Source organism: Vicia villosa, unplaced genomic scaffold (assembly GCF_029867415.1).
Source record: "Vicia villosa cultivar HV-30 ecotype Madison, WI unplaced genomic scaffold, Vvil1.0 ctg.000316F_1_1_1, whole genome shotgun sequence".
In the NCBI taxonomy this organism is placed as follows: Eukaryota; Viridiplantae; Streptophyta; class Magnoliopsida; order Fabales; family Fabaceae; genus Vicia; species Vicia villosa.
The window spans coordinates 470681-521981 of NW_026705137.1; the positions used below are offsets into that span (position 1 = coordinate 470681).

The 51301-nt window shown below is 35.0% G+C and overlaps 1 protein-coding gene and 1 long non-coding RNA gene across 3 annotated transcripts; one reads left to right on the forward strand and one right to left on the reverse strand.

Annotated features, from left to right (window-relative positions):
* The first annotated feature begins 5758 nt into the window (after nucleotides 1-5758).
* Nucleotides 5759-8925, forward strand: LOC131626648 (uncharacterized). The gene is made up of 2 exons (XR_009291253.1): nucleotides 5759-6844; nucleotides 7731-8925. It is a non-coding gene; the product is annotated as an uncharacterized LOC131626648 (long non-coding RNA).
* A 13166-nt stretch (nucleotides 8926-22091) lies between these two features.
* LOC131626649 (uncharacterized) lies at nucleotides 22092-49589 on the reverse strand. Of its 2 annotated transcripts, none has more exons than XM_058897483.1 (13): nucleotides 49381-49589; nucleotides 48895-49271; nucleotides 43607-43635; nucleotides 42067-43403; nucleotides 41920-41973; nucleotides 38801-41646; nucleotides 37787-38032; nucleotides 36974-37693; nucleotides 35993-36802; nucleotides 35154-35879; nucleotides 34266-35072; nucleotides 33814-33859; nucleotides 22092-22923 (listed from the first exon to the last, which is right to left on the reverse strand). In XM_058897483.1, exons 6-13 carry the CDS (start codon nucleotides 41597-41599, stop codon nucleotides 22850-22852), a joined length of 6228 nt encoding a protein of 2075 aa, XP_058753466.1. In that variant the 5' UTR covers nucleotides 41600-41646; nucleotides 41920-41973; nucleotides 42067-43403; nucleotides 43607-43635; nucleotides 48895-49271; nucleotides 49381-49589; the 3' UTR covers nucleotides 22092-22849. The 2 variants fall into 2 exon arrangements, with proteins under 2 accessions (XP_058753466.1, XP_058753465.1); XM_058897482.1 differs by having other exon boundaries at nucleotides 48483-49271.
* Nucleotides 49590-51301: the final 1712 nt, after the last annotated feature.

Sequence of the window (51301 nt, forward strand, 5' to 3'; positions counted from 1 at the left end):
GGGTAACCCTTCTCGTTGCCTTTGTTGCCAGTTGCCTTAAATTGTTGCCTGTTGCCTCTAAATGTACTAAATAGTCTAGTCCCTCGATTCCGAGGATACCTAAAGCAATGTTGCCCGTCGCCTTCAAAGTTATTGAAACTCCCTCGATGTTGCCTTATAAAAGTATTGTCCCCAAATTGCTAAGGTATCCTCGCATGATGCCTTAAATGACTATTACATCCTTCCCTTAGACTACCTGCCCTCTTTATGGCAAGGGACAGTCTTATGGCGAACGATCTCTCGATGACCCTTCAACATCCAATTGAAAGACTTCCTGCCTTCTCATGGTATGGATAGACCCTTTTGCCCGAAAGACTTAAATAACAAGAAAGACAATGTAGGGTAGGTAGCTATTAATTGCTTGCTCACATTCAAATCAAATTCAAACTACTTTTCGCACCTCCTTTTCAAAACAATTTCAAAACAAGGCTACGCTTATTTACAAGCTAAAGTCTTTAACGAAATCTTTTTACTATTCACACACGACACTTCAAACTTTTCGAACAATTCAAAAGTGAGCTAAGCAATTAAGAGCCCATGGATAACCATGGATGCAAAGGGTGCCTTACACCTTCCCTTTGTATAACTTACCCCCCGAACTCAAAATCTTTCAAAAGGTCTTTCCTGTTCTTTTAGCCTTTCCTAATTGGATAAAATAAAAGTCGGTGGCGACTCTTGCTTACCGTACATTCCGATTAATAAAAAGTCAGTTCACCGTATTACAGAACTGGAGACTCTGCTGGGGATGCTTTCGAATAAAAGAGGGGTTACCTTAAAGTTTAGGATCACTTTAATTGTTTGATTTGTTTGCTTTATATTTCAAAGGCTGTTTTGGGTATTTACTTGTGTGAAAGATCCTAACCCGGATCTGAGAACCTTAGGTAAATGGCATGAGACCAAGGAGACTGCACAGCGTATACTGATGTGGTTGATATGGTGGCCATCGTTAGTGTGACACATTTGTTTGTCCTGGTGTTCCTTGGGATCCGACTTGAGGAAACACTTGGCTGCTGCGTGGTGTCATTAAGCACTAATTTGCCCTAGAACCCTAGTTGAACTTGACTTTGGCCTATTAGCAAGTAGCGAGATAGCTGGCTTTGGTTCCGACCGGAGTTGGTTGATACTCGAAGCTACACTCATATGGACTGGACTTTCAGGACCTTCTTGGTTGGTGATTCGATTGCCGAACTGAGATAAGCGCCTTCGAGAAAGGTCAATGATATGAGCACCATAGAACCCGGTTACTATTCTAAGACAGGTTGAACCAACTTAACTTCAGTGGGGAGGGTACTTACCTACGAACTTCATGCAAGCCTCTAAACCTAAGGGCATTTGTGTGACTTGTTTGCGATTGCTACTAACCTTTGTTTCCTAGCAGGTTTTGTTAAAGGATTTGTTTGCCCTCACTATTCCACGATGTGCCTAATATGCTACATTCACATAACATACTAACCTTTGGTTTCCTTGCAGGTTTTCCTTGTAGGACGTGTTGTCCTTATTACCCTACGTTTTTCCTGATGTATCACATTTGCATAACATCATGACATCAAGACATCATAAGCATAACATGATTTAACTAACCCTTTCAAGGATCTTAAGGATTTAGGGCGCACAATTTCAGGTGCTTTTATCAAGGACTGAATTCTTGAACAAGGGGCAAGAGGATTTATTTTCCTTTGGTCACATACCTTCCAATTCAAAGGTTCAGTACCTATCAAGGGGCAAGGGGATTTATTTTCCTCTAGCCATGTACCTTCGAATTCAGAAGTTCTCGAATCAGAGGCTATGACCCACTGGATATGGTGAGCTTGATTCTCAAAGAAAGACATTCAAATCCAAGAATCGGAGTTCTTCAAACGAAGATGCGACCAAATCATTTTCTAATGTTGCTAACTAAATTCCTTAAAGATCCTTGAAAAGATTGCATTAGCATTCATAAAACTAATCTCTCCTTTTCAGGTCATTTCAAAGTCGAAAGAATATTATCATCCAAGTGCGGTGCAAATACAATCGTATCAACGATTCAATCCCAATACTCATTCAAGACAAATACAATTCTGACACTTCATTACGGGTCTTTCTTCAAAGATAATTCAGAAGTAATCAAAGAACTTCCCATCCTTTCTAGGAACCTTTCTAGGTAATCTTTTCTAAGATGTTCCATCCTTTCTAGGAGCCTTTCTAGGTAGTCTTGTTTAAGACGTATCATAACCTTTCTAGGAGCCTTTCTAAGTCATTCTTGTTTAAGACATATCATACCTTTCTAGGCTAATCTTATTTAAGACACATCTCAACCTTTTTAGGCAATCTTACCTTAAAAACACTTATCCAATCTTTTTTAAGACATCTCTTGCCCTTTCAAGGAGCTTCTCAAGTTAATCTTCTACGAGACAATTCTTCTCGAGCTTTGTCTCATTCAAGCCAGATGCACCTAAGCGTCAATTCACCGAGATTAATGTGACGTTGTCCTGAGCATTACAACATCTGTCGAAGATCAAATTGATTACTCTGAGGGACCCTCCTAAAAATGCTAACACTTCCACTCCTGACTATAAACTCAATGCGAGGTGCGCGTACCATTCCAACAGTCCTGGACATTACACAAACAATTGCTGGACATTGAAGAATAAATATTCAAGATCTGATCAATGACGGGGAAATCAAATTCAACCCTCCTGAAAACTCCTGGGATGATCACTGCTCCTATGCCTAGTCATGACAAGAATGACTGACGTCTAGACGGGCGAACTTTTGGATCATTAGATCTACTTTCATTTGCAAGTTTCTTTTCTGTTTGTTTAAACATTTGACTCATGATAGACATTATCTGTTTTAATAATCATCATCAGTGCATTGCATATGTTTGTCTTGAATAAATTATTTCGCTATCACTCATTTTAAACTGTGTCTTTACTTTGCATATGTTTTGTGATACTCGACTCCTGCTAAAGCTGTATGCCTTTTGAGGGAGGATGACGTAAATGATACCGCAATCTCACACAATATGCTTTTGAACAGACTATGCTGACGATGTACAGACATTATTTCAATTCCTAAACAGTGGAGATATAAGGATGTTAATCCCTCGTCAACCCCTTCGAGCCTAAGAAGTAGAAGTTTCTTTCTTGTACTAATTAAAACCCTTGATCATAACCTGGGGCAGGGTAGTTCTCAGTTAATTTGGCTGTGCATTCTATTTTAAGAGAATCATTCAGTACACCTTTCAACAAAGGTTTCAACCACAAGCGTTCATCCGCACACATCAAAGAAGTGTTAGAGATGTCAATCAAAAGCCAATGATGGTTCATCAATCATTAAGCAAGGCAGTCAATATCTTTCAAAAAGAAAAAATGAAAAAACATATATACAAAGAAAAGCCTGCTAAGTCCAAAATATAAAAAAAGACTTAGGCAAAAATTAAGGCATCCTGCTGATTGTAAGCTCAAAATAGACAGTTCAGGAAAAAGTTAGGGATATCAAAAAGATGAATAAAGAGAAGTCAATAAATTCCTGAACAACACAATGTTGTGACTACCAAAATAAAGAAGTGATTGCCATCTCAAAAGTTCTCTTTGCTTGTGAACCATCAGCATTATCAAAGGCGCAAATCCAAAAGTCTCTTGGAACCTGAATGCATAAGTTGAATTAACTGAGCTTAGGACTGAAGATCATCACGAAGAGGGTGGGTACAAATAAACTTTGAGCCTTTATCCTTTGTTTCTTAAACCGTGAACCCAGCCACGCTACAACCCTTGAAAGTCCTAACTGAAGCATGGTTAGTTCGAAAGCATACTGTCACCAAAAAGGTATCCTGACTCCTTAAGGTTTACCGAAAATGCTTAGTCGATATTTCATTTTTACAAACATCACGCTGTTACAAATATCATGTTTTTACAAATATCGCGCTTTTACATCTCCTACTTTAATGTTTTTCAAAAAAAAAAAACTCAAGACAGACATATGCATTGCATCTCATGAATTCATTATTAACATATTCTGCTACATAATTTCAAATGTTAGCATCAGAAAGAACTTGTACAGGGTACAACTAATGACTGAAAGTTATCCCGACAGACAAGACCACTTCAGAAGCAATATCTCCTACATATACAAGGGGCATGACACGTTTCTCCCAATCAATCTGGGGCAATCAAGTCAAGATTCGAAGAATCTCTCAAATGCCAAAAAGTCAAAAGCATACATCCCAAGCGGAAGTCAAACTATTTCCCGGTCAATCTGGGGAAATCAAGTCAAGATTCCGAGAATCTCTCAGAGATGCCAAAAAGTCAAAAGCATACATCCCAAGCGGAAGTCAAACTATTTCCCGGTCAATCTGGGGAAATCAAGTCAAGATTCCGAGAATCTCTCAGAGATGCCAAAAACAATCAGGGGCATGCATCCAAATAAATCTTAAGCTATTTCCAATCAATATGGGGCATTGTCTTGAACCAATGGTTACTAAGGGGCATGTCGCCCATGGTTCATATCTCATAAAGTCCTCGCGAGACGAATCTTTCCAAAGTTCCTACTAACCGGGGCAAATCTATACAAGTCCAGCTTGACATCTTGATCAACATTCAGTGGCGTGCCCTAATTAAAGTCCAGGAACGACAGGTACTATAATACTAGGGGCAACATTCAAGACATCCGCGTCTTCCCACAAAGCTGATTTCACAAGATCATATCCCCACAGAGTAATCCCTAAGAAGATGTCTTCCAACACTCCTACCCCGGCAAAGGCATGGCTCCCCAACATGGTTTCCCTTTATCCCCAATCAGGGAACATCAAGTTACTGATCATCCCCAAGCAGAAATTATAAATCCCTAGCTGAGCATCTTCAAGACGAAATCCAAACTACAAAGACTTGGAGATTTATTTTCTCGACTAAATCATATTTGCATACCACATGACACAAACATACATCGCATACATCACTGCATAACAAATCCATAACATACGAAGTTTCTCATTTATTTTGAGATACTCATTACATAAACACATGCATCATGACATAAGAAAACTAACCTCTACTTTTCAGGATACTACTACCTCTATTTTCAAGTATTAAGTCGACACCTTTGACGGTTCCTTAATATATCAAGAGTTAAGTCGACACCTTTGACGGTTCCTTAACAACACACTTCGGATATAAGTCGATACCTTTGACGGTTCCTTATACAATCTATCTACATATCTGAGTCGATACCTTTGACGGTGCCTCAATGATATGCTTCAGAGTTAAGTCGATACCTTTGACGGTTCCTTAACAACCCACATCAAGAGTTAAGTCGACACCTTTGACGGTTCCTTAACGACATACTTCAGATATAAGTCGACACCTTTGACGGTTCCTTATACAATCTATCCGCATATCTGAGTCGATACCTTTGACGGTGCCTCAACAATATGCTTCGAATTTAAGTCGATACCTTTGACGGTTCCTTAAATAACCCAACACAGATTTGAGTCGATACCTTTGACGGTTCCTCGACATTCAAAAGAGGGAAGACAGCAAAAGCAGAAATTGCGTAACAATCTATACTCTAACAACTATCAGATGGCATCTACAAGCCCATCTCCGACAAAAGTCCCTACTTCAAATAGGGCAAATTTCTTGGTATTCTTGTGTTCAATCATCTCCAACCTTCAGATACCGACTGACATACAGACCACTCTACATCTTCAGGTTTAAGATAATTGAACAGGGGCAGCTGTCATACCCCAAAATTTACCCTCATATATTTACAAACGCCATTTTATTTCGAATAAATGAATCGACACACTGGGTAAGAATTTGAGCGTGAAAGGTACAATAGCGCGAGGTCCCGTGTTCGAGTCCCACTACTAACAGTTTATTTTATTTTATTTGTTACCAACTTAATTTCTGTTTTAAATTACTTTTTTTGAAAAAATCACAAAAAAAAATTGTTTTATATTATTTACAATTTATTTTCATAGATTTTTCACTTTTTCCATAAAAAAGGGAAGATTTTAAAATTCTACACCTTTTTTACATTTTAGGTTAGTTTTTTTAATTAGTTAAATATAATAATAAAACTCAATTAAGTAATTCTATTTTTTTTTGTTGGGCTTTAGGTTATTTTTAATTTATTTTGGTCCACTAGATCTTAACCTAATTTTGTATCCTATAAAAAGGAACTAACTTTAACCTTTTTTTTAAGAGAAAAAACGCTGAACAAATCCTAACCTACATTCCACCTCCCTCACGGTATAAACAATTTTTCAACTCTACCTTTCAAAACCTCATTCACGTGTAAATTCACAAACTACAGATCTCCACCACATGCTAACACTATACATACTACTGTACACCAAAGCCTTCTAATCGTTCATCATCATCTTACTATAACACCGCAAACGGTTCGCCGGAAGTCGCAACCATCACCGATCTCCGATAACAGCCACTACAAAGCACGCCGATTCAGCACCAGCCAACGGTTTCAACAGCAAAGTCTTCACGCATCACCTATTCAGAACCAACAACAGTGTCGCTATAATTTCTTGTTCAGAGTTTGTTTTTTTTTCTTTACGTTTTTTTGTTGTTCGTTTTTTTGCAGATTCGTTTTGAAGTGGGAAGAACAATCCTAAGAAGTGGCAGCCGTGGGAAACAAAACCTTGAACCCACGTTCATCCACATCCGATTCAACACCGTGATTTCGAACTCGAAGCTTCAAAATATTCAATTCCACAACAACTGTCAAGCGGATCAGAAAACTTACGAGTCTGCGTCACTGGTTCAAGCCCTCCGTTCATCTTCGAATTCACGTTGCACTTTAGATTCAGGTTAATTCTTTCTAATCTCTGTTCTTGCATTTGTGTTGGTTTTCCATTTGAAATTGATTTGAATTTATGGATGAATCATAGAAATTAAGGAGTAGATTTTAGAACAAAAACTTGAGAGGGATAGAGAAACAGAGAATGGTGATTAAAGAAGCAGAATTTATGAATTAGAAGAGTTTAGGTTATTGTTGTTGAACCGTGTTTGAGAGAAACAGAGGAGAAGTTTTGAAATTAAAGCTTAAGAAAAAACAAAGAGATGTTTTGAGAGGATAGGATTTATAGGAAACGTGTGGTTCAGGTTCTGCTACTTACTGGTATCACATTTTGGTTACTATGTTTTGTTTTATTTTATTATTATTAATAATGCTTTTATTTTTTAATTAAAAAAGAGAGAGAAATGGTTAGAGATATAAAAGAGGCCACCCCTATATTGCTACGATCAGTTATTTTTCCTTGTTTTTATCTTAGTTTTTAATTTTTCTTAATTCTACTTTTATTTAGTTAGTAATTAGTAATTTAATTTATGTTATTCAAATCTGTTTGGTTAATTAGTAAACATAAAAAATAAATCAAAATATGTTCTTATTTTGTTTAAGTTAATTAGTTTATTAGGCTAAATCCTTTATTTAGTTATTTAATCATTATTAAAATTATAATAACAAAAATATGTAGTTTAATTTCTTTTTAGTTTAATATGTTTAGTTCTTTTTATTTTGGTTTATCTATTTAATTGAACATTTGGTTTCATTAACCCTTTTAGGTTTTGTTTAATATCATTTTATATTTTGTTCGCCTTTTGGGCTAAAATACGGTTTGTGTTAATACGGTTTGTGTTAATAGTCGATGAATCTGTAATACACTAAAAAGATTCTTTTGTGCAATGTTTCAGGGTTACCATCAGGGTTCCTTCGATCACGCGCCATGCTAATCAAGAAGCTAAGTTCTAAACCTTTTCCCCTTTAAATTTTATTTTAATTTTTGTCTTATAGGTTAAATTAAGGTTTATTTTCAATGTCAAAGAATTCCACATACACTCACTTTTATTTATTTCCCTCTTAATTTTCAGAGTCTATCGAGGTTCGAGGAAGATCAAGGCACTCAAGGATGTTTTTACTAATTATTGTTCTCTCTTATTTTCTGTCTTATTTCCCCATTCCCCGCAGGTGTTTATTGTAATAGCGTAGGACATCTATCTTTCCGCCTTTAATTTCCGCATGATTTTAACTGCGTGGTTAGTAACCCTAGGGAGTGCAAGATCATCAATCAAACGTTAGAACACTAACAATACAAAATTAAATATTCAAACTTAATCACGTGATTGTTGCACCCACTCACCTTTAGGGTAACCCTTCTCGTTGCCTTTGTTGCCGGTTGCCTTAAATTGTTGCCTGTTGCCTCTAAATGTACTAAATAGTCTAGTCCCTCGATTCCGAGGATACCTAAAGCAATGTTGCCCGTCGCCTTCAAAGTTATTGAAACTCCCTCGATGTTGCCTTATAAAAGTATTGTCCCCAAATTGCTAAGGTATCCTCGCATGATGCCTTAAATGACTATTACATCCTTCCCTTAGACTACCTGCCCTCTTTATGGCAAGGGACAGTCTTATGGCGAACGATCTCTCGATGACCCTTCAACATCCAATTGAAAGACTTCCTGCCTTCTCATGGTATGGATAGACCCTTTTGCCCGAAAGACTTAAATAACAAGAAAGACAATGTAGGGTAGGTAGCTATTAATTGCTTGCTCACATTCAAATCAAATTCAAACTACTTTTCGCACCTCCTTTTCAAAACAATTTCAAAACAAGGCTACGCTTATTTACAAGCTAAAGTCTTTAACGAAATCTTTTTACTATTCACACACGACACTTCAAACTTTTCGAACAATTCAAAAGTGAGCTAAGCAATTAAGAGCCCATGGATAACCATGGATGCAAAGGGTGCCTTACACCTTCCCTTTGTATAACTTACCCCCCGAACTCAAAATCTTTCAAAAGGTCTTTCCTGTTCTTTTAGCCTTTCCTAATTGGATAAAATAAAAGTCGGTGGCGACTCTTGCTTACCGTACATTCCGATTAATAAAAAGTCAGTTCACCGTATTACAATATTCCTTTCCAAGAACCTTTTCTAGGTAGTCTTCTGTAAGACATCTCTTAATTTTTTTCAGTTAGTCTTTTAAGACATATTCAAACTTCTCTTATGCTTTCAAGAACCTTGTCAAACTTTGTTTAAAGTACAGAGTCTTCTCTAAGACAGTTCACCATCCTTTTTAGGGTGATCTTCTTCAAGATATCTTTTCCTAAGTTTTGTTTAAAACGCCACAAGAAAAAAACAGTCTCTATCCTCTACAGGGAATATTTTGACCCTCTACACAAACACATCCCTTTGAGCTTTGTTTAAAGCGCGATCTTATTTAAGACAATCTCCCATTTCTTTCCAAGGACCTCTTCAGGTAGTCTTATAGAAGGCATTATCTCATTCTGAGTACTCAGCAAATCACTGTCCGTCAGGCGCGACCGAAACGCATGACTCATTCTGAAAAGCATCTGCTTCACATTCAAATCAACACTTAGCGTCAAGGAGACCTCGAAATTGGTCTAATCAAAGACGATCATTCCTGATAAAGACTCCTGAATGGGGAAACCATGTTCAGAGGGTTTTCCTAAAACAGGGGCATACAATCAAGAATCCTATTGACTAGGGGCATATCTTTCAAGAATTCAAACACTGGGGCAATACATATCAGGCAAGACATGGTGAAACTCGAGTTCTCTTTAAAGGTCCCTCCTTCAGATTAAGGGGCATGTCTCTCAAAATTTCTGATGTTCGGGAAGTCACACTAGTATCACACAAGGAGCATTGTTGCGTAATTGATCTTCCCACGCGCACACTTCTCATTTATTTTGAGAATCTCATTACATGACACATGCATCATGACATTGCATAAAACTAATGCTGCCTTTTCAGGTCACTTCATAATCAGAAGGGTGTTATCATCCAATTACAGTGCAAATACGATCGTATCAACGATTCAATCTTAACAGATACAATTCCAATACCTCATTCCGAGTCTTTCTTCAAAGGCAATCCAGAAGCAATCAAAGAATTTCTTACCTCTCCAGGTAGTCTTGTCCAAGACAGTTATCAACCTTTCCAAGCAGTCTTATTTAAGACATATCCTAACCTTTCGAGGTAGTTTTGTTTAAAACGTTTTATAGCCTTTATAGGAACCTTTCGAGGTAGTTTTGTTTAAAACGTCCCATGACCTTTATAGGAATCTGTTTAGGTGAGTTTTGTTTAAAACGTCCCATGACCTTTATAGGAATCTGTTTAGGTGAGTTTTGTTTAAAACGTTTCATATCCTTCATAGGAACCTTTCTAGGTAGTTTTGTTTAAAACATTTCATGTCCTTTATAGGAACCTTTCTAGGTAGTTTTGTTTAAAACGTCTTATGTCCTTTATAGGAACCTTTCTAGATAGTTTTGTTTAAAGCATATCGTTCCCTTTATAGGAACCTTTCTAGGTAGTTTTGTTTAAAACATTTCGTGTCCTTTATAGGAACCTTTCTAGGTAGTTTTGTTTAAAACGTCTTATGTCCTTTATAGGAACCTTTCTAGGTAGTTTTGTTTAAAGCATATCGTTCCCTTTATAGGAACCTTTCTAGGTAGTTTTGTTTAAAACATACCATATCCTTTATAGGAATCTTTCAAGATAGTTTTGTTTAAAACGTATCGTTCCCTTTATAGGAACCTCTCTAGATAGTTTTGTTTAAAACGTATCGTTCCCTTTATAGGAACCTCTCTAGGTAAGTCTTGTTTAAGATATCCTGTATCCTATCTAAGAGCCTTTCTAGGTGAGTCTTGTGTAAGACGCATCACACCATTTCCAAAAACCGTTCTAGGTCAGTCTTGTTTAGGACATATCATTCCTTTCTAGGTAATCTTCTTAAAGACATGTATCCAATCCCTCCTTATCCTCTCCAGGAGCCTCTATAGGTCAGTCTTGTTTGAGACATATCCAAGTTAACCTTGTAGTCTTATTTAAGGCGTGTCGTATCATTCCCAAAAACCTTCCTAGGTTAGTCTTGTTTAAGACGTACCATAACCTGTCTAGGTAGTCTAGTTGAAACATTTCATATCTTTTTAGGAGCCTCTCTAGGTGAGTCTTATTTAGGACATATCATGCCTTTCTAGGTAGCCTTCTTAAAATATTTATCCAATCTTTTCTAAGACATACCTTATTCCTTTTAAAAGAACTCCTCAGTTAGTCTTCTCTAAGACATTCTTCCTAAGCATTGTTCAAAGCCTAAGCTTCTTCGCATCAACCTTCGATACACCCTATTCTGGAACCTCTTCAGGTAGTCTTATGTAAGACATTACTCCGTATCTTCTCAGATACAATCAAATGATCCAGGTATGAAAAGCATATGCTTTAGACAAATATCCTGCCAGGTAAATGGGTGGCATCTATAAGCCCATCTCCCGCGGAACTCCTTCCCTACGCAAGCAAATTTCAGGGCATTTCAGTGTCCAATCATCTTCTACCTCTTCAGGTTCAAGAAGATTGAACAGGAGCAGCTGTCATACCCCAAAATTTGCCTTCCATATTCCATTCACAATGATTTTAGAGGACTCTTTGAGCTTTCCAAAAAGTCCTAAAACTCTCCCATACAATAAAAATTGAGAGAGTTATGACTCATTGAAGTTGGCAATATTGGTGAAAAAAATACAAGGGTTAATTTGAGTAATTTGGAGATTTTTTACTAATGGGCCCATAATTTGAATTTTAATCACACCCATGACCTAAGGAAAGGCCTCTAAATCCATCCTTTTATTTTTTATAATTTTATTTATGTTTATGTGGATTTTATTCACTTAAATATTAAATAGATTATTAAAAGATATATGTATGTAATATAAATGGATTAAATCATAAACAATTTTTTTTCTAGAAACCAAAAGGATGTAATGTTGAAGTGGCAAGGAGGCGTGAAAGAAAAGTTTGTCTTGATTAAGAAAAAAACAAAAATGGATAGTTTGTATTTGATTTTTCAATCATATATCAAAATTGAATTTTCTGAGATTGCATCCAATTTTGTTGACCTATTTTGATTCTCATATATAACGATAACATATGCTGAACAGAAAAAAGAGATGGTGAAGAAAAATCCTATTCACCGCCCAAATAAACCGTGAACAAGGTGAAGGTGGGAGAAAAGTGGCAGCTTGATTCAGGCCAAACAAAGCCTTCAAATCGATTCCTGGGTGCTTGTTGAATTTAAACCGATCGTTATCTTCAACCAGAACGCGTAGAAACACATGCTTATATGTCACGTTTGGGTGCAATTGTTTTGAATCTGAATTCACGTATGCAACTATCATAAATCGAATTTGAATACATGTTTGTGTGCATAATCTTGTTTATAATCTCTCTGCGTCGTTTAATTTGAGTTTTAGTACATGTTTCAAGAATCACCATGGCTAGGTCTCACGAATTGGGAAATTAGGGTTCTTAATTTGGGATGATTTCAAGGCGAATTGATGCATCCAAGCAACTCGTGAGGCCGCATATGATTAATCCGTACCGTTTATTTGTGTTTATCGGCGTTAATCTTCAGGTTGTGAGGATGAACACTTTTGGCCACGCTTGTAAACCGTGGGCAAAAAAGCGTTGCCTTTACTGTGTTATTCCACGAAGAAGAAGAACAGCAACAGGGCTGGATTTGTTCTTTAATTTTGTTACGTGATCTTAAAGGTTATGTAATATATGCTTCGATCCAATAACAACATGTGAAGCTGGTTGCGTTGGCAAAGCGAGGAGTCTCACTACCTAACACGCCTAGGTTCGATCCCTGGGTGTTGCAATTTTGTTTAAATTCGCTTTGCTAAAACTTGCTCACGGATCTGGTGCCTACAACCAACGCACGTCTACGATACTCCCTCCTCTCTGGCCATCGGATGCGCGCTTCAGCATGATCCAACGCCTTCAAAGATGCAGTCCTACCATACACTCTCAAACGCCGCTGCACAGGATCTCGCCCCAGGTTTCCTCTTATTTTTTATTTTATTTTATCCACATATTATTTACATAATTATTTAAATATAGATGTGTTAATATGAATATAACTTATTTTCTTTTTAAATTAAATTAGGATTTAGGATTATAATTTATTCCCTCGATTATTCGATTATGTTGATTATTCGACTTAATTGATTTAGTTAGTTTTAATTAATATTAAATCATAAAAGAACCCTACAAAGGTTATCATATATTAGGGTTTGCCCCATCCCATTAGCCTAGGTATTAGGATTAGGGTTTTTTCAACCGACTTAGGTTTTAGCCAAACAATTTTATAATTTTATTCGCTTCGAGTAAATTAATTGATCGCGGTGGGTAATAATCAATCCTTTAAATAATTAAAATAATATTTATTTTGCTAAATGGTTTTAACCAAATCTATTGGTTACGATGATTAGCATTTTCCCTTTATCAAATTCGTTATTATTTGTAATCGAATCTATCGATTATGAGGGGTAACGATAATTAAAACACGCACATTTGCTATTCGCGATAATCGAATCAATCGATTATAGTGGTTAGTAATCCTCCCTTCAATCCGTTAGACGTGGTAATCAAACCTATTGATTATTGCAACTAATGGTAACATATTAAAATCAGGGTTGTACGCCCAAAACTCAAAACATTCAAAACACTTCAAATCAAACTACGGATTTTCATCCTTATTCAAAACTACGATAGGCCATTCAAAAAGCCTTCAAACCATATTAATTCTAATCCTAAGGGCGTACAACCCTTCCCCGAACTACGTTGACTCTGATTCTCCATAAGGAGATACGTAGGCACTTGGCAACAAGGCGAGTCCCCTTCCTCCAAATCTTAATCATGTCTTTAACCCTATTAATTGTTTGTTACCTTTCTTTATGTTTTGCCATAACCCTTATCTTTGCAATGTTAACCTTTAGGAAAGGGTTGAGGGTGCCTAACACCTTCCCTCGATCTGAATATAGTATCTTACCCTGATCTCTATACTGCGTAGGGTTTCCTATTCGCCCTTCAGAATAGGTGGCGACTCTAATCTTTAATTTTTAGGGCAGGTTGCTACAAGTATCAATTACTACTGCAGATTGTTTTATGATGCCTTGCAATGGATATGAGCATGGTCTATCTTGCCTTTTTGATAGTTGATGAATAGCAGCAACCTGAAGCCCTTTGTGTTGTCTCAGAAGTCCCACATCGTTTGATTAAACATTAGAGTTAATGTTTATATAGCAATGAAACATAAAGACTCGTGAATTAAATATATTGTGAGTAAGTGGGCCATTAATTAAATGGGCTATAACCCAAATATTTATTTTGATAATTAAAAAAACAATTCTAAAAATTATTAATAAAAATGATTTAAGAATTTAAGAAAACGTAAAATAAAATATAAATAAAAAATTAATACGAAAATTTAAAAAATTAAATAAAAATTTAAATAAATTCCACGTGGCTCTTACAAATTAAATCAAAAATAAAATTAAAATCCAAGTGGACTTCCAAGTCATTGAAAAATACTGCCATAGGGGGCTTTTAATTGAGTTAAAAGGTAGTGCACAGACAGTGTAAAATAATTTTACACTGTCATCCAATAGAAAATCATAAATGTTCCATGTCATTAATTTTTTTTAAATAAAAAAGTGGTTTAATTAGATACATGGGTGGTGATCCATGTCATTAATTTTTTTTTAAATAAAAAAGTGGTTTAATTAGATACATGGGTGGTGATTGGTTGACAGTGTAAAAATATTTTACACTGTCAGTGCATCACCCCTTTTCTCCTTTTAATTAAAAAAACAATTCTAAAAATTATTAATAAAAATGATTTAAGAATTTAAGAAAACGTAAAATAAAATATAAATAAAAAATTAATACGAAAATTTAAAAAATTAAATAAAAATTTAAATAAATTCCACGTGGCTCTTACAAATTAAATCAAAAATAAAATAAAAATCCAAGTGGACTTCCAAGTCATTGAAAAATATTGCCATGTCATTGAAAAATAGAATCTAGAATGCACTGGGGGGCTATATCCACGGAATCTGAAAATTACGAGGGGGCTTTTAAAAAAAAAATCTTTTACAGGGGTCTAAACCTAATCTCGCTAATATTACAGGGGGTGTTTATGTATTTAACCCAAAATGTAGAAAATCATTTAAAGGGTAATAAAATCTAGTTGTCTCGTTTTTCTAATGTTGTTGTTTTTCTTCTTATAGAGGGCATATCATATGAAAATGTCATATTTATATGAGAATGTGAGAATGAATCTCAACCATTGGATTTTAAAATAAATGGTGGAGATTATGTGTGAATCTTTTTTTTCTCTTTTCTACACCATTTATTTTAATAATGGAGGAGAGAGAAAAAAAGATTCACACATAATCTCCACCATTTATTTTAAAATCCAATGGTTCAGATTCATTCTCACATTCTTATATAAAAAAAGCATTCTCATATGATATGTCATCTCTTCTTATAATACCAATAATAAAGTGTTCTATATAAGTAATCACCATCATTGGCATCACCAAAGCCGGTTCAAACTATCTAAACTAGAGTTTTAAGTTTAAAAAATTGAGTAAGGAAATCTCATAAAGAAAGAGTGATTAAATTAGAGAGATGTAAAATGAATTTGAGAAGACCTATTTAAAAAACTCCAATTTAAATGATTGGTTTTAGCTGAATTAGCGGATTCACAAATATATAAGTAATTAATAAAAAAAAGCTTCAAATTAAAAAAATTGATAAATCGCTTTTATGAATTTTTTTAATAGTGTATTTATTAAGATCAGGTAAAAAGAATAAGAAAGCTCAAAGGCAAACAAAATGCACCAATATTCAAGAATAGTATCTCACTAAGCCAAAAAAAGAGGGCAGCAAAAGAATGTTTAAAAGCCAAGAAAGCTTCATGATTATGTTACTTTGGGGCAAAGAAAGGGTTTGCTTCCTAAGCGATGAAAGGCAGCCAAAACCATTTATAGGATGAGTTGAAATTTCTTAATGGGGAAGATTGTATGCACGTCAAATGGTATTTGAACTTCACTTAGTGAGAATGGCAAGACAGGATGACCCATGCAGTTCATTTCAAAATAACTTGGTGTAATTAAGTAATTTTCTTGATAGGGGTGAGAGAAGTCCTTTGTATACCAGAAACACAACACGAGGTGGAAAGAGATGAAGATTGAGGAAGTAATCGTTTTTTGATGAATCGGCAACAGATGCTTTTTAATATCTTTCTTCTAGAGCTTAATTGTAAAGCTAATATGAGTAAGTGTAGCTAATTTTTTCTTTTATTGGGGTTATATGTTATCATCTTAATACTCATGTCTTGATCCCGATCACTGTGTTCTATGTAATTTTTCTTAAGCTTTTATTTTGACGGGTACTTTGTTCTTAATGCTTGTTTTGGATTAGCTAACTAAAACATGTTTTTATAGTATGACTTGATATACGAAAGGTACTGATCATTACTAGATCCATGGTTTTCATCTATTGCATATGCTAAATTCTAGACATAGATTTTGGCTCAGTATCTATATGTTGAAGCCTAATGTTATTGTATTAGTTAATAGGCTAAAAGATCGTCTATTAGGTAATACGATTGACTTCATGTCATTGAATCATACATGAGTTACGATGAGAGAAATGAGAGATAATATCAATAGCTTATTAGAATTTCATATTACTGATCAAGGATATTACATGAGAATAGGTCGATGAAATATAACCCGTACAAGTTTTCTCAACTTTTGAACACCAAAACTCATTTATTTTCTGTTATTTTATTTTCTATTATTTTATTTTTTTTGTATTTACAAACAATCAAAATATTTGATAAATCATTCTTAAATTGTGGAACAATCTTTAAAACACAATTAGTGCTTGTGGAGACAATAAAAAAATGTTTTGCTTCTAAGTTGCAACAGTTACTCACTTGCAACATAAGCAAGCGACTAATAAAAATGAATTACATTCTCAATACTCCTCCTAACTGATATCTGCTAGGTTTCTCATTCCTCTCAATTCCTTTAGAAAAATAAATCTTGTTGTCTTCAATGAGTTTGTCAAAATGTCTACAAATTTCAACTCTGTCTTGCAAAATTCAATCTCCAACATGTTTTTTCTCACTTGGTCTTTGTGGAAATAATATTTTCTTTCAATATGTTTGCTTCTTCCACAGATCATTGACCAAATCAATTGTTGATAAATTATCTTTTAGTAGTTTGATCTTCACAACTTCATTAACCTTCAACTCTTTTAATAGTATTTCCATCCAAAGTGCTTGACAATCTGCATATAAGGCTATAACATACTCTGTGTCACAAGATGATAAAGTAAGTATCTGTTGTTTCTTTAAGCTCCTTGAAATTGGAGCTGCTCCAATCTTTAACAAGTGCCAAGTTGTAATTTTCTTGTCATCTTGGACTCTTCCCAAATCTAAATCAGAGTAGCCATATGTCTTTTCCTTCTTGCTTGTTTTTTTTTGATTTGGCATGAGCACACCATGGTATCAGTGCCTTTAATATACCTTAGAATTCTCTTGACAGCTAGTAGATGATGTGATATAGGTTTTTCCTTAAACATGCTTACCAAGCTAACACTTTGGCAAATGTCACGTCTACTATTGCATAGGTACCTTAGTGAGAAAATTATTTGTTTGTACAAGGTTACATCGTTGGTTTTATGTGTTGTGCAGATAATGTCTTCCAATAGTTGTGATAATGACAACTGAGTAATAAAGAGTATATCTAAAGTCTCATTAGAAAAGAAGATAACGCAAGATAAAATTTATCAACAAGTTGAAAGTGATAAACAAAGTTTAAATCAAGTTCTAGACAAAACATAATCAAACAAAATAACTTAAATTTATGAAGATGTGAACTTGAAGTTTTAAAGTTGTGAAAGCTCATTTATTCATGTGCTTAGATTTTTATATTGTTTTTATAAGTCAATTGTAAATTAATAAAGAGTACATCTTAAGGTACTAAGGTCACACACACACACAAAAGTATTTCAAACTTTTCATATTTTTGATAAAAAATCTTAAAACTAATTCGAGGAAGTGTAACGTCTTGATCAATAAGGAAGGAAAAATACACTGGTTAACTGATCAAGATTTGCTTCTAATCGATTAAGGAGGTTTGTAATCAATTAATTAACTTCAAAAATCAAAGTTTCATTTTTTTTAGCTTATGCTAATCGATTAACACGTGTTTTAAATTTATTATTAAAAGTTTAAAAAGCTCATGGAGTGATGCCTTGTGAGCCATATTTTTTCAATATATAGGAGGTGCTTCCTCACTTTTAACACACTAGTTTTATAAACAAACTACTTCCTTATCTCACTCCTTCAATTTATTTTATAAGTATTTTTTACTAGATGATGCCTTAGTGATGAGAGAGTGAAAAGCTTCGTATGAGAGTTGTGTTGTATTGGTGTTGTAATAAGAAAATTCTCAAGAGCTTAGTTCTCTTTGTTGAACATGTGACTCCATAAACAAAGGGGGGTAAATTGTGGAGGTTTGAAAATTGTTGGTTTAAAACAAAATCATTTTCTAAATCAAATTTTGAAAATATTTTATCAAAAACGTTTGACTATGCAATGAAAAATAAAAGTAAGAAAATTTAATGAAAAATAAAAGAGATAAGGGAAGAGAGAACAATGTCAGAAATTTATAGAGGTTAGGTCTTAAAGAAGTGACCTACTCCTCTCCCTAAGAATTGATTTTCAAAGTACTCACTATTGTCGAGATGTTTTAGAAGATTAAACCCCATGAACCCCCTTATACAAGGAAATGAAGTTTCAGGCTAACTTCCAACCAAACAACAAATTAAGGAGTGAAGCGGTTAGTCTTCACACGAAACAATGAACAAAGTTTTGAGCGGTTTCTCTATGCCAAACAGAGATTTTGATCTCGAACCAAGATGGAGTTGTGAGTTGTCTATCCTTCGAATCAAACCAAGATTTTACACGGTATGACCATGAACCGATATTTTTATCGGGTTGATCTTTAACCTTCTAAGCTTTTACACAGGCTAAAATCGGAAAGAATGGGATTTTATACCAAAATAATCTCGTACCAATATAGCTTTTGATTGGGCTGAGCTCAAGAACCATTGTGAAGGTTTTTCACAGGTTATTCTTCACGAACCCAAAAGAAAGCTTTTCTTTAATGGTGGAGCTCAAAAACCAAACAGAGACTTATACTAATTCCCAAAAGAGCTTTTACAATGGTTTAACGTCCAACCAAAATAATCACTTACTAAGGAAGAATGATTTACTCAAGAAAAATACTACTCTTGGTAAATTTACAATAAAGCCCTCACCCATAGAAAAATCCTCACTAAACTAAAAAAACGCTCTTAAAACACTATGGTTAAAATATGAGAAAAGGTAGAAATCATATACAGAGATTATGAGAGAAAGGAAAACTAAGATTTTTTGTGTTTTCTGTATGATTTGAAATGATGGAGAACCTCTCTATTTATAGGCCAATAAATGGTTCAATTTTGGAAACAATCCATGGGACAAATAAATGACCTAATTGATTAGCTAATCAATTATGCAATGCAAATAATCGATTATTTATGCCCAAATTAGAAGTTTTTGATAGAGAGTCGTTACCAATCATTAAGAGTATTCAATCATATAATCAATTTGACATCATCTAACCAATTAGGGCAAGTGTCTATCGATTAGACAGGTCAAAAAAATTGTCTTAATCAAGCAGTCATTTCCTTGCTTATCTAGTTAAGTTCCAAAAACATTTTTAGTGATTTTCATTAAAAATGAGAGGGTCCAAAGATAATTTGAGTGTATATTATTTAGTCTTAATACTTCTTGAAACACCCCTGTGTCTTTACAATACACTGATTACTCGAACAAACACAATCAACGAGCTTTCACATTTCCTCTCTTTCACACTCTGAAGCTTTCAAGTTCCTTTGTTGGATATACCAATCATAAAAGCACTTCACTAGAATCTTGAGTCTTTTATTGGATGATGCTTGAGATATATTGAAGTTAATCACCATCATTATAGATATGTAAAGATATCATTGGTGATCATAAACCTTAATTTTTCATTTGATCTAACTATAGTTCGATTCAAAAGGATAGCTTAATCTTGATCAACCACCTTGTGAATCTTTGATCGCTTGATCTAGCTTTAGTAATTGCTTGACTGCATGTATTATTATCATCAAAACCATTTCAAGTGTTATTGCTACTTCAGGTGTTTTTGTCATCAAAATTATGTTATTATCAAAGCTAATTAATTGCTTCGTAAGTCTTGTTATCCATGAGCTTTGTCACCTTGAATCACTTCTTGATTACACATGAAAGCACATTAATCGACAATCTTGTGATATTTTGTAATATATTTGTAGGTTGCAAGCTAAGCTTGTAAAAAGCTTGGTTTAAAGTTGTTAAGCTTAACTTGTGTAAAAGCTATAGTAGTTTGTGAAAGGTTGTTTGGGTTTATCCTGTAAAAAAGATCAAGTTGTGAAAGGTTCTTTAATCTTGTATAAAAGCTCAAGTTGATATTATCGGAAATCTCAAGGGAAACTCTTGGAGTCAGGAATAGATTGCATGGTTTAAGGTCAAACCAAGATAATATATATATGGTGTAATATTTCTTACCTTATATCTTTATTTGTATGTCTTTTTTATTCTTTGATGTTATTTATCTATTTGCTGCTTATTATATGTTCATCTATTCTTCTAACATAGATTGTTTAAATCAATCATTTATGGGAAAAGTTTTTAAAAACCTAATATTATAATTCACTCGCCTCATATGTTTGGAGTCGCCTGTCCAATAAGTGATATCAAAGTCTAATTGTTGTTATAAGAATAATTATTTCAAGAGGTAAGAATGACTTCAAATGATTCACTAAAAAAAATCATATCTTTCAATGGGGGAAGTGTATGCTTATTGGAAGGAGAATTAGAATCTTTATAAAGGGGATGGATTATGATATCTAGAGTGTTGTGAAAAAAGATCCATTTTTTTCACACGTCTAGTTGATGATGTTGTAGAAAACAAATCTATATAAATCAAGACGAAAGAGGGCAAAGAAAAAGTGTAACTTAATTTGAAAGATATAACTATTATCACTATACCTCATGGTATTGATGATATTTTTCCGTGTTTCTCACTATGAGACTGCTAAAGAATGTGAGACACATTTTAAGTTACCCATGAAGGTAAAACTAAGATAAAAAGGGTTAGGATGAACACATCGACCTATAAGTACAAGCTTCTCATAATAAAACCAGAGGAAAATATTCAGAATATGAAAAATGTTTTATTCACATTGTAAATCATATGAGAATTTCAGGTAAAGTTTTTTAAAATGAGAATTTGGTTATCAAAGTCCTTAGATGTGTAAACCGCAGCTGGCAACCTAAAGTCACTGCAATTTATAAATTTAAGAACTTGTCTTGTATGGATTTGACTACCTTGTTTGAAAAATTTCAGGAACATGAAATGGAACTAAAATGACTAGCTGAGAATGAAGGAGGCGACAAAAAAAAAATACCTAGCACTAAAAGTTATAGAGGGCAAAGATTGGAGTTAGAAATAAAGACTACCAAAGTGAAAATGATAAAACATGTATCTCATGTTTCTAAAATTGAAGGAATTCCTAAAGCACGAAGAAACAAACTCCAAAATTTCTAAAGCAAAATAAAAGAAGTATCAATCATTACCCCAACTTGCTTCCATTACAGAAATCAAGTTCACATAAAATCAGAATGTCCGTAAAATCAAAGTAAATCTAGAAAATAAATAAGACAAAAAAATCCAAAAAAGAGCTTACATTGCATGGGACAACAACGAAATGAATTTCTACGATAAATCTAATCAAGGAGAAGAAACCTACCTATGTCCCATGACAAACCACGAAGAAAACAAGATAATTTATCTTCTGAATTTACTTATAATGATTTATTTCACATTTGTGAAAAGTTAGATATGAATATAAGTAAATTAAAACATCTTGTTTCTACCTTTAAAACTATTATCTCTTCCAACGCAAAAGAGGAAGAAGCATGTACTTGCTAAAAGTACAATAGTGAGAGAACGAGGACTAGCTCACGTGATGATTATGAAGGATCAACCTCACTTTTTTTATTGTTAACCTATGGTAAAGAGGATCTTCGTTCACATATACCACATTTAATGTAAGGTTAAATATAATCTCAATAAATGCATTACTTAAGTGAAGATAACTTCAACTTTTTTTACATAGAGCCTTTCAAAAATTTGAGACAGTTCTCAAACTATCAAAAACCTTTGTTAAACCATTCTCTACTATCATGGAGTATAACCATGAGACTAACAAAGATGAAAAAAATTTGTTCAAAACAAAAATTTAGAGCCTCTCAAAAATTTGAGAGGGTTCTCAAACTATCAAAACCTTCGTTAAACTATTCTCTACTATATCATGGAGTATGACCATGAGAATAACAAAGATGAAAAAAATTTGTTCAAAACAAAAATTTGAGATGTAAAATCTGACTCAACTGAAGTAAAAACTTTTTTTTTTTGTTATTCTTTACAAATGGCACAACAACAGATACATTGAGAGACCCATTTTTCTAACCAGTTTACATTAATATATGTCAAGCTATTTTAAAATTGCAAAAGCAATAAAAATATAAGAAATGGGAAGAATGGAGTATAAAATTAGACTATTTTATATTAACTAAACTCTTTTTTTCATAAAATAAAACTATGATAAATAAATAACAAAAATCTCATACGAGATGCGGCAAGTAAAGTATTTCCATAGTTAGGGATGACCAAAGAGATAGTAGAGAATGATGTGATCAAAGTTGAAGATAGTCTGAAAAAATATGGATCTGTATTTCTTGCCATTAAAGATAGTGTGAGCATTGTAATTCACACCCCGAAAATATACTACGCTGTTACAGCTTTGTCGATCACTCCTTAGCATCTGCATTGATACCATCTTGGCATGCGACCTGAACATCATCTTCGCATGCAATCTCATCATCTATCCATGCAAAAAAATGTGTAAGTAATCACAGATAGAAAAAAAAACACAAAAGATAAGTAATCATGCTCAAATAAAATTATTGGCATGACCGTCTTTTTGAACGTGTACTGGACCTCAAGCCCTCACTAAATTATAGATAAATAAAACCTCATAAAATATTCGTCAAGTTGGAGATCATAATTAAGTAGGGCCTCTATCTATTTTTTCATGGTTAAATTGTCAGATATATTATTCGGATAACTTGTTGTAAATAAGGAATAATAGCAACCCGTTATCTAAACATTTAATAACGATTGTTGCAAAGAGCTTTATAAAGAATTTTCATTTTTATTGATATTTCGATGTGGGACTATTTTTACATTCCAGAACCAGAAAACTAAAGAGCAGCAACTATCTTCTTGTACATAACTAAGCAAAACATAAGAACATTCCAGAACCACTATTCCTGAGAATATCACTCAAATAAATTTATTGTTAAATGATTATGAAAAGAATGTCAAGGAGTTAGGGATTCTGTTGTTAGAATCAGATTGAGGTTTGTTATGTGAAAAAAAGAAAAAAAAACAGTTAGAGATTAGTTAGTTAAAACAATTAGTTACAACTGTTAGGACCATTTCGTTCTAGTGAAAAGTGAACTGTTAGCCATGCTTTGAGTAAAACCAGAAGCTAACATTGTAGAAGAATTTTTTTAAAGCTTTGAGTGAAACCATTGTCTAGATGCTTGTCTCAAACCCAATGGATCTTCTAGGTTGATTAGGGATTTTGAGGGGGTTTGGATTGTTTTTGTACATCATGGTCTATGGTAGGCACATCAGGAGGTTCTTGAGGTGGATCACAAGGGTCATTAGAGATAGGCTAAGGGTCAACAGGTGTGCTGTGAATGTCAGGTATAGGTTTAGCTATGACAAGATAAAATGTAGTATCATTAGAATTGGACTTTTTAAACGAACATGCTTCTTCAAAGTATGGAAATGCATGTTCATATATAAATTGTTCATGGGAGTGAAAATGAGTGGTTACTGGAAGTGGATAAATTGTTAAAAGCTTCATGTATAAACTTGATTCTATAAATTGTTAAAAGCTACAGTTTTGGTGCAAGGTTAAAAGCTTCACGAGCAATTGATCTGTCGCTTAACAGAAAAACTGGATTCTGCAGAACAGCACCAGTCCTCATTTTCTCGACTTTTCTCCGACAAAACCTAAACAACCATAACACATGAAAACAGTAAAAACTTATAATTTTGGGTTGCCTCCCAACTAGCGCTTCGGTTAATGTCGTTAAGCTCGACGGATCGTTGACGGCTTCACGGATCGAAAAACGGAACGGCTTCCGCACTCCGATCAACTTCACCACCAAGATAAACCTTGAGCCTTTGACCATTTATCGTCCACGTTTCATTTGTTGCCGGATTCTCAAGCACAATTGCTCCATAATTCTTCACTTCTTTGATTCGGAACGGTCCCGACCATTTGGATTTCAATTTTTCGGGAAACAATTTCAACCTTGAATTATACAATAAAACCATTTGTCATTCCTTGAGATCCTTTTCAAGAATCCTCTTATCATGATATCCTTTCACTTTTTCTTTGTAAATTTTGTTGGATTCATAGGCTTGTAAATGCAATTCTTCCCTCTCATGTAATTGCAACTTTCTCTTTTCACTACTTGCCTTTGGATCAAAGTTAAGCAACTTCAAATTCCAATATGCCTTATGCTCCAACTCCACGGGTAAGTGACAACTTTTTCCATAGATCATTTGGAACGGAGTAAGATCAATTGGTGCCTTGAATGCCGTACGATATGCCCATAACGCTTCATCCAACTTTTGAGACCAATCCTTTCTTGAAGAAGAAACCGTTTTTTACAAGATTCTCTTGATTTCACAATTAGACACTTCGGCTTGACCATTAGCTTGAGGATCGTAGGCCGTTGTTACCTTGTGCTTCACACCATAATGCTCTAATACTTTTTCAAGTTGAGTGTTGCAAAAATGTGAGTCATCATCACTAATGAGAACCATTGGTGTACCAAACCTTGTAAAAATGTTTTTCTTCAAGAACTTGTTTACGGTTTTTCTATCCGCCTTCGGACATGCAATCGCTTCTACCCATTTGGACATGTAATCAACCGCAACTAAGTTATACTCACACCAAGAGTGGTTCGGGAAGTTGTGTGACCGGAAAATTTTGACTGAAAAGATTTTCAATCTCAACCCTCAAGGAGACTATAGGAAATTTGTGGGAATGATGCATAGTCGTGGGTGGGATGTTTTGCTGCAGCCTGTGACTCAGATAAATGTGGACATAGTGAGAGAGTTCTATGCCAATGATATGCCTAAGGAAGATTCTAGGTATGCATGCAAAACTGTTGTGAGAAGAAGAGTGATTTCATTCAACCAAGGAGCCATTAGCACTTATCTTGGTGATCCTATGCCGCTTCTTGAAGGTGGTAATTGTGAGTACACTTTGAAAACTAAGGCTAGAGAGTGAGATATGGAGGAAGTTGACCGAGTTCTCTCTTTTCAAGATAGAGGTTTCACTCTTAACCCGACTGGTATTCCTGTGAAAATGGACCGTGGTAACATGAACCAGATGGCTCAGCTCTACCTAACCTTACTCCTGAACAATCTGAAACCCAAGAGCCACAACTCTGATCTCACCGTAACTGATTCTTGTTTGCTTTATGTTATCATGACAGGTGTGCAAATTGACATTGCACAACTCATTGCTGGGGAGTTGAGAGAAGTGGCTTCTAGTGGGCATAGTTTGGATACTCAACCTGCTGCCCAGCTTCCTTATCCTGGTTTGATTATGGGGTTGTGTAAGCGGACTAGAGTTGATATTCTTGAGGAGGTTCATGTTACCAAAACTAGTATGGTGGACGAGGGTTATGTTACGAGGCATTGTGCTCCTAGGACTCGAGGTCGTTATCAGCCTCAACCCGAAGCCGTAGCACCTCCTGCCAACCAAGCGAGGTATAATCAGCAAATGGCTTGTCGGTACGGTTGGGATTACATGGATGCATTGCGAAGGTCCGAGACCACTATTCATGATTCTTTGCATCGCATGTACCTTAAAATGTGTGATCCCTCAAGTGTGACTTCCTTTATCAATAATGAGCGGTACGAGGCAATTTGCAACTATTCGGAGGCTAGGCCATTCTTTAGGGATGAAGGAGGTATGAATGAAGAAGGAATGAATTATGAAGAAGTGAATGAAGAAAATCAAGAGGATGATGGTGGTGAAGAGTGATGATAATGATGATGTTGACTTTGTTGTTTTTATTTCATGTTATGTTTAATTATGTTATTTTAATTTCTCTTGTTGAAGACTTATGTTTAGGTTGTTTTATCTTTAGTTTTAATGTGTTGTTGCCATCCTTATATGGATGAGTTTGTTGTACTTTAAGTGTGTAATCTGGTGGCAAAGTTTGCTACCAAAACTCCTTTTGAGACGTTTGTCATTGGCAATTTGTCTTTATGATGCTATATTATATTATGTGTTTAATCTTCTTGTCTATATTATATTTTTAACTTTGTTTAGTTTATATAGTATAGTATGATTAAGTATAGTTCTATATAGTATAGTATTACTAAATAATGGTAATTTTCATGTTCATAAAATTTGTGTTGTTTGTCCTTGTAATTTTAGAAAGATGCTCAAGCAAGCAAGTCGCTGTCAAAGAGTTGTCAACATCAAAGTTGGATGGTGACGATAATGCTCTTGATGCGGTGCATGCTAAGGTAACGATTTTCTTGCTTTGTAGGTATTAGTGTGAATATGATTTAAGTACTTTATACAAAACTTTTTGTCACATTGCATTTGAAAATTTTTGTTCACATTTGAATCAATTTAGGACATAACCACATATGTGAGAGGACTTTCCATTGTTTACTATAATTTTTGTGTGTGCTAGCAATTTGTGAACTCGGACGATTCATGCTTAATCTGCTTTGTTTGAAGTGCTAGAACTTAGAAATGATTGAGGCGGTTTCTTTTTGTATTGCGAGAAAAACCACCTTCCTAAAAGGCCACATGTGAGAGTGTGATCATTTGAAACCAATTTTGTGCCTTAAATTTTTATTTTGGTAAGTGAGAAGTGAAATCCAACAACCTAGTAAGTATACCACTTATTGAGTTTGTAGATGAAAAGAATAGAAAAGAAACTCTTGATTCACTTGCAAAAAAAATCTTTGGTAGACACTTAACCCAATTACACTTAAACCTTAATTGAAGAGCATAGTTGTGTTGATGTATTGAATTGTTCAAAGTTGGGGAGAGGTGTTTACTTGAGAAAAGGAAAGAAAGGAAATGGTGGTATAACAATGCATTCATAGAAAAGAAAAGAGTAAACAAAGAAAGAATGAAAAAGAAAGAAAGAAAAGAAAAATTTCAATGTGTTGAAAAATCAAAAGACAAAACAAAGGATGCATTGAAGTTTATTTCAAAATCAAAAGGGAGAACAAGATTGTTTGTGTAAATATTATAAATAAATAAATGCTCTTCATGCTATTTTCCCTTTTCGATTCATTGGCCGTGTAGAAAATGTCACTTGTTTAGAACCGAGCCAAGTTACAACCGAAAAAGTCCTTGTGATCTTTGTTTCTATCATTTTTGTGCTTAGTTTAGATGAATGTATGAATTGTTTTGGATGTGCACAATTGCTAGGGAGAGTGATAAGTCCTTTGTGCTAACATGATAATTACACTTTGTCCTTCATTTTTGAAGTTGATTGTAGGTGATTCAAGTTTGAACATCATTTTGATAAATGCAAGTGTGTTGAATTGTTTTGTGTTTAGAACTTAATTCATACTCAAGTTTTTATCTTGTACAAGCAAGGGATGGTTATGGAGCATGCATGCAAGTCAAGTTTGAACCATTCTCTTTATGCTGCTAACCCTTGTAAATATAATTTTTGTGCTTGTTGAGTTATTCTTGTTTGAGGACAAACAAATGTCAAAGTTGGGGAGAGTTGTTAGAATCCAAAATATGGGTAGTTTGGTAATAACTTTTGTGGTATTTCGATAACTCTTTTCCTTACTTTTGATTCAATTACGTTTATAATCGTGTAAATAAATAAAATCGAGTTTTGATTGTAAATATGTAATTTATTAGTTTTTCTTCATGTCCTGAAGGTTATTTTGCATATTGGAAAGCTTGTTATGAAAGATATCACTTTGGAGCAAGTTTGGAGCCATTTTGGAGAAGTTTTGTTCAGTAAGTTCCGCTAAGCGACCGTCCAGCGCGCTTTTCAGTGGCGAACCAAGTTTTCAGTTCCGCTTAGCGGCCTCATCCCGCTTAGCGAATCCTTCGTGACTTCAGATATTTTCTCTAGTCCGCTTAGCGACCCTTTGTGCGCTAAGCGGGACTACTTTTTGAGAGATTACAGCAGAAGATCATGGAGCAATTACCATAAAGATCGACAGCATGTCAGCTATCAATTTGACGAAGAACCCGACAGCACATGGTCGAAGCAAGCACATCGAAATGAGGTTTCATTATTCTCAAAAATTAGGGTAGAATGAATTGATTTTCTTATATGAATTATGCTGAGAATACATCAGTCATATATACAAGGCTAGAAAGCTATTTTAGGAAATACAATAACACCTAAACTATCAGATCCCTATGATTCAGGGATATTTCCTTCATACACTATAATTGTAATCTGCTAAATAAGGAAATACTACAACTAATAAAACACCGATTCTGACAGAAATAATACAGCTAATAAAACAAATTCTAACACTCCCCCTCAAGCTGGTGAATAGGTATTTTCCATTCCCAGCTTGGAAACAATCTTCTCAAAGTTGTTGCTATTCAGCCCCTTCGTTAGAATATCTGCAAGGTTGTCTTGTGAGGAGACATATGGAGTGCAGATCAGGCCACTGTCTAATTTTTCTTTGATTAAATGTCTGTCAACTTCAATATGTTTGGTTCTATCATGCTGCACTGGGTTATGGGCTATGCTAATAGCAGATTTGTTATCACAATAAAGTCTCATTGGTTCATCCAACTTTATTCTTAAGTCTTCAAAGATGATCTTCAACCACAATAGCTCACATATCCCTTGTGCCATTGCCCTGAATTCTGCTTCAGCACTGGATCTAGCCACCACACTTTGTTTTTTACTCTTCCAAGTCACAAGATTCCCTCCAAGGAAAGTGCAATATCCTGTAGTCGACCTCCTATCCACAATCGACCCTGCATAGTCTGCATCTGTATATGCTTCAAGACTTACACTCCTATTCCGTTCGAACAGAATTCCTCTGCCTGGGGTCCCTTTCAAATATTGCACAATTCTTAGTGCAGCTTGTAAGTGAACCTCCTTCGGTTGGTGCATGAACGGCTGACTAGACTCACAGCGAATGCAACATCAGGTCTAGTGTGAGATAAATATATCAGTCTACCAACTAGTCTTTGATACATTTCCTTGTCAACTGCAGTATCTTCTTCTACATTTCCCAACTTCAGGTTTGGATCAATTGGTGTACTTGCAGGCTTGCATGTTGTCTTACCAGTCTCTTTCAACAAATCAGTGATGTATTTCTGTTGAGATATGAAGATTCCCTTTTTAGAATGAGCCACTTCAATTCCCAAAAAATACTTCAATTTTCCCAAGGTCTTAATTTCAAATTCCTTCGCTAGATGTTGGCTTAACAGTTGTTGCTCCTCCTCATCATCACCTGTCACTATAATATCATCCACATAAACCAGTAGCACTGTTACTCCCCCTGAATTAGAGTGTTTAATGAACAAAGTGTGGTCTCCTTGACTCTGTTTGAAGCCCAGACCTATCATAACTTTAGTAAACCTACCAAACCACGCTCGTGGTGATTGTTTCAGCCCGTACAATGCCTTTTTTAGCTTGCAAACAGTGTTGGCAGCGTTTTTTCCACCATATCCAGGGGGCAATTCCATGTAAATCTCCTCTTCAAGTTCTCCATGGAGGAATGCATTTTTAACATCAAATTGTTGCAAGTTCCAACCATAATTAGCCGCTAGGGATAATATCACCCTAACTGTATTCATTTTTGCAACTGGAGCAAATGTTTCCATGTAATCCACTCCATAAGTTTGAGTGAATCCCTTAGCTACTAACCTTGCTTTATACCTCTCAATGGATCCATCAGCCTTGTATTTTATAGTATATACCCATTTGCATCCTACTGGTTTTTTTCCATTTGGGAGAGTAACCAAATCCCAGGTGCTATTCTTTTTTAATGCTTCCATTTCCAAGTCCATGGCTTGTTTCCATTTCCTATCAGTCAATGCCTCAGATAGGGAAGTAGGTGTGGCTGTAGTGTTTAGGCTTGTGAGGAAGGCTTTATGGGTAGGTGAGAAGTTTTTAAATGATAGGTAATTGGCTAGAGGGTAAAGTGGCTTGGTGGTACATTTCCTAGTCTCTTTCCTAAGGGCAATTGGAATATATAGGTCCTCATGAAGTGGTGCTGAATCGGATTCGGGTTCCTGTACAGTGGGGAAATCAGAGATTGATTCAGTGGAGATTAAAGGATCAAGAGTAGTTACCTCATGTAATGTTGGGTTGGATTCTTGGACATGGACAGATTCTGGAATGGCCTTTGTCTTCTTTGTATAAACCAGCTTTTTCCCAAATCTTACATCAACTCCATCTTGAGTGGACTTAATGGGTTGAGCCTCTTTCTCAGAAGTTGCCTCCTTCTCAGAAGTTGTTACACTTCTATTCCCTACTTTTGGTCCTAAACTTAAGTCAGGGAGCATAAGGAGATCATCTTCCTTTCTTGTATTCTCCCCCTGAAGATGATCTTGGTGGAAGTAACTTTCTTGCTCAAAAAAGGTGACATCTCTGGACACAAAGAATTTTTTGGATGGTGGGTGGTAGCATTTATATCCCTTTTGTGTGGATGAGTATCCTATGAAAACACATTTTAAGGCTCTAGGATCAAGTTTACCTCTATCACCACTGTGGACATGGATAAAAGATACACACCCAAATATTCTTGGAACGAGTTGATTGGATGTGGACACATTAGGATAGAAAGAAGACAGAACCTCCATAGGACTTTTTGAGGCTAGAATACTAGAAGGTAGTCTATTAATTAGATAACATGCAGTCAAAACAGCTTCTCCCCAAAACCTTTTAGGAACCTTATGTTGAAAAAGAAGAGCCCGAGTTTGGTCTAGTAGGTGTCCATTTTTCCTCTCAGCAATCCCATTTTGTTGAGGTGTTTTGACACAAGATGACTCTTGAATGATACCTTCCTTTTGACAAAAGGAAATAAGCTCATGATTAAAGTAATCTTTGGCATTATCAGATCTAATCCTTTTAATGCTAACACCAAACTGATTTTTTACCATGGAGAAAAAATGTTGGACCACAGAGCTGACTTCGGACTTTTGTTTTAGTAAGAAAACTCATGTGACCCGAGTACAGTCATCTATAAAGGTAAGGAACCAACGGGAACCAGAAACATTTGGGACATTTGAGGGTCCCCACACATCAGTATGAATTAAATAGAAAGGGAAAGTGCTCATATTATTACTAACTGGAAAAGGTACACGCTTGTGCTTAGCAAGCTCACACACTTCACAATGAAGACTCTCGACATCTAATTTGCTACAAAGAGAAGGGAATAACATTTTTATGACTCTAAAGGAAGGATGTCCAAGACGACAATGATGTAGGAGGACTTTCTCCCTGTTGGTCTTTATTGAGTCAGAGAAAAAAGAGTTGCTATTTTGTAGGTCTGGTGGCAGATTCGAGCTGTCCAAGTAGTAAAGGCCATTCCATTCTCTAGCATGTCCAATCGTCCTCCCCGAGTGCTTGTCCTGCAGTATACAAGCATTGTCATAAAAAATAACATTACATGATAGGTCTTTTATGAGTTTTTTTATGGAAATCAGACTGACAGATAGTTTAGGAATATGAAGGACATTTTTAAGGGTTTTGGATGAGCTTATTTGAACTTCTCCTTGACCTGCTGCAGTCATCAGAGTGCCATCTGCTGTGGATATTTTCTTATTGCTAGGGCAAGGGGTGTAAGAGGAGAAATGTTTAGGGAGGGGTGTCATGTGGTCAGTAGCCCCAGAATCCAGTATCCAATATTGGTTATAGTGTTTATCTGAGGCATTAAGTCCAAAGGAAAGAAACTCACCTGAATATGCTAGAGAACAACTACCTGTTGGTTTATCCAACTTGTTGAGGAATGATCTCATCTTCTCTACTTCATCTTGGCTAAGTTGAACCACTCCTCCCTTGTTTTCTTCACTGGTTGCAGCAACCATGTGTGCTTGTCCTCCCTTTCTTGTGTTGTCTCCTTTTTTTCCCCACTCCCTGTCTCGGTTTTGGGGCCCCCATTCTCTACTAGGTGGCTTTCCGATCAGCTTCCAGCAGTTGTCACGAGTGTGGCGAGGCTTGTTGCAGTAGGTACACCACACTCCTTCACCTTTCTTTTCCATATTACTTATGCTCCCCTTTTTTTGGTCTGCCATCATTGCCGAGGCCCCAGAAGCTACCATGGCTGAATTTTCCGTGGTTAGGTTTTCTAGCATGACCCCCCTTCTGCTTTCTTCACTTCTGACCATAGCTACTACTTCATTAATTCTTGGAACTTTTTCTTTTCCAAGGATCTGGGCTCTCACTTGATCGAAAACAGAGTTAAGCCCCACCAAGAAATCATAGACTCTATCTTGCTCAATATACTCGTTGAGCATTGCTGAATCTGCTGGGCACTTGGCTTTTATGACCCTGTAGTGATCTAACTCCATCCACAATGATTTGAGTTGATTGGCATACTCTGTAACAGTCTTGTTTCCCTGTTTTGCAGTCATAGTCTTCACCTTCACGTCATATATTTGAGCAGCATCTTTAGCTTTGGAGTATGTCTCCTCCATGGCCTTCCAAATCTCCTTTGCAGAATTAAGAAACATACAAGTATCAGTGATTTCTGGGATCATTGAGTTCCATAGCCATGCCATGATGGTATCAGTGATTTCTGATACCATCTCAAAAATTAGGGTAGAATGAATTGATTTTCTTATATGAATTATGCTGAGAATACATCAGTCATATATACAAGGCTAGAAAGCTATTTTAGGAAATACAATAACACCTAAACTATCAGATCCCTATGATTCAGGGATATTTCCTTCATACACTATAATTGTAATCTGCTAAATAAGGAAATACTACAACTAATAAAACACCGATTCTGACAGAAATAATACAGCTAATAAAACAAATTCTAACAATTATCTTCGAGAGCATGAAGCTAAAGGGAAGATGAATCTAGAACACTGCACAACTGAGAATCAGATTGCAAACATCATGACGAACGGAGTGCAGGTCGAAATATTCAAAAGACTAAAAGCCATGATGAATATAGATAGTTTAAACACAATGAATTAGATTGTGTGTTAAATTGTAATTCGAATGTGTTGAAACTAGGTGTGTCGAAGTGCTTATAATTGTCGAAGTGTTGTAAGCAGGTTGCTACACAAATATTCGATTTAGGTCTAAAATAAGTATTTTGGATTTTTATGTTTTGGGTTTTTGGCTTATGGAGAAAGCAAACCTAAAACTATAAATAGAAGGAGTAACCCCTATTTTGAATAACAACTTGTATTCATAGAATTTGCAGTTGCAAGTAAATAAAAAAGGTTTTTCACAGTTTACGGGTAGAGAAAAACTCTGCAGAAAATAATCCTCTTCTCTTTTACTTTCGCAAACCCTATTTCACTTTTTCCTCAAATTCCTTTTTCTTTCATTGTCATTGTGTGGTGATAAGGAATTACTCAAAGGTTTGAGTTTAATTTCAACAATTTAGTGAGTATGTGAATTGCATATATTGAGTATACTTTCGTACAAATAAAATGTTCAAAAAAGAATAATTTCATGTTGTGTACCTTGCAAATATGATGATATGATGGTCCTATTACAATGGGGGGCTTCCTGTTGACAAAATGTTAACATTACTAATTTACAAACTAAATATGTTTAAACAGATACAAAAAGTCATATAAATATAAGAGTTTTAAACTCTGTCGAAAACAAAACAGATACAAAAAGTCATATAAATATAAGAGTTTTTAACTCTGTCAAAAACAAAATAGTCCCCGTAAAAAAATGTTACATTGAAATTAGTTTCAACCATATATTATCATATGGATTGATTTTGTAGGGGCTGAAACAACATATTAAGCAAAAACAAAACAATGATATAATTAATAAGACTTAAACACAAAAACAAATTAATACCTAATTTCAAAATCAGTCCGAATTAATAATATTGCTAGCCTTGATGATTTTGTGAATAATAAGTAAATATTTTTTATAATTAATTAACGATAGTATGTACCTTTTCTATGAACAATTGTTCAATAGTTGTGTTAAGATCACCTTTCCATCGTATATTTTTGTCTTCAACTTCAATTCCTGTTAGGTGTGGTGCTTCTGTAACTCCTAATGAGAAATTCTTCATTTGAGGACATCCTTCAACAGAGATAAGCACCAAAGATGGGAATATGAATGGCTGTTTCCCATTGGAGAAGCTTCTTAAACTTAACAGAGAAGTTAATACCAAATTTTTCAACTTTTTAAATATGATGTCTTCCTCTGTTTTTACATCATCAATCTTCACAACATCCAACACCTTCTTACAATTCGTTATTTTTAATTCTGTAAGCTGAACTAAGCTTTTCGCTGTTGAAGATGTTATCAAGTAAATCAGCTCTTTGCAATCATCCACAATCAAATAGATTATATTTGTGAAAGATGTTGACGATGGTACCAAGCTTATCAAACTTGGACAGCTATGTACACATAAACCTTCAAGATCCAACGAAAATTCTTCATGCCAAATATACATGATCTTTTCCATTTCATAAAGCCACAACACTTTTATTTGCTTAGAAAGTTTGTCATTGAGATTGTGAGGAGTTCCTTTTGAAGGGAATGATATTTTAAAAGAACAATTCCACAATGTAAGAGTTTTTAGATTAGGAAATGTTGCATGGAAATCATTGAGAAAAATAGCTGGAGTTTCATCGAAACATTGCAAACGAAGATGTCGTATTTTAGGAAAGATATTTTCTTGACAGTAATCATTCAACATTCTAAAGGCATCCTTTGCATTTATTGACAAATCCTCCAAGTTGGTGCTTAACTGAAAAATCAAACATCCTGAGATTTAACAAATACCAATAGTAATTCATGAAAGAGATAGATAAAGGATAATAAGATTTACCTTTTCCATAGAAAAAATAGCTTGTTGAGAATTTTCATCAGGTTGTTGCAAGTCTAAATTGTTGAAGGAAAACATTCTTAATGTTTCACAACGATATACATTCAAAGTCTTCAATGAAGGGCACTCTAAAGTATGTTTTCCTTGATAGAAACTTTTTAGATTTGACAAACAATGAAGTGCCAGTGTATTTAGTTGGGGAAAATTAAAACTGATTTCCATTGATCCTTCTTTCATTGCAACAATATCCTCGACTCCGCAAGACCGTATCTTAAGCATTTCAAGATTTCCAAGATCTTGGCATAGTAACAATGAAAAGATATATAACAATCTTTGGCACGAAGAAATAACCACCGAGCATAGGTTTCCAAAGTTCATAATTTCGTGAGGATCCTCGTTCCATATGTGCTTTAAGTTTGGTAAGCAGGACAAAGTCAATGTTTTCAATTGACTGTATTGTTTTATCAATATTAATTCATTAGACTTCATTCCTTTCACATCAAATATGACTTCTAATGAATCACAGTCGTTTACCTCTAGTTTCTCCAATCCATGTAGCACATGAACAACATTTGAAGGAAAAAGTACATGTGATGAGAAATCACATCTTTGCACCACTAGAAGTTTCAGATTGCCAAATACATTCTGATGATCAACTTGACCATACCACAAATCCTTTAACTCAGGGTGGTCGGATAAGGCTAAATATTTGAATTTAGAAAATGCAACCTAATCAATCAAAATTCAAAAATCAACTGTATATAAAGAGACAAATCAAAATTAATATTTTATTTAAAATTATTAATATTTCTATCTATAAAAGAAAGATTAGTCAAACATACCTTATCTTCAAACATTTTGTTTATTGTATCATTAAGGTTTCCCTTCCAAAACCATTCTTCTTTATTGTCTGCAATTTTAATTTTTCGAAGATTTGGTGTACTTGTGTTTCCCTCTGAAAATACCTTCATGTAAGGACATTCTCTCACAATTACTTCCTTCAACAATGGAAACTTCAAGAAGCACTTACTAGAGCAAAATTTCTTGAAGCTTGGCAAACATTCCAACATCAAAACTTCCAAACTAATAAATACAATGTCAACATTATCTACTCCGGTAATTACTTCTTCAAGTGATTTACAGTCTTTTACCTTAAGTGTTGTGAGTTTGACCAAACTTTGGGCTGTAGAAGTTGTAATTAAACTTTTTAGCCCATCGCAACATGTTATCTCTAGATAATCCAGATGATTGAGGGTGGCAGAGGAAGGCAACAGATTTGTCAGACAAGAACAGCCAAAAACCCATAAGCATTCAAGGAACTCAAGAACTGGGTCAATTTGAGATCCTTCGTCACATATATGTTCAAGTTTATGTAATAAACTCAATGTCAGCTTTTTGATCCGTGCACTAGTCTTCTCAATTATTTGTCTTTCATCTGGAAATATCTTCTTGAAGCAACTCCACTCAATAACTAACCACTCAAGAGTATGCACATTGATAAGAAACCAATAAGGAAATATAGCCTCTTCATTGTTATACATCCCCAAACCAAGAAATGACAGTTTGGTAAAGAGGGCAGTTGAGTGTTGGGCTTGCAATATCATGACAGCATCCTTTTGTCCTATCCTCAACTCCTCCAAGTTTGGAATCACCTAAAATATATTTAAACAACAATGTAAAAGAATTGAATATTTTTTTCAAAAAGATATTATAACTGTTTAATATTTTAAAATAATAACACTGGTATAACTGTTTAATATTTTAAAATAATAACACTGTCCTTATTATAAAAAAATAAAAATTAACAGGGTCCCACAATATACCTCTTCAGCAATGAAAGGTGGCTGTTGAGTTGTGACTGAGAGTTTGTCATATTGAAAACTACTTATAGAGCTGCTTGTTGAAAGAGTTCTAAACAAATTCAAAGATGAACATTTCGAAACATCGATTTTCTTCAAAGATGGACATGATAAAGTATGCTTTCCAGCATAAAAACCCTTGAGTTTGCATGAGTTCCAAAGCACTAGAGTAACCAATTGACTAAACTCAAATATGGGAGCAGCACACAATCTAGATTCTTTCTCCTCTGCAACAATTTCACTCATGCTTGCACAATCGTTTATCGTAACTTCTTCGAGATGTGAACAACGAGTGGCTACAGAATATGGTAATAGATACTCCAAACTTTCACAACCCTTTAGATGAATATATTTTAGATTTTGAAAACTAAGAATTCCTTGAGGATCTCCGCTCCATATCTTTTTCAACTTCGGCAATCCATCTATAGTAACTTCCTTCAAATGTGTTGTATCCTCTACACAGCTGATAGTCAATTCAAATATCTCTTCCACCAAAGCACAATTTGTAACTTCTAACATCTCTAGCTTATTATAAGTTTTTTGAATTGAAGAAGGAAAAACTATCACAATTTTCTCACAATTGTTGATATCCAAGGACTTCAATGACTGAAACTGGTGGTGCCATATTGTCTTCAAGTTGTCCATGTCCTTCAATATTATTTTCTCTAACTTGAAAAAAGGAACCTATATTATTCATAAATAACCAGTTTAAGTAAATAATTATTTAATGCAAGTTTAAAATTAATTAGAATGTTGCTAATTGTAGAATTACCATACCTTATTCAATGCATTGTTTCTCTCTTCTTTAACTATTATCTCCTCCATCAAAGGACAGTTGCGTATTTCAAGGTGTTTGAGGTTCTTAAAACTTCCAACCACAGTAGAAGAGAACAAGTACTTCAACCCGCCACAATTCTCCAAAATCAAGCTAGTCAAGTTGTACATAGAATAATGATTGTCATCCCAAATTTTACTCAAATTAAGTGACCTCAATTCAAGGGTGTCCAAATTACAAAATGCAACCTACATAAAAAATAAATTATCATAAATCATATAATTGAAGGCATTATTAATCTGAATGTACATATCACGAAATTAAAAATTATATCATCATATATATATCTAAAAAAAACAATACCCTTAAAAAATAGGAAAAAACATTTAAGGGAAAACGTAGCTAGATAAATAAAAATTGCAATTTCACCTCTTTTATGCAAGATCTTGATTCATCTTCATATTATAATTTTAGATTAACAATATCATAGTATTTTTTATATGAAAAGTCTGGTAACATTAAAGGTGAAGAATGAAAAATAAAAACTCCAATATTTTTTCTAACAATTCCCTTTTTTTTCTAATAGCAATTCACCTTTGTTTGAGATGATTTAAGTAGAGAAAAAGTCAACAACATATAAAATTTCTTTGTTTAAAGAAGTGTGTTGTAAACATAGTATTGAGAAAGAAAAGAAAGAAGAAAATGCTATGGTACATTGAGAAAGAAAAAAGCATAGTCACCTTAAGTGCGACTCAAAGAAAATACATGTCAATGAAAAGACACGTGAAGTGAACAAGACACTTGAAGGTACTCCAGAAATTGCTCAGCACATATACATTTTTACAATATAATTTTTTAAAAAATTCAAATACAAAAACAATAATTTAATGAATACATTATTAAAACTTTTTTATATTATAAAAAAATATTAATATATAATTCAATAATATCCATATAGTACTAATAAAAACAAACACGCCTCTCATCTAAAGAAGATTAAAAATAGAATAACATACCTGAGCATTGAAAAATGGAGGAGAAACATATGGTTCTAAACCTTGATACTTTTGAATACTTCTGGAGTGTGTCAAATAATTAGAGAAGAAATTATCAAGTGTCTCCAAATGTTCTAAAGTCAAAGAACGCAACTGAAGAAACTCAATTTTTTCATTAGCTCTATCATTATTTGAACTTGAATTGTTGTCTTCGAGCACTATCTCCTTCATAGAATTGCACTGGCAAACTTCAATCTTAGAAAGATGGGAAAGTTCTTTTACCATTGTAAAGGAGAGAAGATATTTTAACTGGACGCAATTTTTTACTTTGATAACACCAAGACTTCCAAAAGAAGAAATTGAAAGTGGACCATGACATATATGCTCTAAGTTCTTAAGATTATCAAGTACTAGCGTTTCCAAGATGGGAAATGACACATGGATTTGATTCCTCTCTTTTGAGTCAACAATGTGCATTATGTTTGCATTATTTTGGACGTGGAGATGTCTCAGCAATGGAAATCCTTCCCCATTTAGTTGATAAAGCACATTTTGAATTCCATCTACGTCATCCAAGTACAAATTCTCAACACTTCTAATCAATGTTTTAATTCCGTGCTCCAAATGTATGTTGGTACCAAGTTTGAGCATCAATGTTTTTAAGATTCCATCCTTAATGTCAGACCATTCCCATACATCTCCAATAGATATTTTGTATCTTTTTAGCTTCTCAAACACCAGTTGCAAGTCCCTTGGCAACATCCAAGTCTCGCGAATTTGTAATTCTAGAGCTGTCAAGTCGGGTAGTTTTCGAAGCTCGGCAATGCTAGCATTTACATCTGTAGAATTCACATCTTTCCAATTAATAGAGGTATTGCCCATGTACAACTCCTCCAATTTAGTCAAGTTTGATATGATATTGGGCGGGACTACTTCTATTCCTGAATGACTCAAATCAAGCATTCTCAATTGAGTCAATCTCCCTATTTCTCTTGGCAGATCAATCATTGAAGATTTACAGAGGCTAAGAATTTCTAAATTTTGCAAAGCTTCTATGGCATCCATATTTTCCAAAACACATAAATCTAAACACAACGATTTAAGGTTGGTTAGGAACCGAAACGAAGTAGGTAACGAAGGCAAGTTCAGAGATGTTAAATCTAGCACTGTAAGGCTTTTCATACCCTCAAAAAATGCATCCGAGATTTCTAAAGATCGATTATTGCTGTACAAATAGAAAAACTTAATGCTTGGACAATCAATCATTTGAGGAAGCTCGTGCAAATGATGACACCTATATAGAACGATCTGCGTGCACCGGTTTAAAAAATCATTGGTTGGCCATTCCTCATCAGCGAATTTCCTTAGAAATGCATGTTTGTCTCTGCGGGCTATGGAGATAGCAAAATCACGAACAAAGTCATGCATTTCGATATTTCCATTTGTTTTTCTTTCAAGCAAAAGACAAGTCTCCTCCAAAGACTTGATTATTCTGTAATGTTTGTTTCTTGCATCATCCATGGTATTAACATTCTTTAACATGTTCAAACCAATTGCAACTTTCATAGAATACTCTACATGACCGCCTCGAAGTAATGCAAAAAGCAAGAATAGAGCCTTAATTTCATCACTCTCTAGTGTGTTGTAACTCAATTCCAAAGCGGAATAAGTTAACGCGTCAATCCCTGTGTGATTATTACATTGTAACTTTCTTAATGCATCTTTCCAAGATTGGACATCCCTCTTATTTTTCATTGCACGTGCTACCGTAACGACACTAAGAGGCAAACCTGCACATTTTTGGGCAACTTGAATTGCTACATCTTTCAAATCCCTGTTGTTAACCACATCACCAGCCATAAATTGAAACAAGCTCCATGTCTCTTCATCACTCATAAGTTCAAGTCTGAAAGTGAAATTCTTTGGGACATCCATTTGCACCAAAACATCTTGATTTCTACTTGTCATCAACAATTTGCAACCATTATGCTCATTACCAAATGGAATTCCCACTTTCTTCAAATCAATTCTGGTCCATATATCATCTAGAATGACAAGGATATTTTTCTCCATCTTGATTCTCTGTCTTAGGCGATGAGCTCTGCCAAGAATAGTCTCCTCATCGAATCGCAAGCCTAACAGATCTGCAATCTCCCCTTGGATTGTTTTCATGTCTGGATTTTTGGATACATGTGTTGTAACCACTTCATCGAACAATTTTTGTTGCTTTGCTATTTCAGAAATTTCCTCCAACAGAGTGGTCTTACCCACCCCACCCAACCCATACACCCCAATGTTGCGTAAATTATTGTCTGTTAAAGCCTTCATAATCTCTTGCTTAAGTGACTCCCTTGTCTCATATTTTTCATCACCTCTTGTTGAGCTGGAGGAGGCTACTCCATCTAGAGCGGGAAGGTAACCAACTCGATCAAAAATCCCTTTTCCTTGAACTTGAACAACATCTTTTGCAAGTTTTGTGGCTTTCCTACTTAGTTGATGACGCAAAAGCAAATTAGGGAACGGCCATGCTGAGCACCTAACAGTGGCACGACGGGGGTCTTTTTGAAGCTGGTTTGCCTTTTCAATGACCTCGTTCACTATCTCAAACCAGTTCAGCACTTGTCTTTCAATTTCTTTACCATTTCTTTTTTCTTGTTCAACCAAATGGATCATTCTTTCGCTTGCAGCCTCCAGATCTTTAACATGATCTGCTAACATATTGAAATTAGCTTTGTAGAATATCAAGTAACTTGCTTGACGTCCAATAGGAACAACAGTATAATCTGCTACTATTCCAACAACAGAAGTTAGAATTTCCATTGATTCTCTTTTCTTCTCCTCTCCTTGTGACTTGAGTCGCACAGAAACTGAAAGTAAAAGATGCTATTTATGGATGAGTGCAAAAGCAACAAAGGAAACATTTGGATGATATTAAGACATTAATCTGAACACTGGCAAATAAACTGCAAATTAAAAAAAGAAAGAATGTTTTGAGTAAAGTTCATTATATAACATTCAACTATGTTGGCATTCCAGAAATACTATCTTTTATTTGCAGCACTCCAACAAATATATTAAAAGAAAAATAAAAATAAATGACTTGAATAGAGAGTAAACATTGAAGAGCATGGATCTGTTACCTCTTAGAAGACTAATATAAAATGACTTCAAACAGCTTGCGGAAACAAAATGATCTGCAAACAAACAGCAACAAAAAAAGATACTAAAAGGGTTGATTTACTCTTTTATTATTACTGAAATGAAAGAGACAACAAACTAATGCGTACCTTTAACAACCAGTTGTTAAAGAGAAACTGCAACCTTTGAAATGAGTACAAATTAAATTGAAGTGAATCTCTTGATAAGTTGAATATTCAAAACTGATTGAAGTAGGTGAAATGCAAGGAACAGATATGTTTTAAAATAGAGTCAAGTGGAAACTTTTCTACCACTGACGCTGCTCCCACTGTCTAACTTAATTTATTAGTTTTCTCTTGGGGTAAGCAACTACTTGAATTATTATATTTACTAGTATCATAATATGGACAATTTGTTTTCTCCTCTCCACAAGCATAAACCAGTTTTTATTGAAAAGTAGTTCCTGGGACCAAGGTAGTCAAGCACGGGATCTTAAGTAAGATCGGACGGCATGTGAAAGATCCTAAAAATAGGATCGTAGCACGGCACTTAAGATCTTACCAAAGGGCAAAATGGTAAATTCACATTGACAAAAACATGAAAATTATAATACATGAACAAGATAACCTATAAATCACAACATTCAACTAATTTAATTAATAATTCATAACCATCAATCCCTAATTTAATAAGATGAACACAAAATGGGGATGATAACAGAGAGAGAAGAACAAAGATGATAGCAATGGAAGAAGAATGGCGAAGATGATGGTGAAAAGTTTCTGTTTTACGTGGAAGTAGGAAAGTATCGTATGAGGAAGATGCCGCAGCCATTTTGCATTTTTAATTTTAGGGTTAGGAAAGACAGAACTTAAGTAAGACAAAAAAATCGGGTTCACTTAAAAAATCTGACCCGGTTAGAAAGCCTAACAAAACAGGCCCAGCACTATGGTTTTTACGATCTTACTTAAAAGATCTCGATCTTGACTACAAAAGCACATGAAAAAGATTTCTGCAAGATCTTAGCACTAAAAGGCAATAAAAGATTGTAAGATCTTACGATCCTACGACCCGGATCTCGATCTTGACTACCTTGCCTGGGACATAAATCTTTGCCTCGCACGAGTACCCCACACATTACAAAAATTGTGATTGGTAGAACAAAATAATATGAATAGAAAGTTAAAATAAAAAAAGGTGAGTTAAGTTTTTATTTTATCATGGTCATATATAATAATAAAGATAATGTGGAAACTTCTTTGAAAATGTGCAACATATTTCTTGCGGATTTTCCTGACAGATTCTATGGAAATTCTGCAGGTAAACCCGGAGAAAATATCAACAATTAAATACGCAGGTAAATCGGCAGGAAAGTTTGAAACCACAGATAAATCCGCATCTAATGTATTTTAAAATTAAATGATTTGGGACAGCATTGTATAGTTTTCACTTCTCCATTCTGATCTACATCCATTCTTGATAGATTCTGCAAAGCACAAAATCAATGAACATTTAGAGATTTGTAAGAATCAAATTATCCGCCTAGGTCCAATTCATTGTCAAATTTATCTTTTTTTTCATCACTAGGTCATTTATGTCATGCTCCATGTTATATGACATTCTTATGGGACAAAACTGATATTAAACTTTGAAAAACATTTAAGAAAGGGGGAAGATAGTTTAACTTACAAAGGTAGCATAATACACAAAAGCCGATCCTGCGAAAACAACAAATGCTGCAATTAGAAACACATTGTACCTGTATAGTGATAATGTTAGAATATTTCCAGCTGCAAAGTATTAGCATTAGGTTATTAATTAATTAATTAATAGAGTCTATTATTTCCCTTTAAATTAGAATTAGTCAAAGTCTGTTACTTTGTGCTTGCAGCACGTTTAGGAGTGGGTTAGTGGTCAGTTAGGATTAGCCTAAAATTGTGGAAAGGTTGTTTAGCCTGTGGCTATTTATTCTGTCATTGAAATCCAATAAAAATCGTCAGTTTGCTTCAAGATATTACACATTGTGGTATCAGAGCAAGGAACAAACTGTAACCTAAAAAAAAAGGGTGGTTGAGAGGATTTTCATCATGACTGAGAATAGTCATTTTGCACAGGTATGCCTACCTAAGTTCGACGGTGATTACGATCACTATAGCTTGTTGATGGAGAACTTGCTCAGATCTAAAGAGTTCTGGGGAGTTGTCACTGATGGTTTCACTGAGCCGGCGCAGGGAGATACGCTTACTCCTGCTCAAACAAAGGCGCTGGAGGATATGAGGCTGAAGGACTTCAAAGCAAAGAATTATCTTTATAATTCAATCGACAGGACTATTCTGAAGACTATCACCAAGAAGAGTACTGCCAAAGAATTGTGGGATTCTATGAAGAACAAATATCAAGGCAATGCAAGAGTCAAGAGAGCACAACTGCAGACTCTTAGGAGAGATTTTGAAGTGTTGGAAATGAAAGATGGTGAGTCAGTGAATGACTATTTTGGAAGAGTCATGGTGGTGGCAAATGCTATGAGGAATTGTGGTGAAACAATGGATGATGTGAAGGTGGTTGAGAAGATTCTTCGCACCCTAACAGAGAGATTCAATTATATTGTCTGCTCTATAGAAGAATCAAAAGATATTGACACCCTCACGGTTGATGCACTTCAGAGTTCATTGTTGGTACATGAACAGAAATTCAACAGGAAGAGTGGTGAAGATGATCAGGCCTTAAAAGCTACTCATGACTATGGTGGCAGAGGTGGAAGAGGAAATGGTAGAGGAAATTTTCGGGGCAGAGGAAGAGGTAGAGGAGGAAGGCCCTGGAATCGTGATAGAGTGGAGTGCTTCCATTGCCACAAACTCGGACACTTCAAAAATGAATGTCCTGATTGGAATGCTCAAGCAAATTATTCCAATGCAGGATATCATCATGATGATATGACAGAGGAAGTGCTCCTTATGGCGACTATTGAAGAAGTGCAAAGCAAGAATGAAGAAGTGAGCTTAATGGTTTATGGAGATCAAAGCTTTGAGAGTCAGCAGAACTGGTGGTTCCTAGATTCTGGATGCAGCAATCACATGAGTGGAACCAAGGAATGGTTTGTCACTCTTGATGAGAAATTTAGGCGATCTGTCAAGTTGGGAAATGGCGACAAACTTGAAGTTGTAGGCAAAGGCAGTGCAAGACTGGTAACAGAACAAAAGGTGCTTGTGGTTCAGGATGTTTTCTATGTACCCGGTTTGACAACAAATCTGCTTAGTGTTGGCCAAATGCAGGAGAAAGGACTCACCTTTCTTATCAAGAACAATGTATGCAAAGTCTTTCATGAGGAGAAAGGGCTTTTATTGCAAATCAAAATGAAGACAAACAGAATGTTTGTGCTTCACACTATGCCAAAGAAAAGTGAGAAAAGCAGCTTAGATCAATGTTTGCAAATTACCGGTGCCAAGGAAGATTTGTTGACTCTATGGCATCGTAGATTTGGACACTTGAGCTATCAAAGTTTAATGAAGTTAGAGAAGAAGAAGCTGGTTACAGGTCTGCCGAAGCTAACAGGAAATTCTGAAATTTGCTCAACTTGTATGGTAGGGAAGCAGCAGAGAAAGGCTTTTCCAAAGCAAAGCAAGTGGAAATCCACTCAGAGGTTGCAGCTGCTTCATGCAGATCTGTGTGGCCCTATCACTCCTCAATCAAGCAGCGGGAAGAGGTACGTTCTTACCATGATTGATGATTTTAGTCGAAAGCTATGGGTTTTTTTCTTGAAAGAAAAATCAGAAACATTTGATGTTTTCAAGAAATTCAAGGCTCAAATTGAGAAGGAGTCGGGGTCTGCCATTACATGTCTTAGAACAGATAGAGGAGGAGAGTTTACTCTTACAGAGTTCCAAGCCATGTGTGCTAAAGAGGGAATCAGAAGGCAACTCACTACAGCTCTCACTCCACAACAGAATGGAGTAGCAGAAAGAAAGAATAGGACCATTATGAATATGGTCAGATGCATGATGAAAGATACCAAGGTACCTACTATATTCTGGCCTGAAGCAGTTTCCTGGACAGCCTACATTCTCAACAGAAGTCCCACAGTTGCTAACAAGGATAAAACTCCTCAAGAACTTTGGACAGGTAATCCACCTTCAGTCGAGCATTTTAAAGTTTTTGGATGTGTTGCTTTTGTACATGTTCCAGATCAGCAAAGGAAGAAACTTGATGATAAGAGTTGGAGAGGTTTCTATTTCGGAATGTCTCAAGAATCAAAGGCATACAGACTGTACAATCCCAACACTAAAAAGGTGGTTGTTAGCCGAGATGTTAGCTTTGATGAGCAGAAGGGATGGGATAGTGAGCCTGAAAGTAATTCTGCATCAGCAACACTGATATGGGAAGGATGTAATGATGAGGTTTGTGATTCAGATGCAGATGACAGTGAGGAGGAAAGTAATCAGAGTCCTACAAATGAAGTGGAGGATCACCTTGTGAAGAATGAGCCAAATGTGACTGCTACAGATTTGGAACCGAGGCAAAGGAGACTTCCTGCGTATTTGGAAGACTATGACCTCAGTTTTAGTCAAACAGATCTATGTGCTATGCTAGCTTCAGCAGAGGATCCTTTATTTTTTGAAGATGCAGTGAAGGAGGAGAAATGGAGAATTGCTATGAAGCAAGAAATTCAAGCAATTGAGAAGAACAATACATGGCATCTTACTGAGCTTCCATCCGGTGTGAAGCAGATTGGGGTGAAGTGGTTGTTTAAAACAAAGTTGAAGGAGAATGGGAGTGTTGATAAATACAAAGCAAGATTGGTTGTGAAAGGGTACGCTCAGAAGGAAGGTATAGACTACACTGAAGTCTTTGCTCCTGTGGCTAGGTGGGACACAATTAGAGTCTTCCTAGCTTTTGCTGCATACCATGGCTATCCTGTTTGTCAGCTGGACGTGAAGAGTGCTTTCTTACACGGTGAGTTTGCCGAGGATGTTTATGTGGAGCAACCACAAGGGTTTGTGGTTGCTGGGGAGGAATCAAAGGTCTATAAGCTTAAGAAAGCACTTTATGGGTTAAAACAAGCTCCAAGAGCTTGGTACAGTAGAATCGAGAAATACTTTCTCAAGGCTGGTTTTGAAAGGTGCACATACGAGCACACACTATTTATCAAAAGGAAGGGAGCTCATGTGTTGCTGGTAAGTGTATATGTGGATGATGTGATGTACACCAGCAATACTACTTCATTATTGGAAGAGTTTAAGTCATCAATGAATGCTGAGTTTGAAATGACGGACTTAGGAAAAATGAGGTATTTTTTGGGTGTGGAGGTATTTCAAAGTAAGGAGGGAATATTTATCAGTCAACAGAAGTATGCAAAGGAGATTCTGGAAAGATTTCAGTTGCTGGACTGCAATTTTGTTCATAATCCGATGGTACCCGGTGTTAAATTATCTGTAAAAGGTGATAGTATCTCTGTTGATGCAACTCAATACAAACAGCTCATTGGCAGTCTGTTGTATATCACAGCCACAAGGCCTGATATAATGTATACAGTTTGTTTGCTAAGTAGATAAATGCAAGCCCCAACAAGACAACACATGTTAGCAGCAAAGAGAGTTCTCAGGTATCTAAAGGGGACACTCACTTATGGTATATGGTACAAGAAAAATGCAGGGAATGAGTGTCTATTGGGTTACACAGACAGTGACTATGCAGATGTGGATGATAGGAAAAGTACAAGTGGGTATGTGTTCTTTCTAGCAGGAGGAGCTATTTCATGGGCTTCTAAGAAGCAGCCTGTCGTCACTCTCTCCACAACAGAGGCAGAGTTCGTTGCAGCATCTCAATGTGTTACTCAGTGTGTGTGGTTGAAGAGAATTCTGGAGGTAATGGGATGGACATCAAGTGTGAAGGAAGGTACAAAGATCTGGTGTGACAACAGTTCCACAATTAAGCTTTCTAAGAATCCTGTTCTCCATGGAAGGAGTAAACATATTGATATAAGGTTTCACTTTCTAAGAGACTTAGTTAGAGATGGCATAATAGAATTGGAGCACTGTGGAACACATGAACAGGTTGCTGATGTGATGACTAAGGCAGTCAAGTTGGATATTTTTCAGAGACTCAGAGGAAAGCTCGGCATGCGTGACTTAGCAGAGTTCAATCTAGAGGAAGTGAACTGAAGATCTTGGATGAAGAGGCTTCAGTTCAGGGGAGGATGTTAGAATATTTCCAGCTGCAAAGTATTAGCATTAGGTTATTAATTAATTAATTGATAGAGTCTATTATTTCCCTTTAAATTAGAATTAGTCAAAGTCTGTTACTTTGTGCTTGCAGCACGTTTAGGAGTGGGTTAGTGGTCAGTTAGGATTAGCCTAAAATTGTGGAAAGGTTGTTTAGCCTGTGGCTATTTATTCTGTCATTGAAATCCAATAAAAATCGTCAGTTTGCTTCAAGATATTACACAGATAAACAGTAAGTTAAAATCTAAACCAACTTGGGCATATATAGTGATAAGTGTCATCCTAAGAATATAATTGATATTCAAAGATGATACAACAAACCTAAGCAAAATAGAAAACATTATAACCTAAGATTTAAATCTGTTACAGTAACTTCAATATGTTGGCGTGTCCATGACAAAAAGACAGCAACACTGTATCAATTAAAATAAGAACAAGGAAATGTGTAAATGTGAATCTTCAAGCCCATATATCCAAGAAAAGAATTTGAATATTTGCCTTCCGGTATATCTTGTTTTCACAAAAGCTTCGTCCAAAGGAATTTAGTGTAGAACATGCCAAATTTCATACACATGTTATATCAAGAATGTAAGTGCAAAGTATCAATTCCAAAACTGAACAAGTATGAGCATATATACTTTATAGTCTTGTCCAAATCTTCAATACAATATACAACATTTAGAGCATATATACTTTTAAGATACTACCAGCAGCCATTAACTAAAATGGTGAGTTAAAAGAGAGAATCAACAACTTTACACTATAAGATGAGCAAAGAAAACTTAGTCAATCATGTCCTGAGGGTTTATGACCAAGAAGGACAAAGAGCTCAATGATTTTCCTACTTCTGCTCGCGTCCCTTGTAAATTTCGTCTGTCTCGACAACGATTAACCTCTTGACCTATACCAATTACAAAGTTTACCAACGTTAATATACAAGGAAATAGATCATTTCAAAATGAACTAGTGAAATAAATTTAACTAAAATAGAATTAGTAAAGGCCTCAAGACCAAAATGTGTTCATAAAAGCAATTATAATCTAACTTAATCTTTTATTAAGCAGAACATTGTAAGGCTTTGACCCTTGGCAGTAGCAGTTTCAGCCACAATAACAATTTTGTCAAGTAGATTTCACCTGTGATCCACATAAACAATTTTCGTTGCAAAAACAAGCAAATTGAAGAATTGACATTGAAGTAAAATAATTAGCACTACAAAATCATGAGAAAGAGTGATTGACTCACCTGACAAATAACATGTTCAGAGTCGTGGTTATTGGGTTTCACTCCCACTGCCTTATTGAACTTATCTGGTGGCTCTGACGAGTTGCATACTCTGTTAGACGGTAATGTTGATACCGAGTTGCACGGAAGCGATAACTCGGATGGTGAACTCGGTGGTTTCTTCGTGAATCCGTGATTGACGGTGGCTGCGAATTAGACTCTAAATTAATATAAAGTAATTTTAGCCCTATTATCTCTATAAAAAATGACAAAAAAAAATGACATGTTTTAGTTTACCAATGGGTTAATACCTATTTTTCCCCTGCCATATAGGCGTCATTTAAAAAACCCTGCAAAATAAAAAAGTTGTAAGAATGTGTTTTTTTGATTTTTTTAATTTTTTTCGTTGACTGGATGGCCCATGTGGCTTTTTATATTACTTATTTATTATTGCCACGTAAGCATTTTTTATTATATAAACAAGCATTTTTTATTATATAAATTTTTAGTTTATATTAGACCATTTACAATGGGGTGTTGAAAAAATTATTCAATAGTTGAATGTCTACAATGGTTTGTTGAATGAGGTGTTTAATGTGATGTGGATTAATTGGTGTTGAAAAGATTCAACATGTTGAATGAGAAAAAAGTGGGGCCACATGCAACACTTTACACAATTTTATTGGTTGTTGTGATTATTTAGATTTTATTTTCTTTTAATCATTTAAAATTAATTATTTCATAGTAAATAAATTTTTTATTTATTTTTATTTTTATCAAAATTCATTATTTTTTTTCCTCTATAAATAGAGACTTGGTTCATTTGATTTGGACTCATAAAAAAAAATTCACTTTTTTCTCTCAATTTTTTTTCTATTTAGCCTTAAAAAAATCATTGTTTGTAGCTCTAAACATCCTTGTAGTGAAATGGATCTCAACAATAACCCTTTTAACACCCTGAGGCAAGTGAGTCTAGTACACCGGAGTCCACGGACGGCCCTAGGGGTAGGCCACCAAGGCTACCGCCTAGGGCCTCACATCTTCATTTCATATTTATATAGTTTTATTTAATTGATTTTTAAAATAAATTTTTAAATTATATTATAAATCAATTAAATAATGAAGAATAAATAGATACAATTTATTTAAGAATAAATAGATGCAATTTCTTAGGCATGGTTTGTATTATTTTCTAATATGAAAATATGATAAGTGTATAATTTTCTCTTACTCATAAATAAAATTTTCTATTTTCACTGCTTAAATAATATTAAAGCACACTTATTATATTTTCATTGACAAATATCATAAACCACCTAATAAATATAGGTAAGTTTTTTCCTTAAATAATAACACCTATTTTGAATATATAATAATAACAAACATTTATCATTTATCATATATTGTTTGATTTGTTATTTTAAAAATCACAAGTATAGATAATAAGTTTTTTAGTTCTTTAATATAATAGGGCACTTGATATCTAATTTTTTTTATAAGCGTGACATTGTTTTTTATTATGATTTTTTTAAATAATGAGAAGAGTGTTTAAATGAGTTATTTTTATTTTTAATTAAAATAAAATTAATTATAATAATTTAATATTTTACACCTTAAAATATCTAAATTATATTAATTTTAGAATTTTTTACAATATTAAAATATTTAATTTTAAATTTCGCCTAAGGCCTCGAGATGTGTTGGGCCGGCCCTGCCGGAGTCATTCTCGACCGAGGTGCTACCTGCATTTGCGAATCACGTGCGTGCTAGATCTGTGATGCGTGATTCAAATGTACATCACGAATTGCAAGCAGATCTAGTCAAACACATATGGGAAAAGTTCGGAATATTTCATAATTAAATAAATTGTTTGTGAGCCGAGTCTATTGTACTAATTAAATTATGTGTGTTTCATTTTTTGTGTGTTTCTTTTTTAGTGTGT

What these genes read in the sequence shown, in the direction of transcription:
- LOC131626649 (XM_058897483.1), bottom strand. Translation starts at nt 41,599, where the DNA reads ATGGAAATTCTAACTTCTGTTGTTGGAATAGTAGCAGATTATACTGTT. An exon ending in CTCCATTTTTCAATGCTCAG is followed by an intron (nt 38,033 to 38,800) that starts GTATGTTATTCT and finishes TTTTTTATGTAG; the next exon opens with GTTGCATTTTGTAATTTGGA. An exon ending in CTATTTTTTCTATGGAAAAG is followed by an intron (nt 35,073 to 35,153) that starts GTAAATCTTATT and finishes TTGATTTTTCAG; the next exon opens with TTAAGCACCAACTTGGAGGA.